Raw genomic sequence first — 72,089 nt, 5'->3', positions numbered from 1 at the left:
AAGAAAGAAGAAGATGCAAAGAAAGAGGCTAAAAAAAGAAGAGAGTAGAGAACAAAAGGTAAAGGCTACTATAATTTTAGTAGTGTCAGTAGCTAGAACATCTACAACAACATTTATTCCATATAATGATGAAGGTTAGAAAGAAATAATGGGCACCTCGAGCAAGTTATTCTAGAAGAATAAAAAAATTAAGTATTTGGAGAAGACTCTTGTTGAAGACTTGGAGCACATGTAAAAGACAATTTCCACAATTATAGCAAATATAGACTTGCAAGCCAAGGCAAAAGAGTTGGTGAAGACCTTTGATGGTGAATTCACAACTTTGGTTGAAGTAGTGGCTACACAAGTGTAGACAAATCATGAAGCTACCCCATTTAACACAATGTGCACAATGATTTGAAGACACTGATGGAAACATCAAGGAATTGAGAAAATGTATCACTGAAGGTAAGAAGTTGTATGGACAACAATGTCTTACACTTACCTATCAGATTTTGATGCAAAGATCAAAGGCCATATGAGTGATCTTTAGACACTCACTACAAGATTGTAGCAATCTAAGATCATAATTGAAGATTCTAAGAGTATGACATTGAAAACATCCACAATGCTATCAAAAACATTGAATATGACAAGGAGAAGGTAATAAGAAGATTCTCTATCCTTAGAGAATATATAGCACCTAAAGTTCTAATTTTGTAGAGGAAATTGGAAGAATGTCAACTTTGATGGACTGAAGATTGATTTTTTAGATTGCATATATAATCAACATCGTGCAACAAGTTTTTGTGATACAGTTTTGGCACCTTTGTCATTGATTTCAAAGGGGGAGTATTATGTAGAAGAAAATATGTATAGATGTAAATGTATTTGTAATGGGGAGCTTATGTATGTATCAATGTAAAGGAGTGATAAGGAATGTAATGATCCATCAAAACATGAATAAAATTGTTATGTTTTGAAGGCAATTTTTTTGTAGTTAGTTTTATTTGTTTTGTTATGCATAACATCATTTTGGGACTTAGCCAATTTTCCCAAATATTTCGATCAATGCCGAAGGGGGAGGTTTTTTGCAATATGATCAATTAGATGTCTTGATGATTGTCATTTATGGAAACATACATTTATCATTTCATTTATGCATTTAGAGATAGAAAATTGTCTAAGTGTTAGACAATTTGCAGTAGTACAAAGTAAAAATATTAAGAGTATGGATGATGCATAGAGAGTTAACTTATGCATAGTTGAGGAAAGGTTTTTGAAATTTTCATGATGACGTATACTAGTATGCATGGGTGTACAGATAGTACAGTGTAATTTATACTAAGATTAATAGTGCAGGCATTTAATAGTGCAGAATAGAGCATGGTAGTAAACATAATTGTATGGCTTTATGAATTATTTTCGTTACAAAATAATTACCAAGTTATGTTGAGCCAAATATGTAGATAACATTTTGTAAGTTATTTTATACTATGTCAAGCATGTGATCACATGAAGGCCAACAGTGCAGAGTTTTATGATTGTGAAAGGTATAAGTGAAGATCTTATCTTGTGCAAATAATGAAGAAATTGTGTGGTTAGATGTGAGATGAAAACTATTGTGAGAACTATCTGCAAGCCTTATGTGATGCAAAAACTGATGTAATATTAGAGCAAGTGAGAATTACAGCAACAAAGCAAGCATTGTATGTATACCTATCTTGTGAAGGAATTAAATTATAGAATTGCATGTTAGGGAAGCGATCTCTTCATGCATACATTGTAATTGTTCTACAATCTCCTAATAGGGTTGTAGTAACTCCTAATAGGGTTGAGGCTTCTAACAAGGCCTATTCCTCTAACAAGGACTTGAGACACTATGTGTACTTCATAGACTCCTAACAGGGTTAAAAGTTTTTAATATACTGATTCACACACCCCCCCCCCCCCCCCCCAAGTATTATCTATTTCTAACATAATAATCATCAAGAACTACTTTCCCAATACTCTATCTCTAAACTACTTTGTAAATTAGGTATGACTTTTGTACGCTATCAACTTAGACTCTACGCACTTAACTACATCATGAGGACACTATGTTGTACATGTCCATAATTACACATGACCAAATAATCAATCCATTGTCCATACCATCAAGATCTATGTCTAATACACTACCAGCCATTATAAAAACAATGCTATGTTGACATCAATGACAAACATAGTCATGAATGCAACATATCAATACTCTCTAATGCTCAGGATACTCCCCCAAAGTAGTATCATCTGCATTGATGCTAACACATAGTTCTTGCCACATAAAAAGATATACTTAGAGACATAAAAGACTTGAAGAAAGGACCACCATTGAACACCCTAATGAGGATCTACTATAGAAATTTAAACAATTGGCCAAACAAGTTGAGGCATGGGAGTCCAGAAGAAATAGGTTCTATACACAGAAAGGGATTTACATCCTAACCCCTTCAAGAAAAATCTATTTATTCCTCCATTCCCAAAGCATTTCAAGGCACCAAGATTCAAAAATATCAAGGAAAAGGAAAATTGATTGACCACATCAGAGAATTTTGTGCCTCTTTTACTGAGCTCAGTGATGAGACCACATACCTGATGAGACTATTCCCTCATTCTGTGGGTGGACTAGCACTTGAATGATACTCCAAACTACTTGGTAATATCAAATATTTATTAGAATTAGGAGACAAACTCATAGACCACTTTTCCTTCAACATAACAAATGATGTGACACTATCTAATTTATGCTCAATGAAACAAAATATAGGAGAGCCATTCATAACATTCTTATTATGTTGGAGAAACCTTGTCAGTCAATGGTCACTAGATATTCTCAAAGAACAACAAGTTAATCTATGTATTGAAAACCTAGTCCCTTACCTAATGTATGAACTCAAGATCAACAGTCTGAGAACCATTGCTGAGTCAATGAATAAAGGAGCTAGCATTGAAGATTCCCCTCATCCATAAAGGCATCCTCAAAACAAACTTGGAAACACCAATAAAAACTTGTCTAATGAAAAGGTGGCATTTTTCTTCAAGATCAAGAATGTAACCAATCATGGTATTGTGGATGTATGAATGATCAACACAACACAACCTCAAATGACACAAACCTTGCAATCTCACAAACTCCTAATAAAATACCATGTTAACAATAGAAAACTTAGATATCCACATAGGATAGACCATGAAGATGACCCAGAAATAAAGATAGAAAATTTACACCTTTGGGGATACCACTTGAAAATATACTTCAATAATTATTGATAAATAAGTTCTTGCAGTTACCTCTGGTCAAGGATGAACCATTAGATAAACCCTCTTGGTGGGATAACAAAAAATTATGTGATTACCACCATACCAATGTACACAAGAACACTTCATGTTTCCAACTTAAACATGAACTCCAAGACCCTATTGATGATGGTGTGATCATTGTTGACCCTTCACTACTAGTGTCCAATTCTATTCATACTATTTTCAAAGATCCTTTGGGTAATCATGACAAAGGGAAGGCCTCTAGTTCAAACTCAAGTTTTTAGGCTAATGCAAATTACACATGTAGTGGATATGACTACACCATCAATTGTTTTGATGAATCAGACTCTTGCATATCCACATTCACCTTAAAGGATGAAGACCCTCATTGTGTTTTCACCACATGTCTCACTTAGATTACCTTAACTAGAGCCCCAATTAGAACTTTGGCCCCAAGTAGACCTACAACCTCTATTAGACCCATGGCCCCTAGTAGACCTACTGATCCCACTTCTTTAGATTACAACCTTATTGTCTAGCTTAACAAAAACCCTACACAAATATCCATCCTATATTTTTTGCATGCATCACCATAACATCAAAGGATCCTTGACCAAGCCCTAAAAGAGTTAGTAGTACTAGATAACATTGATGTTTCCCAATTTCAATCTATGGTTGGGAACTTGTTTTCATCACAACATATCACCTTTTCACCTTAGGATGTTCCTTAAGAGAGACCTAACCACAATGACCCCCTTCATCTTGAAGTCTTTATCCATAATGCCAAGGTTATACATGTCTTGATAGATGGAGGAGCATGACTAAACATATGCACCCTTAAAGTTGTTAAGGGTCTAGGTTACTCAAAAGAAGATTTGGATCCCTCCTGCAAAATCATAATAAAGGCCTATGATGATGGATAATGCTTCTCCAAGGGCATTATTATATTAACTATAAGAGTTTTTGCAACTACTAAAGACACATTATTCTAGGTCTTAGATATCAAAATGAACTACAACATAATATTAGGCATCCTTGGACTCATGCTATGAAAGTAGTTCCTTTTACATATCATAAATGTTTGACATTCACCTAGAAAAATGTGGAGGTTACCATCCCTGGAAATCCAAATCCTTTCTAGTTTTATGCTAATCTAAGAGACACTACTGCATACCAACTCCCAACAAACAATGAAGCATAACCCACATATTCCTCTAAATATGTGGATCCTAATATACTCCTCAATAAGATCAAGGAAAAGATGAAGATTGAAGACAAAAGGTGTGGAGAATACTTTATATCTCAAGTGTTCCACATTCTCCCTAATCTTATGGTAAATCACAACTATTGCAAGAACAACAGCCTAAGCTTAGTACACAAAATGCCACTTCTATCAATTTCATTAGTGATAGTGGCCTACTTGAAGAACATGTCTATGAGAATACATCTGTATGTATTGAGAAAGAAAAAGTAGAACAAGAACCCATTTTGATATCTCCTAACAAGTATGGTCTTGGGTTTACAATCATGCATAAACAAGACTATGATAGATGTAGTTGTCTTGGATCTCAAAAACAAGGAAAAATTGAACCTATCACAACAAAAGGATGACATCCTTGTTTGGGGCTTTAATTTAGGCCATTGCAAATAGGTCCTCCAAGTACTAAGGTACCCTCATGTGAGACTGTGAATGTTTTGAACAATGAAAAGGCATATGAGGATACCTAACCTACAAGTTATGATCTTGCCAGTCCTTATACACATGACTATATCTTTTTCAACCCTAATAGACTACCTATGGAGAATAAACATATAACTCAACCTATCATTCCAACCAGCTTCATACCTTGGATTGAAACATTTTGAGATCCAAGTTCTCTAGCTTCTATACATAACTCCAATGATACCACTAAATCATATATCCATATATATACCTTTGACCAAACCCCATTCAAAACTAATGATGACATCCCCTCAAATTATTTAGAACTATTGGATTGGGGCCAACGTGGACCATCAATCTTTGTTCAATTTGACAATGATGATGCTCTTGTAAAAGTATTTGAACCCTATGAAGGAATTATGATTGGGGACCATAAAGAAGAAATTTCTCCTAAATTGAATGCATTGGAATATTCTTGGGAGTCAACTCTATCTTCCAGCTATAAAATTGGAAACAAAAAGAAAAAATAACAAGAATAAGTATCTTGGTAAAAATCAAAAGGCTCCATTAGACCATGAAATATCAAAAGCTAAGCAACTCCTAAGGATACAAGATGAAAAAGTTGATGCCATGAATATAAGTGTTCCAATGTTCAACATGACATGAAGTCTTTTTTTTATGGGAAATTGTTGGTCTCAATCCTCCCAACTCTTCCTTGTATCCAGATACTTATACCTAAATCCTATCACCTAACTTGTCCAACACCCAAAATAAAACATCTATCCAGTAAGCCTTTCAGTATGTCATCATCATTGACATCTTGTACAAAGGATCCTTTGACCCAAATATCCTCAGATGCCTTCACTCATGAGAGGAAGACACTCTCTTGCATATGATACATGATGGTATATCCCAAGGCTATTCTAGTGGTTTGAGTTTAGCTACAAATTGGGAACAAATCCTATGTAGTTATAGTCACCTGTGGGTCTAGAGGTTATCAACTTACAACACCAGCAAAAAATTCATTTGTAGTAGTCATTAGTAGTATTCATGATTCTATCTAAAATTCTTGAAAAAATATGAAAAAAATGGCACAAATTCTTGAAAAAAGAAGTCTTGGCACAAAATTTTGAGTCAAGAGAAAAAAATTGTCCACTAGTTAAAACATGGAAAAGAGGCACTTTGCGAAAGTACCATGGTGAAAACCTAGCAAATAGGCACCGTGTGTAATTAGTTGTTTCTCCTCCATCTATTGAGATTCCATCTAGTCTCCCCCCCCCCCCCCCCCCCCCGCCCCCTTGTCATTACCTAATCACATCCTTAATATTGCAAGAAATCCCTAGTCCTTGATCATGTCTAATGAATTGGTTAATATCCATTGTTATCTTACCCAAGCATCACTAGTCTATACATATTTTGTCTTTGGCCTTTGTACGTAATTTGTGTCTTATCTAGGGGCATATTACCAACGCAATGCACAAGTTTGAAATTGAACCGGGGGAATGTCCCTAAGCATGCATTATCCATTGGACTTATCACATATTGGATTGGAGCTAACACTTGTGAATCCTTTACGAACTTGAAAAATCCTTAAAAATTAGATATAGTCCTAAAAAAATTCTAAAAATTTAGATATGATCCTAAAAAAGGCATAAAAATCATTAAATGCCCTGAACAAATCCATAAAAATCACAAATGTCCTAAAAAAATCCATAAAAAATCAGATAATATCGTTAAAAAATACTAAAAATCATAAAACATCCTTTAAAAAAAACTAGATAAAAATCATAAAACATCCTAAAATAAACCTTAAAATTCATAAAATGTCTTAAAAATGAGCAACACAAAAACATCAAATATCCTCAAAAATCCCTTAAAAATCACAAAATCCACTAAAAATTTGCAAGAAATCTTTTAAATAATCATCATGGATAATCAACTCTTTTTCTTAAACACTTGCACTTTTGTAGACTGAAACTCAAAGCTCCCGTGCTTCAATGACAATCATAACTTAACCTACTATCTGAGCAACATGAACTAAGAATCAATTTGGCTTGTCATTATGACCTTATCAAGCAAACCAACACACAAACCTAGCACATCATAAATCTGACATAAACCAAAAGACACTAATAAAAAAATTAATAATGGATGAGAATAGTTATTGGTTCATGTTTTTTAATGAGTGTTTTTTTTTTTTCTTTTTTTTATTGATCATGTTCCTATGCCACTTGATGATATAGACTGATCTATGAGAGTGGTCGGGATGGTGCATGATCATCTTTTTTCTTTTTGTTTATTGAATGTACCTTTGAGAGGCTGAGGCATTATATATGCCTCAGGAGGAATAAGGTCATTTTTTTCTATCTACATCGTGCTTATTTATGAAAAAGGCTTGCATTTGGGCTCTAGTTCTTGATGCCATGATGCATTGCATCCCATCTACCATATCAATAAAGCTCCTTTGATATATAGTGCACTTTATGAAAGAAAAAGTGCTCACCTTATACTAAGTGGTCCTCATCTCATCTCCTTTTTCTTCTAATATCCGTCTCTTTCAACACCACCATAGTCATGTACTCTAATACACCAAAAGTATCTTCATCTTGAATTACTGCATTCCTGCATAATCATACATTGCATGTTAACCTTTTGTGTCTTTCTACCAAGTTTGGCTTAATTTTGACCTAGGTTTGACCAATTTTGACAAAATTTGTCCATTTTGGAATAGGTTGACCTATGTCTTGACCTCTTTCTAGGATTTTGAACATGCACACCAAGTTTTTGGTCATTATGAGTTCATTTGTGTTATTTTTGACCCTCTGCATAACTACTCGTTAACTTTCTACCAAGTTTGAACTAGTTTTGACCAAATTTGGAATTATTTTAATATTTTTTACTAATTTTACACATTTTTTGACCTCTTTCTATGTTTTTTTGGCATGCATAGGAATTTTTGGGCCATTCCAAGTCTAGTCAAACTAATTTTAGCCCCTAGAGCATCCTAGGGCATAGTTGAGCTTCCCAACTATGCATAGGGCACACTTGGTCATTTTAGGGAACACTTGGTCAAATTAGGGTGCACTTGGTCATGCCGAGTGCCTCCTATGTGAAATTGGGTGCACTTGGGGTAGTTGGATGCCCAAAACTACTCTTGAGGCCTCGATTGATCCTTATTTTGCACTTCAAACCCTAAAACTTTTTCGTTTGAGCTTTGATTTTTGCTATGTTAGTTTCTATGGATTCATCTCCTTTTTTTCCAAAAAAATTGACCTATAATTTGAATTATTTGGTCAATACCATGAGGGTTAACCCATATATATCACCCCTACTAGGGCATGTTGTTATGGCTTTCTCATTAGTATTCTTTGACACCATCCTCTAAATCACATTGTATCAAAGAGGGGAAAATATAGACGCTAAAAAATGGTTTGTGTCTACTATTTAATCATATTTCCATGCTAACATATCCCATTTTTTTATTTAAGTAATTTTGATCTTTTGGACAAATTGATTATGATTCAAGCATATTTAGACAATATCCTTCATCATTCACATCCACTTTCAAATCAATGGTAGATCATTTCAGAATTGGTTCCTATTTTATCCAAAATTTTTGAATCAACTCTCAATTATTTTAGCATCATGAAAATCACATCTAATCAACCCAAGATCATCCTTAATCAACATAGAATCATTCATAATTAACCCTAATTAACCTGAAACATGTCAAACATCCCTAATCAATCATCATTTGTCCAACCCTAGCCATTTTTGTATCTCTCAGTGCCTTGGAAATCTATCAAACCTATCAAATTTGACCTTAGCACTATCATGTCCCTCAGTGCTAAGTCAAATCTATCATCTAATAATTGATATTGGGTAGTCCTTTAGTTTTAAATTATGGAATTATCCAATCAATTTAATAACATTTGACAATGTCAATCAATGTTATTATGATCAATCTTATCGATCAATTTCAATCTTGTGTCTTTTATAATGTCCATTAAATGTCACATTTCCTTAATCCATATCATGTGTTCTTGGCATGTTATCAAATCCCTTATCATGGCTTTGATCTACCCACTATCATCTTAGTCGATTTGCATAATCATCACATCTCATCAAATGGATAATCCTACATTTATTTCATCAAATTGGCCAATCATTTACTATTTTTTCCTATAGGATTAGATAACCCATACTCTATTCCTATGTCATTTCAATCATTTTCATCATGCATCACTAATTATTCTTACTAACCAAACATCCTCAATTAATTAATATTATTAATTAATTGATTCATCCTTCAAAAACTATGGGAATTCTAAATTTCCTAAGTCCTATTTTCCACCTCTAATTTTCATTTTACTAATTTTCATTTGTGTGGAACAATGAATTTTTATTCAAATATATCACCTAGTCTTGACACATGGACATTATGCGTAATAGATTCTTTCTTTACACTTAGCTAATATATGTCATATTTGACATATTTTATTCCTTATGCATGACTATAATAATCCACCTTCATCATAGATTCTTGTCTACAAGTTGCTTTGAGATGTCATATGAACATCATAGATTCTCCTCCACTTTTAGCCATGCTGACTTTCATGCATCATAGAATCCTACATTTGGCATCTTGTGTCATATTTCTCATAGATATTCTAAGGAATATTATGTCAAGTTACAAATTCAAATTGACAAATGTCCATATCCTCATTCATGTCTTACCTCTTGTTTTTTGGCTATAAATTAAGTCATCTTTCACTCTTTTTGATCTTTAGAAAATCCTTAGAGTGCATTTGGCTTGAACCACACTTTTAGTACTCTCAATAGCATCATCCCACTATAGTCTTTTACAATCAATTGTGTGCACTATGGGAAATTGGAGCTACATCAAATGGAGAAGAAAGAAGTACATGGGTACTACAATTGAGGAGGGAGTTTATTTTTTTTATTTCCTTTATTTCAATTAGTTTTCATGGTAGATTAGAAGGGTTTAGTGTATTTTGATTGATTTTTTGTGGTTTCCTGAATAGTATGCTACATTCTAATCTATTTTCTAGTTTCTAGTCCTACATAATGTCTTTCTCTTTCTTTTCCTTTCTTTTTCACTCATCTCACTTCCTAACCTAATTAGGGTTTCTAGATTGTTTCATAGGCTTCCTTTTACCTTTTCTTCCTTGTGACACCAATAGGCTTTAACATCTTTGATAAGATATTCTTTTTAGTATCTCGAATAGCATATTAGTCTCTGATAGTAATCTACTTATTTAAGCATCACAACTCAATCATAACATAATAGAATAAAGTTTTGACCAACAATGAAAACATCATAAAAATCATACCAATAAGAGTGTAGGATTTTGTCAAGGTAATAGTTTCTTCTTTAATATGGCCTAATTGGGCCTACTAGGCTTCTAATCAATTAAATTTACTTTTACACAGATATAATGTGATCATGTTATTGCTAGTAAGAGTTTTACTAAACATAATGCAATCATATTATGTCTAGTATGATAATTTACTCTTAAAAAATATAACACGATCATGTTTTGTTAACAAAAAAAAGTGATTATTTTTAGGTTTTGTAATAGGTTTTTTAAATTACCCAAAGGATTGGGCTGATGATTTCCCTCCATTTTTATTTCTTTAGAATCTTTTTCATCTACTAAGTGTTAATCTCATATTGGTTTTCACAAGGCAGTGACAAAACACTTAGGCGTAATCTATCATCATTATAGTGCAAGCCAAGTACATAGTGTATGTTAGGAATAAGGTGTCTCAACCTTGGATAATTCCTATTCTTATTATTTGTTTTGTAAAATGTATTTCTTGCAAATAATGTTGGTGTATCGACATCTTGAATTGTGTATAAGGAGATCATCGCTAAAACAGTTATGACAGATTCCTATGACACGTAAGAGCTATGTCAGGAAGATTCAATGATAGGTGAAGACATGTGGCAACTAATAAATTTGAGCCTATTTTCTTGGAGAATGGTAAAACCCTAATACAGTTGCCTTTGGGAGTAGTCCTAAAGTGAAGCACATGTTATAAGCATTTTTAGGGTTGCAAAGAGGATGTATGCAAGAAAGTGTATTGTTGGTACTGTGAGTTGTTGTTGGAGTCTTTTGTTGTCACTGTTGAACTTGCATTGCAAGTGTATTATAACCTTGTGTTGAAGATAATGCATTGTGCAAGTTCTGGAGGGGTGGGGTTGTTTTATCGAAAGGTTTTTCCCCACCGAAAAATCTTTGTGTTATGTTTTTTTCTTCTCTATCTATTTTCTCTATGCTTGGTTGGTTGAAATATTGTTGTTTACATGATATTGAATCTGTAAGTGTAAAAGATTTTAATAGGATTTGCACCATACTTCTCTTAAGAGATTAGTGTAGGAAGCTATTTCCTCACCCGAGTTTCCTTACAGTGTATGTTGAGTGAATAGAGTGAGCCAAGAAATTAGTGTGATCTGAGTGATCAAAGCATTCCAAGCATAATTTTTCATCCAATACATGTCAAGCAACATTGGTAGTTAGTGCTGAGTCACTCAAGTGTTGACCAGTCTATACATGCTGAGTGATATAGGTGTCGAGTAAATAGAGAGTGCCAAAAAGCTGAGTTACAACAATAGGAGCACAGTGAAGGCTAAGCATCAAAGTCTTTGGATGCCAAGTGAATAGTTTGTGGCATAGTTATTTGTAATGGAACAAACTTCTATGTAAACCATTTTGAAACTAACATAATCATATTTTATAATTATGAAAGAGAAGTATGGAGGTATATTGTGAGTCCCTATGTAGTATATGCAATTGACTAGAAAAAGGGAAGCTTAAGACAAAAATATAGATCAAACATAGCCATTGATTCTTATCTAATCCATCCCCACCAATTCTTATTTAATAAGGAAAACCATAGAGAGTTTGTGTGTGTGCCAGGAGATGAATGCTAAGAATTTAGAGAGCTCTCATGGTGGCTAAGATGGCTATGATAGAGCTATGCATTGAAGAATTAGTTTGAGAAGAATAGAGTAAAGAAGTGAAAGGATAGAGGAGACATATATGATCAAGAGGATCAAGGTTTAATCAGTAAGGAGAAGATATGACATCAAGTAGAAAGGTGCTAACTAAAGGATCATGGTGTTGAATCATTCTAATAGGTGATATAGAGAAAATATCTTAACCAAATAGTCCTAAAAAGATTTTGTAAAAAAATTTGTTGGTGCTACTAGACATATAATGTTTTTCTGCTGCAACATGCTTCTGGTTTGGATCCCTTTGGGATGTTCTGTCTTTCTTTGAATATATTTTGGGTCTATGATGTAAAGGGGTTTTAGGGACCCTCAAAACCTGTTTTTATCTTAATCTAAAACAAGCTTTTGTAAATCTCTTAACTATGTGCTTGCTTTATTGTAAGTTTGAATCCTCTAACAAGGTAAGACCTAAAAGTCTTTGTAAGCCTTTAATAGGGAAGACCTTTCATAGGGTAGATCATAGATTATGATCAAACACATTGTAGCCATAATAGGCCACACTTTACAACTACAGTAGTGAAGATTTGTGGGTGTTATCCCCACCCCAGTTTTACCTTCTCATTGGAGGGTTTTTGGGTATCCAATTTACTATCTCATGTGTTATTTACTTTATGCTATAGATGTGATGCATGTTATGCTATTTTAGTTTACATATTAATTAAGAGATGGATGTTGGTGATATGTTTTAAGAGGAAAAACTTTTAAAGATTGATTCACCCCTAACCCCCCATGGCCCCCCCTTTAAGAACTTACTTTCCCATTTTTATTCCCAACAATTGGTATTAGAACTTTATTCTCTAGAAAGGAAATTTTTACAAATTTGGAGGTAAGATCTTGAAGATGGAAGTCTACAAGCTGGAAAAGACTATTGAGAACTAGAAGATTAAAATATAGATTGCCCTATATCAACTCAAAAGAGGCAAGAGATGAAATGCATAATTCATTGAATTGAAGAAAGAAACTAGCTATTCAGAAAAATGATACTCAATACCAAGAAGAAGACACTATTGAATTGTTTGATGATGGAAACTCAAGTGAATTTGATGCAGTAGTTGCAGCTCTGATGGAAAAGAACAATGCTCTAACTGAAGAGGTTAGAAATCTCAAAATAGAATAAGAAGTCCAATTAATATTGCTATGTGAGGTGACTAAACAAAAAAATAAAGTTGAGGAAGACAAAGTCATGATTGAAGATGATGAAAGAATACTAACTAACATACTTGAAGAGGAGACATTAGATGTGTAAAATATTTCTAACATGCAATTGGATATAGTGAATTAATTGATGCTTGGAAACCATGAATTAAATAAAAAGGACATTGAGATCACAACCCTAAAGCTATAGAATAATCAATTGAAAAATGAACTAAGAGAAAAAAAGGAATTCATTAAAAGATTCAATAAACCAAGTGAAGCCATCAAACAAAATTGATGACAACTCCAAGACCCAATAATGATACTACTAGATTGGGATACTCTAATACTAAGGAAGGAGAGTCATGTAAAAGTGGTGAGAAAAGGAATAAAAAATGTAAGAACTATAAACCCACTTGTCATAATTGTAGAAAATTGGATCATACAACAAATATTTGTAGGAACAAAACTGTCAACCAGAAGCCCAATCAAAATTAAAAAGGATACTGCTACAAGTACAACAAACAAGGACATCAAGAAAATGAATGCAAGACCAAGACCATGAGAGCTTAGAGATTTGAAGGATACTATTACAATTTTTAGAAGTATGGACACAAATCATATGGATGTAGATCTAAGGCCAAGTGGAAATCAAACAAGAAGAAAAAGGTACACCAAAATGGAAATTCCTTTGTGTACACAGCGGAAAATTTTATATTCATGAGACTTTAATTTGAGTGTGTGAGAATGAGTTAATCTAAAGAATATGTACCAAATATAAACAAAACAACTCTCTCAACTCAAGAACATCTCATCTCTCCCTAACTACGATAGCTAATTTTCTCTTAGATCAAGCATCTTAGTGACATCCTAGAATAGGATATTGTATAACTCAAATACAATGATGCAACACTAGCATGAATATACAAATTAACATGAACATGCAAATGAAAATATGAACTACAATAACAAAGTATAGATATGAGATTTCTCTACAAATAAAGATCCTAAAAATGGTAATGATAACAATGATAATAATAATGCATATGCTTCTCTCAACAATGAACTATAATACCAATGCCTAAAAACTTGACCCTTTTGCTCTAGAAATGCTTTGTATTTATAGATTTTTCAAAGAGCTTGGGGTAAGGTTTGGTTTTTACCAAGGGTAAAGGTTAAATAATAAAGTAATAATATCCATGAACCCATTTTGAATAAAATATTCATTATGGAGAATCCACTCGGTTATTAAATTATTATTTGAATAAAATAATAATATCTATGAGACACACTTTGAATAAAGTATTCATAATGGGGAATCCAACTCAATTATAATAATATCCATGAGATCCACTTTGAATAAAAATATTCCTAATGGAGAATCCCACTTCAAATATAATAATATCCATGAGATCCACTTTGAATAAAAATATTCATAATGGAGAATCCCACTTCAAATATTATATTATTATCTTGGGTCCATTTTGAAAAAAATATGATTTTCATGATCCCACTTTGATTAAAATATGATTTTGGAGATATTTGAATATAAAATTGATTTTTGAGGATAAATGCCCATTTTAATTTGTTTAAAATTGAATTTCATGTGTAAATTTCAAATGGGTTCAAATAGTTGATTAATTTGAATTTTTGATTTAAATGAAATTTGATTGATTTATCCTTAATTCTCCAAAATACATATGATTTTAACCTTAAAACCCTTGCTAATTCAGTGAAAGGCTTGATTAAAAGATGTGCCTAATTTTAGGTGTCTACTAATATGCGTAGCATATTGGTTCAAAGAATGCTCTTGAATCATTTTGGTTTTGATCCAAGTTGAAAAACCTAATGTTTGATGATCTGAAGAAAAAAAAAAAAAATTGGATGCCTTGGTTTGATTGGCTAGAGCAAAATGGATTGAATGGTTGAAGAACTTGGAAGAGAAACTTAGATGATGATGGTTGATATTGATATGTTGCCCCCTCAGAAATGAAATTGGAAAAATCCAATTGTATTTTTGAAAAATGATGATGAAAAGATTGTAGAACATGATAAGAGTGGGTGCGCTAAAGAACTAGATCACACAAAAACTTGAAATAACATAGCAGTATAATCACCAAGTGATATGGAAGATCAATCAAAGAGGTCAAAAAAATGAAATAGTCTCATCTTAGGATTTAGAGTTGGGAAAACTAACATGTCCTGGCTTAAGATATAGAGTTGGATAAATAACAGGTTCATGATAGAACCATTAGCTAGATAGCCAGATGTGGTTGACTTAGATTGATGTAGGATAATCACTTGCAATGAAAAACTAATGTAATTTTTTGGAATTTTGCATAAATAAGCCCATGGAGGACAACTTAGGTGCTTTAGTGCACATAATACACATAGCAAAGATTAAATCTGAGTTGGTAGATTTGGATGAATCTGGTTCAGACAAGGGTTTCATCAATGAAACTAGAGTGAAGGCAATGCTTTATCAAATGTGAAGAGATGGGATGGATGCAATGATTTAGAGATTGGTGTGGTAGAAATAGGAGAGAATTCCAATGAATTAGGTGGCACCAATGATATGAGATATGTGATGAAAAGATGAAGGCATGGGTGCCTTTAATGAGCAAGAATTTATATATTAAACATAGATTATTTTGGTGCCCCTAGTGATAGGATTGAATGATGACACTATTGGATGCATCATTGGGTTTGATGATGAATTGGGGATAAGTGACTTTAATTGGACACATTACTAGACTGATGATGTTGCTTTTGAGAAAGATAATTTCTTTGGTATCAAGTGTCCTTAGGGTCATGAATAACAGGTAAACCTCAAAATTTATACCAAACCTTTGAAAATAACTTTTGGATGAGGCAAAAAAAGAACTATAGGAATGAAATGCAAACCTAGGAAACATGAGATGCAATGCAAACCTAAGTTATGAAATGCAACTAATTGTCACTTTTTGGAAGAGATGCCTTTTAATTATCATTATTGAGCAGTAAAAAACATGATATAGTACAATTACCATAGTTCAACCATGGCAATATGAATACTTTATCAATCCAAGAAAACAAAAAGAAAACTATTTACATTATATATAATATTGACAATAAATTACAAAATTGCCGCAGTATTTAACAAACACTACAAATAGAAAACAAAGAAAAGACCCATGATTTCATCTTGGCGTCTCGAGTGTCGGACATCATCAAGTCACTATAAATCATGGCATAAGAGAAAATAAGCATTTTTCAATCCTTTGTAGTTGTGGTTGTGTGTGAAGCAAGTGTAATATACAATAATTTGTATAATAAATGGGAATGTGGTCCCCACTTGGAAGAATAGATAGCATTGATATATTTGTTGAAAGGGGTGAGACCAATCGTGGCCATTGCAACATAAATAAGACTAATGATCTATTGGGAATTGTTGTTCTTAACAAGAGGAAGGAAAAGGGGACACCTCTTGTGCTATTCGTGTTGTGCTAGATTTTCCAAAGCCTAGCGAGATGTTGTAAGACATAACTACGTTGCTTCTTAATATCAATGAAGCATGTTGGATTCAAATATTTCATGTCTTTTCATATAGCCTATTTGAGCTAAAGTGAGCCATGTTTGATAGGAATTTTGAGGTGTTGTTGATTTTTTTTGAGCTTTTGTGGCTATGTTTAGCAATTATGACCGCCCTTTTAAATGGTTTTGACAATTTTTGAATATTTTTTTGGTAATTTTTAGGAAAATTTTGAATTTTTTTGATATTCTTAGGCAATTTTTGGATTTTTTTTGATATTTTAAAGCAATTTTTGGATTTTTTTTGGTAATTTTTGGCAATTTTTAGATTTTTTTTTTATAATTTTAAGATGATTTTGGAGTTTTTGGGAGTAGAATGAGGATGTGAGTGAGATTTTTTGGAATACGGGGGGTAACTAGGATCATGTGAGGTATCTAAAGAGGTCGAGAGACTAAAATGAGCCAAAAGATAGGAACATGGGCATGCATGGCTGTGTTTGGGATGTGGGAGGTGTAATGAAAGGATTTTGGGACATCAAATGAGTCAGACGAGAACTTAAACAAGCATTAATGATCATTGGTCAAGGTGGACAGCTAAGATGTGCATTGATTTTACTAAAATTCATGTCTATGGTATCCCAATACATAATCAAACTCTCTATTTTGTTGATTTTGTTGTGCTCCCCTTTATTGTTGTCATACTAGTTGTCTCTATTGCTATGAACTACATTTGATGCCAAAGAACCATGAAACAATGACCCCCAAGTGTTCCTCAATTGGGTATGTATGAAATTAATTTGATTGTACTAGATGATCCTTAAACAAGAAAAAATTGTCCAAAGGTAGTTGCTTAAGAGCTATTTGGACTATTTTTCAACATTGAAGGACTTGTGTTGTTCAAGGAAGTCCAAAGGTGTGGTCTCTCACCCCTTTTCAACCCAAGAGTGGCACTCTCACTTTTTTTGTACAAAAAGCCTTTTTTTTTTGGTAATTTTGACATGTTCCTCAAAGCTCTAGATATAAAACCACTTGAGATGAGTACTATTGATGGGTTCTGCTAGGTCTATGCCATCACAATCTGAAAGTTTGTAAGTACCGGTCCCAAAGGACTCTATGATAATGTAAGGACCAATCCAATTGGCCTCCCATTTTCCTTTCTTTTCTCTAGTCACTTGGTTCTTAGGGTTTTCTCAGCGCACTAGGTCACCAATCTAAAAAACATGGGGTTTGACCTTTTTGTTGTAGTCTCTTGATAACCTATTCTGATACACTTTGAGATGTTCACGTGCTACATGTTAAATTTATTCTAACAACTCTAGCTATTCTAGGTGGGCCACTTTGTAATCCTCATCCAATAGAATGTCTTAAAGAGTAACTCTCAAGGATGGGATCTCAACTTCTAAAGGAAGAATGACTTCATAGCCATAAACCAAGGAGAAGGGTGCCATGCCTATAGGTGTCCTAACACTCATCTTGTAGTCCTAAAGGGTGGGGTTCAACTATAAGTGTCAATCTCTACCAATATCATTGACGGTTCTTTTGAGGATGTTGATAATGGTTTTGTTAGTGGCCTCTACTTGGCCATTGCCTTGGGGATAATAAATTGATGAGGAGTGGTGTATAATGTGAAACTTTTCACATAATTCATCAATTATCTAGTTTTTAAAGTACATGGAATTGTTCGTGAGGATGGTGTGGGGTATGCCAAACCGATAAATGATATGGTTGAGAATGGAAGAAGAGATTTGTTTTCTCGTAGAGTTGGCAAGTGGCACCACTTTGACCCACTTGGTGAAGTATTTTGTAGTGGTGATAATCCATTTATGTCCACCAAATAAAGGTGGATGTATGGCTTTGATCAAATCAAAGCCCCACTGATAATAAGGCCATGGTGTGCCCAAAGGGTTGAGCTCTTAGGCTGGTGCATGATCAAGGTTACCATGGATTTGAAATTTTTTGTAGGTATTGACATAGTCAATAGAATCCTTTTCCATGGTTGGCCAAAATAGCCCATGCTAAGAATCTTCTTTGCTAGTGTGAACCCATTGGAGTGTGACCCAAAAATCCCTGCTTGGACTTCCTACAAAGCGACTCTACACTTTTCCTTTTCAAGACATCTAAATAAAGTACATTCAAGACGCTTCCTATATAGCGTATTAGCCACCAAGGTGTAATGTGAGGTTTTTTGAATGAAATTTCTTTTTTGGTTACACTAGAGGTCAAAAAGAATGGTATTATCATGGAGGTAAGTGATGATGGGGCTATACCAGAGGGAATCATGAGTGTCTAAGTCGCAAATAATAAGGGAATCAAGTTGAATAAATGCAAGTTGAACCACCTCTTCTACTAAGAACTCATACCACTTGTGCTGCTTCGAGAGCTAGAGTAAGGAGGCCAGGGTGGCCATAGCATCTGCTACTCTATTCTTCTCCCTAGGGATTTTCTCAAAAGTAATGTGAACAAAACATGCCTTGAGTGTATCAGCCATATGTTTATAAGGCAATAATTTTTCATCTTTGGTTTGATAAGTGTCAATGACTTGATTGATGATCAACTAGGAGTCTCCATAAACCTCTAGTACTATTAGTTTCTATTCTAAAGCTAGCTTGAGACCTAAGACCAAAGCTTCCTATTTGGCCATGTTGTTGATGCAAGGGAAAAGTAGTTTGTAAGACTTAAGAATGGTAACACCTAGTGGCATGATGAACAAGATATCGACACCTGATCCATGGTGTGTGTAGGAACCATCAAAATAGAATTTCCATGTTACTAGTTCTATTTAAAGAATGTGCATATTTGGGAAATTTGTTAGGATAGGATTTGAACTCTCTATAGACACATCTGCCAATTGATCAGCAATGGCATGTCCTTTGATTGCCTTCCTATCAACATACTCAATGTCAAACTCACTTAGGATCATTACCCATTTAGCCAATTGACCAGCTTAGGAGATATTTGAGGGGGTTGATTTGGATATGAGCTGACTTTGTGTGTTAAAAGGTAGTGACATAGCTTTTGGGAAGAAAAAAACTACAGCTAGGCAAGCCTTTTCAATAAAAGAGTAATTGAGCTCATAATTTACCAAGGTAAAACTAATGTAATAGATAGCCTATTCTTTTCCTTGGTCATTTTATTGCTCCAGGATGGCTCTGATTAATTTATCCATTATAAAAATGTACAATAAAAAAGGTTTGTGTGGTACAGGAGGTACCAACATGGGTGGATTCATCAAGTAGGTTTTGAGTAAGTCAAAAGCTTTTTGGCACTAGTTATCCTACTTAAAATTTATATCTTTGTGTAGCAAGTGTGTAAAAGGTATACACTTTTCTACCAACTAAGAAATGAACCAACAAACTAATTGAAGCCTACCTTGAAGAGAGCATAATTAACTCAGGTCTTTTGGAGGTGGCATATTGATTATGGATTGTACCTTTTCAGGGTCAACTTCTATCCCTTTGGTTGAGACAATGTATCCTAGGAGCTTGCTTGATTTGATGCCAAAAGCACATTTCTTGGGATTGAGCCTGACCTTGAACTCTTCTAGGTGGGTGAATATATTGGCTAGTATGGGGAGATGTTCTTCTTGACTATGGGATTTGGCAAGGATCTCATCCATGTAATCTTCCACAAAGATATGCATCATATCATGAAATATAATGGTCATGGCTCATTGATAGGTAGCCCTAGCATTCTTTAGCCCAAAGGGCATTAAATTCCAACAAAACATGCCCCATGCACAATTAAAAGCTATTTTCTCTTGATCTTCTAGTGCTATCATGATCTGATTATACCCTGAAAACCCATCCATGAGTGAAAACATGGAATGACACACTGTTAATTCGATAATGGTGTTGATGTTGGGAAGGGAGAAATCATCTTTGGGACATGCTTTGTTTAAATCTCATAAATTGATGCAAATATGTATGCTACCATTCTTCTTTGATATGGGAATAATGTTGGATATCCATGATGCATACACCAAGGGCTGGATGAAATTGGTGCTGATTAACTTTTCTAACTCTATTTTGACTAATAGAGCTATATGGTGATGCATCTTTCTAAGCTTTTGTTTTACTAGCTTGGCCTTTAGAGACAAGTTGAGATGATGAAGGACTAAATTTGGGTCTAAGCCAAGCATGTCTACATAAGACCATGCAAAATTTATCTGTCTTTCTTCAAAGAAGTGATTGAAAGCCTATCTTTCCTCTGTCCTTAAGGACTGTGCTAAATAAATGACCCTTGGTTCTTTCTCTATGCCAATGTTGACTAGTTATGTTGGTTCAATTAGAATAAAAGATCTTTCATCTGAGTGTTCGGGTAAAGTATCAATCACCTCATCCGTGGGTGCCATAGTTTGGTTTTCACCTTGGGATGCATCACTTCTATTTTTTTCCATTTTTTCTTGAGGTCAGCCATAACTTGGTAGTTATCATTGAGGTTATGAAATGCTTGACCTGTTCTAGTGTAATGCCCCACCAAGGGATCCAAAGAATTTCACTAAGTTTGCCAAACAATTTTTTTTTTTTTAAAACATGAAAGTAAAACCATTCATAACATTATCATGATAGAGGAAGCAATAGTAACATCCAACTGAAAATAACATAGATTACATTCTTTAAAGATCCTGTAACGTGGAATTTCTTCTAATCATAACTTATTCATCTAACATTACATCCTTAACAATGAAATAACAATGATACATCCAATGTTCATAAATTACATTTTCAGATTGCTCAATCATCCACTATACGTGTTATAAGGTATGAAAAGCATAAAAGAATAAACATCCATGTAAATAAAGTACACCATCATCCAATATTAATCCATGATGCTATAAATGAAACCACATGTCATACATGATACATCATCATCATAAAGATATAAACATCCATCATAAAAGATAACCATATATCTCAAACATAACTAACTAAGTGCACGGTTCCTCCCAACCGTAAATAGCATCATTAGACCATCATGGATCCTAGCCATCCCTCCGTGCGTAACATTCCAAAGCACCGAAGAGATCATCGGCTATAAACATAATAGGAATGTCACTCCTAAAAACATCCTACTAATATGCAAAGTAAAGCATAATCTAACATATGCAAATCATCAATATAAGAAACATACCGATAAATACATCCATCATAAGGTATATCATCTATCATAATGCTCCAAGAACAGAATGAAGATAAACACCAACCAAGAATACTCCAGCCACGGTGTCTCAATGGATCTCAAATGATAAGAGTGGAAAAACACTACCACCCGACCGCGTGGAACCTAAGTGGTCCACTCCCACCGTGCTGAGGAGATAATCTCAAGTCCCAAACATGATATCATAACCACAAAGCATAAATCTCTTTAAGTCTAGGAATCCTAAAAGTATACTAACTCAAAGGTTCCAACACACACAAAACTGACATCTAATTCCCAGAGGCACACAATAACATGTAGGAAACCTACTCTGTAAGCGGGAAAGTGTCATCGCATTTATCTCATACAAGTTACCCTGGCAGTTAGCTAAACCCCACGGGTCCATACAGATCTCATGCGGCCACTAGTATCCTCTCATACTGATGAGGCATACTATGGAATGCAAGGTTGCAACCATGCGTCTCACTACTCCCATCCTAGCCGGTACAAGCGCTCAAGGCATGGGCGAGAACATCCAAAACAATTATCTTTTTAGGTTCATTTAATCCCCATTTAGTGTGTAAATGTTATCACTTATTAACCAAACTTACAATGAGTTACCCTAGCAGCCACTTAGGGCCCCGGCCCCCATTGCAAGCCACTTCCCGACACTACAAGTAGATTACCTACCCTAATGCTCATGGAATCATAAATCACCACAATCCTGTACAAGCGACTGTAAAGAAATCCAAATGATAATCCATAAAAAGAATCATCAAATATCTGCAAAATAATCATCAAATATCCATAATAAGAATCATCAAAATCTCCATGATAAAATCATCAAATATGCATAAAAGCATCAAATCTCCATGAGCAATATCCATAGAAAATCATGACCACAACAGTTCTCTATTGGCAACTGAAGGCATCACTGATAATCATAAGTATCCATTGGTTCTCAATAACCAAAATATATCATCACATCCATTGGTTCTCAACAAGCAACCGATATTATCTCAAAATCATACTGATCGAAGACTCCAAAATGGTTGAGTCAAACATGTCACAACATGACATAATCAAGAATAAATCCACATCATAGTCCCATCATGGTGACTAGAAAATAATCCAAGGATAACTGATCAATGACTCAAAAATGATTAGCTCAGGTATCTCATACACATACATCTCAGCTTCACACATGAAGACTGATGAACAAATACAAACATTTCATAGAGCATACGATCACATAATCATGGTTGGGCTTATAAAGATCGAGACCAAATAAGATCAACATGCCAACACATCTCATAACCCCCGAGCCTCTGGTAACAACCTAGGACTGGTCAACACTAGTCAACCCAAAACCCAAAACAAGAAGCATAAAGAATACACGATGTAGACACATGTTTTGGTTTTGCTATAATCTCATAGTTGAATAATGTGTAGAGTTTCATTTTCCATTTTCAAGTGTAGAGGTTTCAGTTTCCATTTTCAAGTATACTTCAAATGTCTAAGTTTCATCATTTGACCTACAAGTCAACCCAATTGTTCCCCGATAGCATTATCCTAAGAATAACTTAAGGATAAATATTCACTAAACTGATCATCATTGACCTTTAATTAAATTATCCTTTATATTTAACCATGATCCATATTTTAATTAATTAACTCTTCTTTAATGTTACTTCAACTTTTCACATAAATCAAGGATTATTATTCGTTATCATATAAGAAAGCCAATTATCAATCTTCGAATAAGAAGATTATAACTTAATTAAAATGGTCAATTTAATCAATTAATTAACATAGATATACCATCCATGACCTATCAATATTCTAATAGTCTTCAATTAAAAATTTAATTAAGTATTACTAAAGTTTGAGTCTTTTAATTTAATCATTATCATCGTTGACAACCATATAATATCTAAAGTCACAATTCAAGTCATAAAACTTATCAATTCTGATATCAATATTTCTACAATCTCATTAAAAGAATTATATCAATTAAATCTCTACTACATAACTTAATTATTAATTAAATCCAATTAGCTCTAGTTAATTGATTTAATTAATAATTTCACAACCAAACCATCAACCCAACGAGTATTAGTTGACTAACAATAGTTCGTATGTCAAAGTCAACTTCAATCCAATACACAAATATTAATATTTTAATAATAATAATATTAACAAGTTATTTTGGAAATCTTATCCATAATGACTACATTCATCTTTCTTAACGATTTCGTATTAATGATAATCATTTCCTAGTTAAATCTCTATTGCATTTAATTATATTGACAACTCATTAATTGATTTGTAATCCAAATCCAAAACTAATGTCTTTACAAGACTTCAATCATTAAATAATCTCCACTAGATTAACTCTAATCGAATTTATTGATAGCTATATAATCTATTTATTATTTATTAATAGTTTATTAGACCGAACAACATTAATAAATAATAAACTCATCGCAACTAATAATATGACTCCATGTCAATTAATCCTTATTAGAATCTCATTGTTTAAAAAACGTAATATAAAATTACCATTTCTTATTTACTTAATGTATATATTAATATACATTAAATATTTAATATTAAAAAAGTCAACCTTTAGACTCTATACTCTAATCACTCAATATTCAAATCAATAATTCAGTATCTCTTAATAATAATTCACGAATTATTATTAATCGATTATCATTTATCATTTTCAACGAGTCGATTAAGGACCCCAACAAACATCAATAAATAAACTAATCACAACTATAAATAGTCGATCTAGAGAATCTTTACATAAACTTCATTAGTCAATATTTAACTAACTCTTAGTATGATTAAGGTATAACAATAAGATACCTGATAATTTGAACGTATTAACATTATCATAACAATGTTATAACGATGTTATATTGTAGAAATGGCACATTGTCCAATATCATTAAAATTTGAGTCTCTTAATTTAAAATCATCTTTGTAGTATAAAATTACCATCTCTAAATTATTTTATGTTTTAAATATTATTTAATAAATATATCTCTTTCCATCAATTCTATCGTTCCCATTAAAATCTCCATTAATTCATTTAAAACATTCTTATTAGTCATTAGACTAATTAAGTAATTATTAAATTCTAACTATATTGCTTTGTTGAGATTTCAATGACTTGATTAATAACTTAAATACAATTCCATTAATATTAATTATACATACATACATACATACATACATACATACATACATATATACATATATATATATATATATATATATATATATATATATATATATATATATATATATATATATATATATATATATATATATATATATATATATATATATATATATATATATATATATATATATATATATATATATAATAATTAATACTTCATTATGCTAACCAAAATTGAATACAATATTATATATGGATATTAATAACTCCATATATATATAAATATCGAATTTGTAATATATGACTTTGTTAAAACTAATCATTCAAAATGAATCATATTAAAGTTAAAGGTGGGGAAAAGCACACCCAAGGCTAGCGATTTAATCGCTGCCTAAACATGCAAGCCGTGCGACCTGTAGATCGCAGGTACCCTGCGATATGCAGAGTCGTACCGCCACTGACAGTAAGGAGGATGGGGGTGCGGTCGGGGTCAAGCCCGCCCACCCCAATATATAAATATATATATATATATTTTTAAAACGTTTTCAACAACGTTTTCTTTAAACATCTAGCCATATGCGAATTTTGGATTTATTAAATAAAGTTTTCCATTTCGACTTTACACAGATATATATACATATATGTATATATGTATATATATATGCATATACGTACATGTATGTATATATATATGTATATGTATATATATATACACACTATTGCTATCAATTATTACTGCATTTAAAATATATATATAATTATTTATATGCAGATTTATAAAGGGAAAATAAACACTCAGATTTAGAGGCTTTTCTAAACAAGAATTCTTTCCTTTTAAATAATTGTTTTCTAAACATATCCATTAATTCATCCAATAGGTTTGACTATAAATTTAAAATCATCTTTCTCAATCTGATTCAAATTCGAACCCAAACCCGTTTAGATCTAATTTCTTCCTTAATTGGATCTAGGGTTTTCTATTGTTCTCTTCTCAAACAAATAAATACATATCTAGATTTCGATTCAAATTGCAATTTCATTCATGGAATATAATAGGACATATATAACAAACATGATGAAGACAGGAAGAGAAATGGTGCAAAGAGAATATGTGAATATCACGAGTGCACCTGGACACTGATGCTAATCTGCCATGCCTCAGAAGTCCATAGAAAATCCCTTCCTTCTCTATCATTCACAATTCCTCCAAGATCCAAGCCAATCGAATCCTCCAAGTGACTAGAAGTGCTAGAAGAAGCATGGGAGCATATAGAACATATGAGCATGAAGAAGAATATGAGCTTGTAGCTTGTAGCTTCCATTCCACTTCTACTTTAGCTTGTCCAAACACACTAGGAGAGTCTCAATTTAAAGGCCTCTAAGATGCATCTAGAGTGTCTCTAGAAACAACTAAAAGATAAGCATGACAACCAAGCATGGGCCTTCTCCAACCTTCTAGATAAGTCTTAAGGTTGTAGACACCATGTGCTCAAATAAAAATGCTAACTCCTAAGTGTAGACAACTAGTGCATTCTTAGAGTGCAAACTCCAGTGTTGTCTACATGATAACTCTCGAGAATTTGCCAACTCCTATGTGAAAAAATATTAAAATAATACACATTAATTAATATAGTATTTAATTTACTCTTTCCAATTTAATTTATTTATTTATTAAATCTCATGCACTTACTTTAATAATTCCGCTTTTCAATCTTATTATATTTATATTTTAATCACATGAGATTTAGAATCTTTTAATAATTTAAAATATATTTTCCACTTTTAAATTTCATTTTCCAAAACTTAATTGCTAAAATATTTATTAGCTTTAATAATAATATTATTTAGTCATTTATTTAAAAATGAACTCCAAATATATTATTATTAAAATAAATGTTGTCACATTCCAAATTTTAAAGTTTAATTATTTTATCTTCCAATTTAATTATTTTATTTAATTAATTTTCCAATTAATTAAATAAAATAAATATTAAAATACCATATTAATTTTCCATTTAATTAAACCATTAATTAAATCTTTTAATTAGGCTTAATTAATAGAAAATACATCAAAGACTCATAAGGTAGAAATATGAAAACTCATCACAACCAAAATACATACAAAATCAAACCAAGGGTTTAAATCACGAATTACATTATCCAACGTATTCGGAGGGTACTCAACTCAGATACTTGTCCTAATTTTTCAATTAGAAAAAATGGCTTAAAGGGTTAGGATTTGGACTTGAGAATTTATCTTCCCTCTCATATCATTGAGATAGTGTGATAGGGTACGCTCATCCTGGCAATTCAGGCAAGTCGATACTCAGTATCTGCAACCTACATAAAAACCATGCATGTACAAGCACAATATATACTAAGCTAAATAGGCAATGGCAGGAAGTGGTGCATCGTGTAGATCCCGACTAGTAGGTGACTACGACTCCCTTCCTTAACCACATCAGACACGTCATACAAAAGTAAACACGCAAAGCAAACACACACACCATACACATGCAAGTATGGGGTAAGTATCCATAAGAAAACACATATGATAATAAATCATCTTACTAATCATCATTAATAACTGAAAGCAATGTAATGATCATCATCAATAATTGTGAACACTAAAAATAATCATCATATATACATGAAATGTAGAGTCTAAGTAATCTCATCACATAATAAACTGAATGCATAGAAGAATATCTAATAATCTCCAAACAATGCTGCTAACCAACAACATGAAACTAGCTCTAAAAGAGTTCAACAATGTTAGCAAAAATGCGAACTAGGGGCAGGCACTACATCTAGTGTGACTAAGGTAATTGATACTAGACTAGACTATTTGCCTTTCTTCTATTCTTTGTTGATCAAATGGTTCAACCATGTTAATGTAGATGAAGAATTCACTGTCAGTGTCAAAATGAGGGATGTGGTGAGGCTCGATTGTATCCTAGTTAATGAGATTGGGATGGACTAGGGGGGAGTGATTTTTAATATGGAAAAGGTTTGACAGGGTTTAAAGACATGATTTCATTGGATGGCTCATATGCTATATCGATCAGATCTATGACATGAGCTTCTTCTAGAGTATCAAGAAAAGTAGAGCTTGCGAGAGGCTTATAGTAGTCATCTTCAACTTCTATTGGAAAGAAGTTAGGGAATAGGGTCTAAAATTGAAACCCCTCAACATGTTCATCATCTTCTAAGTTGCTCTATTGTATCCTGATTCTTGGTGAAGTGGGTCTCGGACTAGAGGTTGTTCCTTGTGTAGCCAAACTATTAGGTGTGGGTATGTGAACCACATCACATTCTTTATTGTGTAGAGACTCCTTAGATAATGACTCAAATTCCAATTTATTGGAATCATCTCCATCTTTGTTATTAGAGATGTTTATAGATGGTTCTTTCATGGGATATGAACCTGAGAGGGATAATTTCTCATTTATGATGTTAGCTATTTTTTGGCTATAACCATCCTTTTTTTTAGGTACCCACACCAAGGTGGAAGAGGAGGAATCACTATGCTTAGGATGAGCTTCAAAAGAGGCTTGTGTCCTATCTTGTTCATCATATCCTACCCTCATTTTGGACTTGTTGGACCTTAATTGTGCCGTTAGAGGTTCAATGATGCCTTTACGTTTCCCTAAAGGACCATCTCCTATGTATCCCATCTTTTTCATTAGGGAAAACCCTTTTTCATGTAGGTGGTGGGAGAAATCAATGTTTTGTCGACTAATTTTTGCCACTAAGTTTGGAGGTGTGCTACTTGCTTTGATAAAATGCACATGATAAGGCTTGGTGGAGTATTTTTTTTTATGAGACCTCAAAGAAAGAGGGGGATCAAATAGGGAAACTAAGTACTCACCCAGCCCTTTGTGATAAAATTTACACTTTTTATAAAATTCTTTCATCAATCTATCCATTTCTTTGTAGTGTGACCATTTAGGGTCTTTGGATGATGATGGTGAAGGAATAGAAGGACCCGAACAACCCACTTTCTCTTTACCCTTAGTTGACGTTGATGAGTGGTTGTTGTTTCAATTGGTAGAGCATGAAGTGTCTATAGTTATGGAATAGTTGATTTCATCTATTATTGTGCCAATTTCTTCCCTATTGTGAGGGACAAGGGAATTACAATATTGGGCAAAGTCTTGATCTCCTAGTATGGTCATCTCTTGACCCATGTAAGGAAATTTAAGACACTAATGATAAGTGGAAGGAACGACTTGCATGTCATGAATCCATGATCTTCCCAATAGGATGTTATAAGTTAATTGTAGGTCTAAGACCCAACAACTAGTCTCTTTCATAATTGGTCCTACTCTAATTGGCAAAATAACCATGCCTTTGGAGGATCTTTCCTTGTTTTCGTAAGCTTTGATGGTAATTTTCTTTCTTGGGTCAACAACATCTTTTGTATACCCTAGGGATTTTATTAAATTGAGCATGCAAATATTGAGGCCTACTCTACCATCGACCAATGCTCACTTAACTGTATTTTTATGGATAAAGACTTCAATATGCAAAGGGGATTTTGGGGCTAGATGACGGACATGCCATCTTGGGCTGAAAAAATATGTAGTGAGGGGTAACTAGTTTTCTGACCATGTTCTAAAATCTACTCACATCTAGGTCATTTGGTACTAAGGCTTTGGTGAGTATTTCTTTATGCTTCAAGGATATCTATAATAGTTCAAAAATGGAGATATGGGCCAGAGTCTTAAGAAATTGGTTGACTAGGTTGTACTTGGGCAAGGAGGAGCTTGCAACTGCATGATCAGGATTTTTCATAGGTCTTGGTAGGATAACTTTAGAGGCTTGGCCTCAGACAACAACATTTGAGGATTGTTTTTTGTTTTTATCCTTAACTATGATTGCATTTACGATGTGATCAAAACTAGAAATCATGTTAATGGTATTGTTGTAATGATGCACATAATTAACCTTAGTGTGAGGAGGTGCATTCTGATTGGCTTTGGAAGATTCACCCTTTTCATGACTCATGAAGGGGTTCTTGAATGATGTATGGTCTTCATTATTGCTAAGGTTGTTTACTTCACTGACCCTATCATTGATTAATTTTTGGATTGCTCCCTTAAGGGAAAAAAAATGTTTGTTAAATGCCCCTTATTTTGATCATAGGCACAAATGTGCTTGACATTCCACCATTTTAGTTTGACTTGGGGTTTATAGGGTCTAGCCTTAGGAAGTACAATGAGCTCATCAGCTAAGAGGGTTTGCAAGGCACTCTAATAAGATACTCTGATAGGAGTATACACCTTGGGTATATCGAAAGATTGGTATCTACGGGGAGGAGGAGGAGCTTGATTATAGGAAACTTGTTGATTGGTTGTTAAGGGAATTTCTTCATTGCGTTGATAGAACATGTGAGCATTGTCTTGTTGGGGTGTGTTTGGGTTAGTGTTGTTGACAATAGGATATGATTGGTTTAGATGGGATTGGTTTTGAGGTTTCACATGGTTGGCTTCAACCATCCCATCATTAACAGTGTTCTTGTTGTTGTTTCACCACCACGAATTTTGTTTACTAGTGGCCTTATTGGAGGAATTATGAGTCTGCACGGAGTTATTTGAAAATCCCTTACCATGTTTTGATAATTTAATGATGTTGTTATTTAGTAAGGTCTCTTCTACCTTAGCAACATTCTTTAAGGTGGTTTTGAAATCTTTGGACCCTTGGAGTTGGAGCCAATAATTCATTGGTTTGGAGAGACTATTAATGAAGATGTCAGTCTTCTCTTTATTAGGTATGTCTCTATGATACTTAGTGAAAGTGTGTCTCCATCATTGTAAGAAATTTTTAAATGACTCACCAGGGAGTTGTTTCATGTTTCATAAGTCGATCATTGTAACTTCCCTTTCAATATTGTAGGAATAGTGGGAGATGAACATAGAAGGTAGTTGGTCAAAGGTTTTGATATTGGAGGGTAGCTTGGAGAACCACTCCATGGCTTGCCATCTAATGCTTCTAGGAAATAGTCACATTAGGTATGTCATGTCATGGACAAATTCCATACTCAAGGTATAAAATTTTCTAAGGTGGTCTTGGAGATCTAATGTGCCAAAATATTTATCATATTTTGGTATTTGCACATTTTGTCAAAAAAGCATGAAGGTAATGTTCTTGTCAAAGGGGAGACTAAAAATATTTATCATATTTTGGTATTTGCACATTTTGTTGAAAAGGCATGAAGGTAATGTTCTTGTCAAAGGGGAGAGGACACACCTTTTTGAGGCTAAATTCTATGGGTTGTGTTTTTCCTTTCTTCATTATTTCCATTTCCATTTGTAGCTCTTGTAAATTTTGTGTGACAACATCTAGGGTGACTCTTTTTCATCTCATTTCAAGTTGGTCACATCAAAATTGGATGGTAATTTTGCACCTTGTTATGCTAATGCTAGTATATAATATTCCTTATTTTTTTTAGTATCTTGTCTATGATGTTGACAAGCTCGAGATTTTTTTGGAACTATTTGATCTTAGTTTCAATACTTCTGTCATCCTAGATGTTAGATGAACCCATTGTGGCCACAGATTCTAAGTTCTAGTTGAACAAGGGTGACTTGTGAATAGTTGTGCTTTGTGGGAAATTTGTTGATGTAGTAGGCTTGAGGAGATTTAGAGGTTTTTATGCTTAATGGTTCTATTGGCTATTCTAGCACTCACTCGTATAGCTGATCGCTTGAGTTTTATAGTTGTACTAGTTTTATGTGGTGGCATGGAACATGAGTTGGATTCCTTTAGTTCTCAGGCATTTTTGGAATGTGATATTTTCTATTGATCGCAATTTTTCTATAGTAACAAGCTAGATTGGACAAGGCATTTGCCAATGTTGATAGGACGAGTTTCACTTTGATGAAGTTGGGTAAGGAATGGATGTGTGTCTCCAAATGTTTTTGACTTGATGTGCAAAATGAAACAATGATAATTGTTGGGTCGATAATGATGTTCGTAGCTCTACTTATTTCAAAAAGATGTTTTCGATTAGATACAAAATTTCTCAGATTTTTTAAAATACCAGCAAGGAAAAGCATGTCCAAATTGGTAGTTTGTTCACAATTATTATGCTCATAGATGGCCTCTGTTTTATGTTTTTGCTAAGATGGATTGCAAGATTTCTCAGATGTGTTATTTCATTGATGAAATGCACTATTTCATTGATCATATGTGTTGTTTAGATTGTCAGATGTGCCATTTAAACTATCATATGTACTATTTCATGACTTAGGTGTGTTGTTTCAAGGTTTAAATGCACTATTTCATAGGTATATGTGTTATAATAGAGATCAGAAGCATTACAGGAATATTCAAAAGTGTTGTTTTATGTAGTACATGTACTACTTTATGGATTATTCAGTAATGTTCTCATTTTGGACCTGGTTTCTCGATATCAATTTGAAGTTTGTCTTTTTGGAAGGTTTGTGATCTTCACTAGTGTTCATTATTAAATTTTAAAACACTTCCAAGCATAATTGCAATGAGACCAAAACAAAATGTAAAATCAAACGCACCTAAAAAATGGAAGAAAATGGCTTCCTTACAAGGTTATCTAAAGTTGGTGACTAGTAGGTCTTAGTGTTTGACCAACTATGTTCAGATTTACCTCTCTTGTGATAGAGAGCTTCCCACTGATGCTAAGGAGGTTTGGTGCAATCCCTTATGGGACTACTCAAGGAAGACTATATTCCAAACATAGGTGGCTTGCATTCAACTAGGAATACAAGATTGGGAGGCAATTCCTCTCACTAGCCCTGCTAAGGCAACTTGGAAGGTAGCCTTTCTATGGCTAGATAATCCTACTTAGTGAGAAGTAGGAAATGGAACTCAAAAATAGGTTTGGGAATCTAATCACTCGAGGAGAGTGAGAGCATATCCCTATTGTTTTGGCTCCCCAAACATAATAAACATAAAGGTTTAATCACCAGCCCTTATACTACTAATGATAGAGGGGCTCCTAGTTACACTAGATGTGTGGATTCTTTCCTTGTTCAATTGTAACTAATCTTTACAAAAGGTTGGGCATTCTAATCAACACAAAGGAGTTGAGAGCATAGGCCTACTTCTATTTTGGATTGGCGAGATTGAATGTAAGGCCTCCACTAGTACCCTATTCTAGATCCTGATGAAATAAAATTGGTTAGGAGTTACTTGAGTTATGCTTTACATTTTGTTTTATTACAAAGCATGATTTAAGGGATCCTATAGGAGACTAATGTGGACTTTGATACTCTCTCCAGTAACATTAGGTCAATAAGATAAGACCACATGGAAATGTGATTTAAAATTTTTAAGACAAGAACCTAACCATGAGATACTATGGATGATTTACTAGGTAGTTAGGAAGGATAAAATAACATTTAGCCTACTAAGAAAAACTATGAGTATAGGTTATGATGATAATCAGATACATGGATATGTTTGAAACTTGGTTCTAAATTATTATGACATAGTTATTGAAACATTCTAACAGTCTGTGGAGTTAAACCTGGAAAATCAAACAACCCCTCATAATGTGATAAGGGGATATTGCTAGAAATGTCACTATGTTTGACCTTTATGTTTAACTTAATCAAAGTTACTAGTTAACCAGTCTGCACATATCCATTTTATATTATTTTTACGATTTACTAAAGATGACTCAGAGTTTCATTGTTATGTGAGAAAGAGTTATGATGATACTTTAATTGAAAATGATTTATACTAAGAGAGACTTCTGTTGATACACATATTCGATACTTCAATGTTTTAAATATTTTATGAGAATGATAATGTAATGTTTTGAATATGCAGTTAGATGAAAGTTAAATAGAATATGCTATTGCAATGTTTTATTGATAGTACTTAGAACATAAATGATTAGATGATACTTACATGTATATGTTAATGAGTAGTATGAGATATTGGATTTATGTTGTACGTGTTTGTATGGATCCTATATTATCTTATTGGGTTACTAATGTTTAGTTGAGTGTGCAGGAAAGTGGAACCATGGTGATTAATGGGAGAAACAAGGTTCAATCTTATGTGAACACAGTTAAGACAAGGTGAATCTTTGGAAGATTCAAAACCTCATTGTAATGTATTTATTTCATACTGTGACTGTGTATGAGTGTTATAGTCAGAGAGCATGGTAGATTAGAGACATGTCATCGTAATGTGTAAAGTGTTTTTATGTGCGTGTGCGTGTCATTTAACACTTGTATTGTTTATGTGAAAATGACATGTCAAATAGGGTTATTTGGAATGAAGTCACTTAACCTAAGCCTAATCCTCATTTCGAAATCAATTAAAACACCTTGGAGAGTGTTAGGAAGAGTCACCTTTTTGATGGAATGCAAGTGACAAGTGATAAGAATTTTAGAGAGCCTAAGTGATTCTTAAGTGCTAATTTTGTGGAAACAAGTCACCCACAAGGTAATAGTATGGGTTGGGGGTTAAAATATAATTATAAGTGGGTCTAGGGGACCTAGGGGACCCTCAAAAATAGTCATTTCCAAGCCAATTGGAAAATCATATTGTAACATAACTTCTTTCCTCATTACACCACTTGGTTAAGTCCTCATTGGTGGAAAAACATAAAAGTAAAAGAGGTAGGTGAGGATGAAAGTGAAGGTCTTTATAGGGAATTTGTGCCAATCTTGGGGATTCATTCACCCACTCTCTAATTTTAGAGACAGCTAGGGAAGGGAAAACTAGGAAGCCAAGCAAGATGAGGTCTTCATTCCATTGCCATAGCTTGTAAGCAGGTTAGTGCTTCATGCCATGCTTCTTCCTTGGAAATTGTAAGAGAGTGTCTTTTGCAGAATTATGGGAGTGATAGGGCATCATGTATTGTGCTTTCTTGTGTTGTGGTGTATTATGAGTGTATGTATGGTTGTGAAACTTCTTGGGCTTCTGTTAGATTTTCTTATTTTGTTGGATGTTGAATTTTGTTCATGGGTGTGAAGGCTTCACTCACCCTTGGGAGGGAAGAGCAAGCCTAGGGTGAAGGGGTTAGTTGGGCTTGAGATATAGTTGAGAACCTTGGAGAATGGTCTCCATTGTATGCCATATGCCTTCACAATTTGTTATGGACAATATGGAGAGTGATGGTGTGAAAGAAGGATGATGAAGTATGGAAATTCAGTAATGCTTTGGTTGATGGTAGTATGATTGGAGGATGTTTGTGAAAGCCCCAAAAGGGCATGGAATTATTGTTTTGTAAAATCCTGAAAGGCATGAAAATTATTGATTCTTGAAAGCCCCGAAAGGGCATGGAAATTGTTGTTACAAATGTTATATGATATGGCAAATCTCCCTATTTGAGAGCCCACCTTCACCCAATGTTTATGATTCCATGTGTGAATCATTGTGCAAGCCTTGGTTGGGAATTGTAAATGTGATGTTAAATTAAGATATTCATGTTGGTTTTTGTTATGGTGATGATGTTTGAGTGTAACTTGGTTGAGCCTTGTTTCCCCTAGCACGGGGGTGGCCTCCTTGAGGCCTAGGTTGGGAGGTGAGCCTCCATGGTTCCCTAGTTTTTTCTCTTTTGTGCAGGTATTCTTTTGGAGAGTTTTGGAAACCTGATGTTATGGAGTCCATTTCTTGCTTAGGAGCAGATGTATTATTATTGTGTTAAGGAGAGAGAAATCCTCCTTGGTTATGTGAAAGAATTTGTATTGTAGAGTGTGGTGTTGTTTCTATTTCATATGTTCTTAGGAAGAGAAGTTGGTGTATCAGTATTATATATGATCTTTCTATTGTGCTCAGGTTGATAGAATTCATGCTTGATATTGTATTGAAAGAAATTGGCAAGGATCATATTAGAGAGGGTATGTTGCATTGATGTTGTTCCATTTATATTGAATAGGAATATGCAAGAAGAAGATATTGAGTATCTTAAGATAACAATAGGAATGAAATTGAGCTTCACCACCTTGATATCTTATTTCTCTATTGCATAAGGAATAATTTAGAAGTTTGATGTTTAATAGTGGAATTGATAATAAGGTATGCAATTGATAGAAAGAATGGAAGATAGTTTTAAAACATGGAATTGAATGATATTAAAGTAAATGAAATATTTGATACATTAAAAGTTAGCTCAATATTTCCTAAGTTCTATTCTAAATCTGATTTCCATAGCATTAAGATAGTATACTAAATGGCATTTTGTTATTAAAATAGAGATGTAAATGTTTAGAGCAAATAAATCATTCTCCAACCATCACTAGAACTAACAAATTAGCTAAGTATAAAAGAGACTTGTAGATGGATATGTGAATTCTGGAAAATGTATGGGCTCAAAAAAAAAAAAAAGTCCCACTAATACAAAGTAATATTTTAATGAACAAGGACCTACCTAGGACTCTAACAGATTGGACATTCCTAGCTAAAGCTAAATCCAAAATAAACAAAGAAACTATAAAACCAAAATGTCTAATCACTATCCATGGAGAAACAAGATTAGAAGGTAAATATAATGAGGCTAAATAAATGTTACTTGACTTTTGGGCTAGCCTTGAATTCCAAGGCGCCACCTTTTCCATTCATGACAATGAACATATCTTGCTTATAAAATAAAATAGATATTAAAAGATGCAAGTTGATATAACACATGCAAATTGCATTTAGACCTGGATGCTACCACTTTGGAGCAAGGGAAAAGTACTTGAAAAACTTTATTTGTGCTGACCATGCAGTGCCTTCCTCTATGTATTTAAGAAGGGAAAGACTTTAGGGAAACCTTGGGGAGTGCACATTCTTTTCTATTTTCTCCCCACCTACCAATATCCACACCTAGGCGCCCATGTGGCAAGGTAATAAGGGGAGTATTGCTTGCACTTTATTCTATATTGTTCCAAAAAAATCTGCCCAAATTCAAAGACATGTGCTTGGAAAAAAAAAGAGTTAAGAGCATGGAAATGTGTGAAAGGATAGCTTGTAGGATCATAATGATGAAAAACTAGACCCTCTTGCTTTGAAGGAGGTGACAGCAAGATAGGACTAGTGAAGTGATGGTAGTATTCAAAGTAATTGAATGTATAATCATAGGTGAGTTTAAAACTTTGTTAAAATATAATACATTAAATAATAAAGTAGTTTCCATTTTAAAAGAAACTTGGATGTATATAGGTAGATTGGAGTTTAGTTTAATCTTTCTTTAAATGTGACACAAAAACTAGCAAGTTATGGTTGCAATGAATATTAATATGGGTTATAGATATTTAATCATCCAAATGATTATATTAATATGTTATTTAATTTAAGAAAATTGATAAAGGAGATTAAAAGTATGTGGGGATGTAATGGGTAGCTAAAGATATATATTATAGTATATATATATATATATATACTATAATATATATATTATATTATTGATATTACATTATACTCTTTTGAGTTAAGATACAATTTGAATATGATTTAACGATGTTTTGATGTCAATATAAGGAGATACGAGATTGGATAGTAATATGATCAAGATAATAATTGCACAATAACTTCAAGCATAGTAGTTTGATTTAATAATTGATAATAATAATATTAGCCTATTCATGAAGAGATGCAAACTAAGAAGGTATAGGCGCTTGTAAGTTATAACTATAATACTAGTAAACTCATAATATAACATATAATAATAATGGTAACCTGAATACTGATGGAGACACACTGAGTAATAATTCATCCTCTTGTTGCAATCTTCTGTGCTATCACTGCCACATTCACGTAAGATAAATCACATTTGGCCATCAGAGCGTCCTGGTTGAGTGCAAAAGAATAAGGGCTCATAACTTCATTTCCCAAGTAGAGCCTTTTGATCCATTAATGAACCTTAACAACTCCTAGTTTAAATATGGATAATGTATCATTTGATCTGATCGACAAATTCAATTAGGTAATTACCGAAGCTTCATCACAAACTCTAAACTTAGAATGAAACTCACACTGTTAATCATACAGTGTAATAATCAAATATATCCACCACCTAATAAGAGTATAATCCCTCTTCACAATGCACTCTAAACCATTCAACTAATCAAGAAAACATTAATGTATTCTACGAGAAAAAAAAAAATTGGTGGTGTTCTCTCGGTAAAATTTATGTTGTTGTTAAAATTTATGGCATGACATTCAATGCTTCTATTAGGCTATGTTTGGAACTTTGAAATGCCGCACTTTGTATTGAAAAAAGTTGAGGTCCAGTTACCTGATTCAGAGCTAACAAAGGCTAGGTGCTTTTAGGAGGGTCTTCATTCCTCTCGCATGCTGTCTATAATTTGGAAGCTTTTCCTCAACTTAGAAGGGACCTATAAGAAAATGAGATTTAGATCTGGAAGTTAGATTCTGGAAACTATAAACTTTACTAGATGCACAACAAAAATACTCATATGCATTGCAAAAAGTTATAGTGCCTGCCCCTAAGTCGTATTTTCAGTCATCCTTGCCAACTCTTTTAGGCCAATCTTATGTTTGATGATTAGTATTATTATTTCAGAGATTATCAGATGTTGTTTTACACTCAGTTTATTATATGATGAGATTACTTGGTACTTTATATTTCATGCATGTATGATGATTATTCAGTGTTTACAGTTATCAATGATGAATAGCTAGATGGTTTATTATCAAATGTGCTTTCTTATGGATACTTACCCCATACTGCATGTGTATGGTGTGCATGTTTGTTTTCTTTATGTATGGTGTTTTTGATATGGTTAAGGAAGGGAGTCATAGTCACCTGCTAGTCGGGATCTACACGATGCACCACTTCCTGCCATTGTCTGTTTAGCTTAGAATATTGTGTTTGTACATGCATGGATTTTATGCAAGTTGTAGGTATCGGGTATCGACTTCCCTGAATTGCCAGGATGAGCGTACCCTATTGCATTATCTCAATGGTAAGAGAGGGGAGATAAACTCTTAAGTCCAAATCCTAAACCCTTTAGCCAATTGTCCTAATTGATAATTGGGACAAGTATCTAAGTTAAGTACCCTCCGAATGCATCAAATGATGTAATTTCATGATTATAACCCTTTTGTTCGATTTAGTATGTATTTTTCTATGATGGGTTTTTGTATGTTGTTATATGAGTCCTTGATGTGTTTTCTATTAATTAAGTCTAATTAAAAAGATTAATTAATGATTTAATTTAATGGAGAATTAATATGATATCTTTAATATTTAATTAATTGAGAAATTAATTAAATAAAAGAATTAAATTTGGAGATAAAAGTTCAAAGATAAATTTAGAACATGATAATATTTATTTAATTTAATAATAATATATTTAGAGTTCATTTTTAAATAAATGCTAAATATTATTGTTATTTAAATTAATTAAATATGTTATCAATTAAGTTTCTAAAATAAATTAAAAGTTGAAAGATATTAAATTATTAAAGGTTTCTAGATCGCATGATCTAAGCATGAGTTCAAATATGAGAAATAAATTAAAAGATAAAATAATAGAAAATAATAATGTTATTTTAATTTCATAAAGTGTGCATGAGATTAAAAGTAATAAAGATTAAAAATAGAAGTCAAGTGAAGAAAAAAAAAAAAACTAAATTAAATTATTCAATAATTCATTTAATGTGCATTGAAAGATAAAGCATGGAATTAATACAAGTTAATTTTGAGTTAACTCAGTTGAGCAAAGAGTCCTCTTGGGTGAACGCACAATTAGTGCCCTAATTTGAGGAGAAAACTCCTTATCACAATTTTGGGGGTTCATTTTTGGGGGACACGAATTTGGACAAGGAATTTGGGAAAGAATTTTGGGGAGACAATTTTTGGGAGTAAATTTTAGAAAGAGAATTTTAGGAAAGATTTTTAGAGGAAAGATATTGAAGAGAAGCGAATCCTCTCACAGTTTTTTGGGGACTTCGTATTAGCATCAGGATCAGGTAGGGTCTTGTGCTTTGATCACTGGTTAAATTATGCAATTTGAGATTCCTGTCTTCTTCGTGATTGTTAAAATCAAGTCTCTGGGTTTCATTGCATGAATCTCTTGTTCTTTGGTTCTGTATCTACGATAGGGTATTGTTAAAATATGGTTAGAAGAAAAATAAATCAGTTAGGAACCCTCATCTTCTAGCTTAGAGAAAATATGATTGAATTTGGGAGGGACTGAATTTTAAAAATAATAATAATAATAAAATAAATTTTAAATTAAAAATTTAGATAGCTGGTAATATCTTCTCTATCAGAGTAAGGATGAAAAATACGTATATATATAAATTATTATATTAATTGAGAATTTTGTTGTATTTAAATTTTATAATTGATAAAAGGATTTAATAGAACTAATTTAATTAAAATCGATTTAAAAATAAATAGAATGAATTACATATATTATTCATTTTGAAAGGGGGTTGTATTTAATTATACATGTTTGGAAGGGGCATTAGTTTTAAATTTGTAAATATATATATATATATATATATATATATATATATATATATATATATATATATATATATATATATATATATATATATATATATATATATATATATATATATATATATATATATATATATATATATATATATTAAAAAATAATAATATATATCACTTTTTGGGAAAACATATTTTTTAAAAAAAAGTTTTAATTATATTACAAACCTGCGGTCTGTACAGTTCACAGTGTACCTGCGAATGTACAGGGGCCACACAGCTTTTAAGCCTGCGGCGTCCTTTTTTAAAAAGGGCTGCAAGGCTTTATTTGGCCGACGGGCCCTAAACGTATGGTAGGTATTTATTTATTTATTTATTTTAAATTTTTGTTTTATTATTACATTTAATAAAGTTATATTATGTTATATTCAAATAAATTTATTAATATTGTTTTTAATAATACTTATTTAAATAAGTGTTAAATTAATTAATATTAACAAAATTTAAAATAGTTTATTTTAATTTAGTTATTAATAATTTTTATTAAATAGTATGTTAATTATTAAGTAATTAATAATTCATAAAATATTAATATAGTTGTAGGTTATAATTAAATTTATTAAAAGATTTAAATTATAATGATTTATTAAATGTTAATCATCTAGTTATTTTATAAATAACTAATCATTAGCCTTATTAATTTTGATTTAGTTGACTTTAAATATAAATGGGGTAAATTTATATGTTATTTAAAAAGAAGAATGGGTTAATTGAAAGGGTGAATTACGAGACTCATTTACTTGTAACATACATTTAACTGGAAACTGGAACCTTACCTTTAATTCAACTATATGCTTTCATATCAAATTTAGACTTTGAACTATACTATTTAGTTTGTACTATCTATGCTTTGGGAGTTTTGGGTGGTTCTAGAGTGTTGACCAGTTTAGGTTGTTACCAGAGGCTCGGGGGTTATGTGATTGTGATGTTATGATGTTTTGGTCTCGATCTTTCTTAACCCGACCATGGTAATGTGATGGAGTGCTCTATGATATGGATATTTTTACTGGTTGTTATTGCTTTCCAGTTTTCGTATGAGAAGCTGATGGTGTATGTATTTGAGTTACCTGACTTATCCATTTTTGAGTCATCGATCAGTTGTACTTGGGTTGCTTTCCAGTGGCCTTGATGGGACTGAAGTGTTTTGCTATGCTCTTGATGATGTCATGTTGTGACATGTTTGACTTAACCATTTTTGAGTCTTCCATCAGTATTGTGATTTATTATTGGGATACTTTCTGGTTGCTCATTGGAGAACCTTTGGATATTGTGATTTATCATGGATGCCTTCAGTTGCTGATAGAGAACTGTTGTGGACATCATGATTATTATTTGATGCTTATCAGTTGCTCATGGAGAACTGATGTGATTATTGTGGATTATATTTATGATGCTTTCAGTCACTTATATAGGACTAAGGTGATTTTATTATGATTCTTTGATTTGTGATTTCATGAGCCTAGGGTAGGTTATCTATGTGTAGTGTCGGGAAGTGGCTTGCAATGGGGATCGGGGCCCTAAGAGGTTGCTTGGAGTAACCCATTGTAAGTTATTTTAATAAGTGAAAACATCTCACCTAAATACTGACTTAAATGAACCTAATAAGATAATTGTATGTTCTCTCCCATGCCTTGAGTGCTAGTACAGACTAGGATGGGGTAGAGAGAATTCTTGGTTACGACCTTGCATTCCGTAGTATGCCTCATCAGTAGGAGAGGATACTAGTGGCCGCAGGATCACAGGGGACCCGAGATTCCTAAGGGATTGCTCGGGTAACTTCCAATGTGACTTTTGCGATGACACTTTCCCGCTTGCATAGTAGGTTCCCTACGTGTCCTTGTGGTGCCTCTGGGTCTAGATGTCTATCTATGTTGGAACCTTTGAGTTAGTTTGCTTTTAGGATATCCTGGACTTAGAGAGTTCTTGTGTCATGTGATTTGATATCATGTTTGGGACTTGAGACTATCTCCTCAGCGCGGTGGGAGTGGACCATTTAGGTTCCACGCGGTCAGGTGGTAGTGCTTTTTACTCTTACCATTGAGATCTGTCTGTGGTCACCGTGGCTAGAGCTTTCTTGGTTGGCATTTACTTTCATTCTTTTCATGGATTATTATGATGGATGGTTAGATTTTACTATGGATGTATGGATGTATCATGTATATTATTGGTTTCATTTATTTTACTATACTTTGTATCATGGATTCGAGGAGGATGTATCTTTATTTTTATATATGTATATTCTTTTAAGCCTTTCATACCCTGTGACATGTACAGTGGATGATTGAGCATTCCGAATTAATTTTCCAAGAGGCATTCGGAACAAATGTATATTATGGATATTGGACTTTCTTATTATTCTTTTATGTGGATGTGGTAGTGTTAGACCTAGAATTAATTAAATTTAAATGTGACTCAATGTCTTGGGATCCTTAAGGAATGTAATCATTTATGTATGTTTGTTAATGAATACATGTTATTGCTTCCGCTACTATGTGTTTGATGTGTATGTTATACTTTCTTACTTTAAAAAAAAAAAAAAAAAAAAGTTTAGCAAACTTAGTAAAACTTTAGGTTAATTATTTTGGATCCCTTGGTGGGGCGTTACAAAAGCATCATATGTGCTATTTAATATGGATAATGTGCTATAAGAAAATAAAATGTGCTCTAAGATGCTTTATATGCACTTCAGAAATGATCAAATGCATTACAAAAAACTCCAAAAACACTACAGAAAGATTTGAATGTGTTACAAAACAATTTAAATGCATTTTAAAAAGATTAAATGCGTTAAAATATAGTTCATTAGTGTCAAAATATCTCTCAGATGTCTTAAAATAGAGCGTAGAAATGTCAGAAGATTCAGATCTAGCCCTTGTACACTCGGGGAAGACTTTGGGATGTTGTTCTCGCTGATATGAGGCTTCCCAAATGCTATAGAACCTATATTCAATCATATATGCACAAGAGAATAGCAAGAAACATAGATCTACTCTAGAAATGAAAGATTAGACTGAAAAACTTGAAAATAGAGAGGCTTTTAGTTCAACCCCATGGTGGGTGCCAATATGTACATAGTGGAAAATTTTGTATTCATGAGACTTTAAATTGAGTGTGTGAGAATGAGTTAATCTAAAGAATATGTATCAAATATAAATGAAACAACTCTCTCAACTCAAGAACATCTCATCTCTCCCTAACTACAATGGCTAATTTGCTCTCAGATAAGGCATCTTAGTGACATCCTAGAATGGGATATTGTATAACTAATATGCAATGATGTAACACTAGCATGAATATACAAATTAACATGAACATGCAAATGAAAATATGAACTACAATAAAAATGTATAGATATTAGATTTCTCTACAAATAAAGATCCTAAAAATGATAATGATAACAATGATAATAATAATGCATATGCTTCTCATAACAATGAACTATAATACCAATGCCTAAAATCTTGATCCTTTTGCTCCAGAAATGCCTTGTATTTATAGATTTTTCAAAGAGCTTAAGGTAAGGTTTGGTTTTTACCAAGGGTATAGATTAATTAATTCATTAATTAATTATATCCATGAACCCATTTTGAATAAAATATTCATTACGGAGAATCCACTCAATTATTAAATTATTATTTTAATAAAATAATAATATCTATGAGACCCACTTTGAATAAAGTATTCATAATGGAGAATGCCACTCAATTATAATAATATCCATGAGATCCACTTTGAATAAAAATATTCATAACGAATAATCCCACTTCAAATATAATAATATCCATGAGATCCACTTTGAATAAAAATATTCAAAATGGAGAATCCCACTTCAAATATTAAATTATCTTGGGTCCATTTTGAATAAAATATGATTTTCATGATCCCACTTTGATTAAAATATGATTTTGGAGATATTTGAATATAAAATTGATTTTTGAGGATAAATGCCTATTTTAATTTGTTTAAAATTGAATTTCATGTGTAAATTTCAAATGGATTCAAATAGTTGATTAATTTGAATTTTTGATTTAAATCAAATTTGATTGATTTATCCTCAATTCTCCAAAATACATATGATTTTAACCATAAAACCCTTGCTAATTTGGTGAAAGGCTTGATTAAAAGATGTGTCCTATTTTAGGTGTCTACTCTACGATTGGGATTACAACACAAGGTAGAGTTGTCACTATTGTCAAGAATATGAATATGTTCCTAAGAATTGTATTAGAATACATTTTAGAGGCAACTAAAATAGATGGTTGAGTGAGACTACATTCTTTAGTTGTCTCAAGACTGGTCATGTTAGCAGAAACTATCCAACTAGGTCACCAACATCGAGTAATCAAACTAGTAAAGGAAAAGAAAATGTCAATGTTGAGAAGGTAAAGGTGAAAATGAACAAGACATGGAAGAAGAAAGAAGAATTTAGTACATCAAGCTCAAATGAGGTTACTTTATCCAATGGATCAGGTGATCACATCACCCCCTACTAGGCAATAAAAGGTATGTGTGGGACTTATATTTGAAAAGTTATATTATACATCATTTCCAAGAATGTAATATTTGAAAAGATCATATATTCATGAATTAAGATGCAATGTAGTGATAAGAACCTGGGGAAAATCTATAGTTTTGTTGTTTTCTATGTTGGTGCCGAGCATAGAGGATTTCACTATTGTTGCTGAGCATGGAGAGGAATAGTAGTTATAGTTCAGTTAAAGGAGACATGGTAGTAATTGTCGAGCTTTCTATGTTAGTTGAAAGTCTTATAATAGCCAAGCTTACAATTGTGTAAGAACTAAGCATTTATCGCCCAATATAAAGGGTTATATAGTCAATTTTCAACTCATTTTCACTTACCAAAGTTTATAGAGTGCATGAAGAGAATAATTCTCACAAACCCTAGGTAATCAAAATGATAGCTAAATATTCTGTAACTATAAGAAAAGAGGGGGAAAAAGTTTTCAATGTTCAATTAATAAGTAATGATGTTAGAGAACCCTCATTTATGTTATTCCTGAAATTGCTTACAAGGGAGATCTATCTAGTGCATAATCTATGATACCAGCAAAGGTTCTCATGATACAAGATGTTAGATGCTACTATATTAGAAAGATTAGAGAAGTAGGAGATATGGAAATAAGGATGCCTAAAGAAAACTATGTGATAATGGAGTCTTAAGGGAAGAAAATAAAAAATTGAACAGAAAGGGTTAACACGTGCCCTAGATTTTCCTCAAATGTTCAAGACCAAATGGATTCAATTTTTATGAGCTGCATACATGATCATTATATTTGGTTGGAAGGTGGACCAATTAAAATCACAAAGAGGATTATAAACAAAGTATTAGGGTACCCTACCCTAGATCAACCTAAGAGTATGAGAAGTGATGCAAAGGAAACCATTGAAAAGAATACAGGTGTAGTATGTGTAGACACCTAAAAATCCTTTAGAAAATAAAGTATTTTTTATTTTCTGAAAAATTCCTGATGACATCATCATTTATTAATTAATTAATTATTTAATTAATTAATTAATTTTTATGCCATTAAATCCTTTTATCTTAATTAAAAATATTTAATTAAGGAATCCCTCCCAAAAATGTTTAAATCTTATTTAAACATTATTTCCTTATTTATTAATTATTTAATTAATAAATTGACCAAAAATCCTAAAATAAATTTAAAAAAATTTTTTTTCCCAAAAGTTGGCCAATTTCCTTATGACCAATAACCTCTTCCAAAATCTTCTAATCCTTCTTTAATTTTGATTAAAGGCTAATCCCATCATTTCCTACCCCTAATCCCAACTCAAAATATTTAATTAAAATTAAATATTAATCCTCATGTTTATTAAAAAAGTTTTAATAAATATCTCCTCAACCCAAACCCTTGAAATAAATAAAACTTTATTTATTTCCTAAAAATCTAATTTATCCTCATCCTAAGAAGTTCTAGACTCTTCTAGAAAGTCTCCATCCTCATCCTAGGAAATTCTAGACTATTCTAGAAAGTCTTTATCCTCCTCCAAAATCTAGACTCTTCTAGAAGATGTCTTTAAACCTAATCCTAATCCCCTCCTAACCTTGTCACATTCCCTAAACATGGGTTAAGACTTACTAACCCAAGCCAAAGCTAACAAATATCTCCTCCTTCACCCACCCTCATTAAATGCCATCCACTTGCCTATCCCTAAGCTAATCCTAAACCATCCTAATCCATCCTCTAATCATTTGTACAAGCCTAAGCAAGCTTAAAACCTTCCTAATCAAGTCCAAGTCGAATTTTCTCTCATCACCCTCAAAATATCTCAACCATAAAACTTTATGAAGTCCACTAGGTCATAAATGACTCTTACAAGCCCTTTTATTGCTCTTACAAGTCATTATGAGGGTCTTTATGAAGATTTTATCTCTTGAGCCTCCTTTGTTGACTCATCCTTGCCCTTTCCTCCATCCTCTCACCATGTGACATGTGTCACTCCTTGATTGGCTATAAGGAAGCACAATCCATGTGCTCTCCTCTCATGCAATCTGAGCCTTCCATAAGCTTTTTCCCATCCTTGCATCTTAGCCCTCAATCCCTCAAGCCTCTTGCCTATAAATTGGATCCTTCCCCTTTACAAAATAACACAATCCATGAAGTAAAGTTATAATGCTATTTTGAGAGCCAAATCCATACTAAAGCCATCTATCCACACCAAAAATCCACAATCATCCATTGAAGCCTTTGGAAGCATATTGAGCATACATCCTATCCATTTAGATAAAGCTACTCAACAAGAGAGCTTCTTATTGAGAGAGTCCATTAATGGCTCATATTCTCAATTGAGAGCTCATCTTAGTCTATCTTGAAGTTTGTGAATTTTGTTTAGTTTGTAGAAGCTTTATTTAAATTTGGTTTCTATTAGCATACTAACATTTTCTCATATACAGTATGGAATAATCAAGGGATGTCCATTGACACTATTTTAGATCCCCTAGTTACCTTTATAGTGAGAGTGATAGATCACAAGTTCTTTCAGTCTAGTGTACTAAATAGTGTTTCATGTATGGTTGTAGATTTGGGTTATAAGATAGTAAATAGAGACCATTCCTATGACTTTACTGAGTTACAACTGTAGCAATAATCAAAAAACTTGGAGGCCATCAAGAAAGCTATAAGTGCATCATGCAAGTTTGGATCTTTACTTTTTTTTTTTTTTATGAGCAAAAAAAATTTCCCACCTTTGGACAAGTTTCTTGGAAGACCAACAAGTCAATTGCACAACAAATTTTAGAATTTATTGAGTAGCTTGAAGATAAATTTGAGTCAGTGATGACTAGTTATTTTGAGGATTTTAAGAAATCCATAAAGCAGAGATTGAGAATTCATGTATCCTTAGTGGAACAACATTGCAATGATGTTTGTTTCCTAATGGATGCAGACCACACATATGTGCAAGGAGCAATACCCAAGGTTAGATGGTTAAAACACTTTTCCATATGTGATTAATATGGATGAAGCCTCTGCAACAATAACACCTTTATTAGCAAAAGCCATTGGCAAGAGTGCAACCTCATTTGGAAACTATGAGGAAGAAAAATCTAGGATCATAATTGATATAAGGACAACTATAGTTATTAGGAAGAAGAACAAATTGGTTAAGAAGTTGAAAGAGAGATTTGGTGGAGGTGACAAAGAGGAAGAACAAGGCCAAGGTGAAGATCAAGGTGATGATATAGAAGGTGCCAAGGGAGAAGAAGTCTAGGAAGAATAGATAGTGGAGAAAATAGAGAAACCTATGAAAAATCCATAACAGAAGCCAGTTGTACCTATAACTAGGTCAAGCATAAGGGCAACCACTATTAAGGCTAAAAAAGTGACAAAGCCTAAAGGCAAGAGAGCAGTTAACACAATAGAATTGAGTGAGCTTGCTAAGAAGACTTACAGAAGTTTAAGAAAGAAGAGCACACCTTAGAAGGATTTAGATGAGGAGAAGACTAAGTCAGATGACTTGATTCAATACAAGATGGTAAGCCATAATCCCTCTTCTAATATTGATAAATTGTGTTAAAACATTACTACAAATGTATATTTATCTAGTTTCACACATGTAGACTTTGATAAGTTAGGAAAAGTTGATAAAAATAAAGTTGAGGAGCCCATAGATGACATGATTGGTACATTCAAGACAACTCCTCTAGAAATTGCCAACTCTTTACCCGAAAGTTTATATAACAAAGTTGAGTAGAAATGGCAATACAACTTACAAACTAAAAGACAAATTAGGGAATCAACATTAGCCCAAGTTATGCCAGAATTAGATAAAAGGAAGATTGATAAAGCTATGGAAAAGCATAAAGTAAATTTTCCCCCAAATACAAAGCTTTCCATATTTTGAAAAGGAATATAGAAGATATGGTTAATAAAAATACACAAATTCAAAAATCAATATATGGGTTATCTAGTCTAGTAATCATTGAGAAAGGCGAGAAATAAATAAAAGAACCCAAGAAGAGTGTGGAAGGAGAGAAAGAAAAGGATGAAATCCTAGTCAAGGAAGTTGATGTGGAATGTACTAAGGAAGTAGCAAAGGTGGCCACAACTAAGGATGAGTAGCAAGATGTACAAGATATACAAGTGTCAAGTACCAATCCTCCACCTATAGATAAAGAGAGTCAATAGGACTCAGTTGTTATTATCAAGGATGTTTCTAATAATTCATCATAGAATGTGAATCCTTTGAATGAAGATGACTTAAAGAAAATCCTACAGGACTCTACTAATGCAATAATGTTATGCACAAATCCTATATTGGTGAGAGTTGATGAATTTTAGAAGGTAGAATTTGTATTTGTAGGGGAGAAACAAAAAGACACATTAAAATGTGCTCTTGCCTACTAAAATGGTGAAAGAAAAATAGCCACAGGATCTATCATAGGATCAAAGTAGAAACCATGAACAAAAAGAGATCACACAAATGACACCATCTGAAATGCCCATAATTGTATTTCAAATGAAAGAGGAAAAAACACATGTAGATACATCAGTGCTAAAGCTAAAAGGTTCAGGTATATCAATGGTAGTAACTATTTGAAAAGGATGGCATTGAAGTTCACATAGATCAGGAAGTAACTCATGTACCTAATCCACCACAACAAGGTGAAGTACAGAAGGAAGATGATAAAATTGAAGAGTTGGATTTGACTACTAAGCCTTAGGAACATATTGCTATATAGACACTAGTCACATAGCTAGTTTCTAAATCTCCTCTTAGCAGTCAAACTCTTCAATGGTTGAGTACCTAGAAACTACTACTACAAATATCAAGGACAAGTTCCAACACACCCAAGAGTGTTGAAGTTACATCATTTGATGATGTAATTTTAGATGAAGTGATTGAGCTCCCAAAGTTTGATTTAAATCACTATTGAAGAATTGACTATTCTAGAGGAAGCTCTTCAAAAGAAAAAGAGGCAAGAAATATTGAAGAGGAAATAAAAGAAAAAGAAAGTCTTACATGACATTTAAGAAATATTCTTTGATGCTTTTATTCTCCCAGAACTAAATGAAAATTAGCCTATCATAGAGTAGCTTGTCACTATTGTGAAAAGATTAAGGATGAAGATCTAGATTCTAATGTAAAATTATTAGAATGGTCAGCAAGAAAGTTTCATACCAAGGTACTGGAAAAGATATCTAGTTCTATGTACTTAGATGGGTTGATCTAATAACCAAGATGGAAAGTGTGAAGACAATGTTAGAGAATATCTTCTCTCTATAGACCAAGTTATACAATGTTGAATTATTCACACATGAAACTCATAGGGATATTGACTAGTTGCAGGGAGATCTACAACTCATGGGTAATACTATAAAGTTATCTCTTGGTCAAAGTTAGATGCATTTCTAGAGGTTACCATCGACTAAGAATAGGCTTGCCGAGTTGAACCCACAAGATGTTAATATCATATCTACTCTGATCAATATCCAGTCAATGCTAACTCCTCACATGGAAGTGTTTCTTAAGTAACTACCCTATGCAAAAACTTTGATGAAGAAATATTTTCATCTTTCAACACATTATGGCTTATTTTACCTTGTTTCCCAACTAGACATACAGTTTCAATCTCTAGAGGTAGCATGCAACAAATGGTATGCAACTTTGAAGATAATCTTGGAGCTTCACAAGTCATTTTTGGACAAATACATAGTTAGTGTACAACCCAAATGACATAAGTGTCCAAAAAGGGGGATTATGAAATTTTGAAGGAAAATGTTTGTCAAGGAAGATATCTGCTCAACAAGTGTATTAGACCAAAAACAAAAATGAAGCATTTACTCGAGGGGAGTAATAAAGTATGGGAGACACAACAATTTTGCAAAATTTTAAAATTTTGAAGTTTTGTATATTATGCATAATATAAGGATGTATATGCCATGAAAAAGTGCTTTTTCCACTCATTTCAAAGGGGAAGATTGTTAATCTCTAACTAGTTTTGACAAGGCAGTGACAAAACACTTAGTCATAATCTAGCATAACTACAATGCAAGTTGTGTATATAGTGTATGTTGAGAAATTAGAGCAAGCCAAGCAATTAGTGTGAGTCAAGTGATCAAAGCATGTCGAGTGTAATTTGTTAGCCAATACATGCTGAGAAATATGGATAGCTAGTGCCGAGTCACTCAAGTGCCAAGCAATCTATACACGTTGAGTGATTCAGGTACCAAGTAAATAGAGAGTGTTGAGCTATTTAGAAGCCAAGTTATAATATTAGGAGCATAGTGAAGTTCGAGTAATAGAGTCTTTGTATGCTGAGTGAATAGTTTTTGGCATAGTTGTTTGTAATGGCACAAACTTCTATGTAAACCATTTTTGGGCCAACATAATCATATTTTATGATTATGAAAGAGTAGGATGGAGGTATACTATGAATCCCTATGCAATACATACAACCAATCAGAAAAAGGGAAGCTTAAGGCAAAAATATTGATCAACCATGATCATTGATTCTTACCTAATCCATCCTCACTAATGATTATTTAACAAGGAAAACCCTAGAGAGTTTTTGTATGTGTAGGGAGAGGAATGCTAAGATTTTAGAGAGCATTCATGGTGGTTGAGATGGTTATGACATAGCTATGTATTGAAGAATCAATTTGAGAAGAATAGAGTAAAGAAGTGAAAGGACAGAGAGACATATTTGATTAAGAGGATCAAGGTTTAATCTATAAGAAGAAGATCTGACATCAAGAAGAAAGGTGCTAACCGAAGGATCATGGTGTTGAATAATTATTACAAGTGATATAGAGAAAATATCTTAATCAAGAGGTTGCTTTATTGTAAGTTCAAGGTGAGACCTAACATTCTTTGTAAGCCTTTAATAGGCATGAGTTCCAAGAAGCTAACTTACAACATTAGGAGTTTAATAAAGGCTGAGCATCAGAGTCTTCGGATGCCAAGTGAATAGTTTGTGGCATAGTTATTTTTAATGGTACAAACTTCTATGTAAACCATTTTAGGGCTGACATAATAATATTTTATGATTATGAAAGAGAAGTATGGAGGTATATTGTAAATCCCTATGTAGTACATGCAACCAATTAGAAAAAGAGAAGCTTAAGATAGAAATATGGATCAACCAAAATAATTTATTCTTATCTAATCCATCCCCACCAATGCTTATTTAACAAGGAAAACCCTAGAGATTTTTTGTGTGTGCAAGGAGATGAATGCTAAGAGTTTAGAGAGCATTCATGGTGGCTGGGATGGCTATGATAGAGCTATGCATTGAAGAATCAGTTTGAGAAGAATAGAGTAAAGAAGTGAAAGGATAGAGGAGACATATTTGATCAAGAGGATCAAGGTTTAATCAGAAAGGAGAAGATCTGACATCAAGAAGGGAGGTGCTAACCAAAGGATCATGGCATTGAATCATTCTAATCAGTGATATAGAGAAAATCTCTTAACCAAGTAGTCCTAACAAGCTTTTGTAAATCTCTTAACTGAGTGCTTTCTTTATTGTAAGTTTAAATCCTCTAACAAGGTGAGACCAAATAGTATTTGTAAGCATTTAATATGAAGATCTTTCATAGGGTAGATCATAGATTATGATCAAACACATTGTAACCATAATAGGCTACACTTTACAACTATAATACTGAAGATTTTTGGGTGTCATCCCCAACCCAGTTTTACCATCTCATTGGAGGGTTTTTGGGTAACCAATTTACTATGTCATGTGTTATTTACTTTATTCTATGGATGTGATGCATTTTATGTTATTTTAGTTTACATGTTAAGTTATGAGATGGATGTTGGTGATATGTTTTAAGAGGCAAAAGTTTTAAGTGTTGATTCACCCTCCTCTCTTAGAACTTACTTTCCCATTGTTATTTCCAACACTAAGATCAATCCTTCTCTCTAACTTCATCAAGTATGCAAATGGTGAAGTGGGTATCACTAAAATTGATACCATAATCTAACACATTTCTTAACTTCTAAACCATATAATTTTTTTAAATTTTTGGACAAGATTAGAATTTTGAAGTTTATTTTTTTATATAAGTGTCTTGGCAGTCGTCTTAGATATACATCTACCATGTTTTTAATAACTTGTGATCTACTTAACCAAATGGAAAATAAATTACATATTATTGTTCTACACTTAATTCTATAAACTTTTTAAAAAAGAGTGGTTATTTTAGATTATTTTGATGTACGTTATGCCTAGTGCATAAAGAGGTAATAGAATTTTAGGATGGGATCATGTTGAGCAGTCATTTTGCACGATGCTTAATGATGTAAATCCTTTCAAATCTCTCTGTAGAAAAGTTGATCAATGACTAACTCCAAGGTTTTGGATGGTTTTTTTTCAACCTATTGGATAGCTCAATTGAAGATAAATGTGTATGTTCACAAGGAGGCCTTTGTTGGTACCAAACAATCTACACAACTTTGCTGAAAATGTAACCAAAAAGCAAGATATATTTTTTATTTTCTATTTTGTGATGAATGCAATTTACCAATGCAACTATATGAATTTCTACTTTAACCAAGCGTTTGAAAAGAAAATAACAAATATAGAGTAACAAGATATTTTAAGCAAAATTACTGAAAGGGAAATTACTAACGGGCATAAGCCAAAGTAACAACATGTGTACTAATTAATTTATCAAAAAGATCTGGTAGGAAACCAATGAATTTAGGAGCAGTTCTTCCTCAACTCCATTGATGCAATCATCTATGAGAACTTCAATAATAATCAAAATATGTTTCATGTTTCATCAATTTGCGAGGCCACAGAAAGTGTACTCACACAAGAAAAAATGCTATGCAAGAATAATAATGATCCTTTCTCTAATTTGTCACAATAGTAGAATTTGTTAACATAAGGAAAACACCAAAACTAAAAGATCACATAATCATAATAACACAATAAAACCATTAGCTCCATTACTATTCATGAACATGCATTTACAAAAATAACATACTCCAGCAAGAGTAACTATACTCAAAATGAGAGCACCAATAACATATATTATTGCATCAAAATAATGGCCTAGAGTACATATTACATCCATGTATTTAAAATAAATCCTCTCCTCCCTTTGTGTTAGGAGTGAGAGCTCTTCTAATACAAACTCATGATAAAAAATCTAATAAAATAAAGTTATTTACATACAAACTGACTCTCTAAATGGTTCTAAGTAGGTCTCCACCCTCATTTATATCAATTAATGGGTGCATGAGCCTTTACATAACTTAAAGCAATAAAAAGAAGAAGGAGATAAGAAGATAGAAGCCATGAGATAAACTAGAAGTCAATGAGAGCTCTAAAAATAGAAGCTCAACCTTCTCTAGGTGGCTCTAGGAGTTGAACTATCTTCAAAATGCATTTCTGATGCATGGAATGATCGAGAATAGCAACTAATAGTTAATTACTAGTGCATTGCTTCTTCTTCAAAACTGTTGGCACACTTCTAAGAAAAGTGCACCTTGGAAAAGTGCACCTTCATAAAGTGCACCTCTAAAAAAGTGCAACTTCAAACAAAATACACCTTCAAAGAGTACACCTTTGAGAAAGTGCACCTTCAAAAAAGTGCACCTTCAAAAAGTGCACCTCTAAAAAATGCACCTTGGTAATATGAGCCAAAAATCCAAAAACTCTTCCAAGTGTCAAAACTTGATTTCCAACATTTGGGTTTTCTTCCCCTTCATAACAAAATGATGTCTGGATGTTTTCCTTTGAATTTCTCAATTATCTCCACCACTTTGTTTTCTTTTTGGTAAATCTAATGAATCATACTTATTTCTAACTAGTTGCTAGTAGTTTCTCACTTCTACCCTTGTATCCACAAAATCCTCAAGTTTAGTATCCAACTCTTAACAATGGTTCCTTAGTCTTAAATGTTTGTCCTACATAATCTTTTGACAAAGAATTTTCAAATGTATCTCTAAATTTTTGAACTATAATTCGTACTGAGGACATCTTGGTTTTTGACTCATCTTCAAAAATCTCAAGGATAGCGACATATTAATTATCCACTTCCAAAAATTTCTCTTGAGCCTTATTTTCAATCTGTTGAATACCTTCATGTAACCCTTCCATGAATTTATTTCTCGAAGATATATTTTCCTATCCAATCATCTAATTTAATCAACTCCTCTAAGGTAGCTCTAAAAAAAATTCCAAGGTTAGCAAAGTTTATTGGCCGCACCACCTCATTTAAGTATCATCTCTATAGTTCATTCTACTTCTGCAACATTATTAGCTCAGACTCATCTTTTTCCAAGTATGAAAATTCTTGCTTGAGTCATGTGGTAATCAAGACCTTTGTTGTATCCACCATGGTATTTCCCAATATTAGGTAGTCCTTTGGAACCAATTCTTCAATGTTAGCATGAGGAGGTGGAATGGTGATGTGTGCCAAAAGGTCCTAATCTTGATTCTTCATTATGAAGGGAAGTGTTCTATCATCACCCTTAGGTGGCTCAGGTCTCTAGATTGTCTTTATTAATTTAGTCATTCCCTCCTCTTCTATCACTTCCATATGGCTCTTTTTTTCTAATCATAGCCTCCTTCTTCAACCATGATAGTGTTGACCTCATTGGTAACATGTATTTTTCTAAAGAAGTTGGTTTTGAAGTGTTGACCCACTTTTCATTCACTAACCAATTAGCAAAAGTGAATACTTGTATTTTAATGTGAGGAACAAATTCTTGTATTAAGTCTAGGTCTAATCCCTCTTAGGTTCGATAAGTCTACATCAAATTTTCCATCTTCTCCCTCTCCTCATCTCTAGTTGCGTCATTTTTCATTCTGTTGAGTGATCTTACAGGTAGGTTAGTGCTTAATTTGATGGAGATTCATGATACTCATTAAATGATCAACTAAAAGTTATACCCATTTATGGCCTATCACTATTTGAAAAATTAACATTTACAGAAATTTGGAAATTATCTTCTCCTCAACAGGTTTTCCAACCATAAAAATGATTTCCTGTGAAAGGCACTAAATGATGAACACAAATAAAAAAACATGAAAATAACAAGGCATACTATGGTGAATCAATGTTCCCTTTACAATTATGACTTCAGAAAATGTTTCAAATTCTTTGTGACTCTCATAATCATCCTTGGCAGAAAACTCAGAACTAACTTCTCCTTGGCAAGTTTTCAACCCATGAAGTTGGTTTTCTAAAAAGGCACTTTAGAATGAAAAGGAATTAAGTGGTCGTCGATAAGGTCTTCACACCTCATTTATACATGTCCAATTCCAAGAGGGGTAATTTTTTTAAGTTCAACAAAGAAAGGAAATGTTGGTAGAGAAACAGAAACTATCTTCTCCTCGATGGGTTTTCAACCCATGAAGATAGTTTCTTGAATTTCATTGAAAATCAAGCTAATGATCAAGTTAGATTCATAATTTGTGTGCAAAACATCTCAAAATGATAATGAAGAGAACCTAACCATTACTAAAAAGAGATAATGATTAGGATTTGACTTAATAGACATTCTCCCATGGAGTACTCTAATGGTAACTTCTCGAAACTTAAAAGGAAATTAGAAAGTAAGTTATGGAGATATAGAAAGTTACCGTTGAACCCAATAGAATAGTGAAAAGACCCCTAGATGCCCATTAAATCCTCACATTTACTATTTTAATGGGTATCTCCTTCAATTCATTTGTGTGGCATGAATTCTAAAGATCAAAAGATGAATTGAGGTTCCCATATATATGGAAACATATATAGTTGAACAAACTACCACCCTTTCTTTGAACTTATATTCTATTAATGTGCATAACTTTTGAAAAAGCCAATAATTGTTGCATTAACCATTCCTTTTTCTATCTCAATTCAAATCTCACTCTCAAAGTGTATGCAACCAAGTTTCAAAGTTTTGACAGGTTGAACAAAATCAAATCCCAATTACAGAATTTCACAGACACCTCTCTTTGTTTCTACAACATGGAGGATTTTCAAAAGAGAGTGAATTCTAACCAGATTCACCCCATCACTAAGAAACTTCAAGGATGTGGGTTGGTCAAGGCGGCAAGTCACAATTTATGCCCTAGAGTTAATCTACAAATGTATACATCATTACAACCTAGAGACAAGGCAGATTGTGCTACCTGATGACACAGTGTTGATTTCAATCGATAGGCAAACTATGGTGAATTGCCTTTGAGTGTTGGAATGGGAAGAATTCTTAGACTTGACCTTTAGGGCATCCATTTTTTATTTTTCCACAAAGAAGATGATTTGGAGGAAAGAAATTATGTAGACATGGTTCTAGAAACCATGGAGTGCTAAGAGTAAGGTTCCTAAGACCTTGTTTGGGACCAACCTCAAACCATAGATTATTGATATCCTAGTTCTCCTACATAGGTTGAAGGGTCAGGTAGAAGCTTTGAATTTCACTGAGTATTATTTCCTTTTAGTGCAAGTCATTTTCTCTAACACCCAATATATTGATTAGGCCCATGAGGTAAGCGAAATTCTATGCAATGCTCTTTGTGTTGCAAAATTTTACAATACATTCTATATGTCCTCTTTCCTCATCTATATGTTGGCCTCATTACAACTATGGCCAGGCCTCCTAAGAGTGGATAATTTTCCTAATGATGTCAAATTATGAGTTTTATTCATGCTTACAATTGGAAAATAACTATGCAAAGTATGTGAAAGTTAATGATGCATTCACTATGAGGATTTGCAGTAAACTACAAGGATGTCCAAAAAGGAGATTCAATCCTAAAGCCATGGCATCCATCATCCAACTTTGGAGTTATTTCATCCAATGCTCATCCTTTTCTTATTTTCATCTTGTAGCTTTTGATGCTTTCCCCTTGAAGCTACCAAGATATCCCAATGACATGCTCATGCTGATCAAGATTGTGTGACAAGCCATCAAGTGAATGTGTTGAGTAGGAGCTTGAAGAAGAAAGTGTAAAAATTCCCCATGAAGGTGGGGGCTTTTAGATGTGACACTCACTTTGATTCCAAGAATATGTTGAAGGTGTTCAAGATGAAGTATAAATTTGACATGTATGAAGTCTCGAGACCCATGTTTGACCTAAATGGGTATGCAAGGGATGTTTTGCAAATCAAAAGTGTAATTAAGCATAACAATACTTACCTGACAAAGCTCAAAGGCACTCCAATAAGCTTGGAACCTTATGAAGACACTGAGGAAGAGCTAGATATAATGATGGCTTGAATCTACAAGAGGACAATAAAATGGGTCAAATGGACCATAGCTAGAAGGAGTTGGAGCAAAGGTACATCCACTCAAGCTTCCCCAAAAGTTGCATTAACTTCCTCTTCCTAGGGTGGCACATTAGGTATGACCTTGGCTTTTACCCAAGGGCCAACACAACCATTAGATGGAGATGATCAGCCTCCTAACAAAAGCATTCCCCTATCCAAAACTTGTCAAGACAACTCTATACCTATGATCAAAACTCAAAAAAAAGCCAAGAAGAAGAAGGTAGAGGAATTAAAAGATGGTGTAGTAACACTTGCTCTCTTACCACATAGTAGTTTGATCCCATTTGTGAGTGTAGCACTACTCCTTCCAAGTAGTCCCTAAGTACAAGTAGTAGATCTTGGAGATGGTGGAAGCAATGAGAATGTCTATCAAGTCTGACAAAGCAACAAAGAAGACTTCAAAGCTCATCTCATAAGCCCCGAAGAATCCTTTCTCTTCAGCCAAAAAAAAATTTGACCCCGATCAAGAGAAAGATGTTTAGTATAGGCACACTTGGGACTGAATCCAAGGTGATCAACATAGAGTCATGGTCAGAGGACACCTTAGATAGAAAAAGGAAGAGGAAAGAGAAAGGAGTTCCTAATAAAGATACTTTATCTCTAGCTATCCACTCTAGATCAGCACTAAGAAAATTCAAAAAGTAGAAGACCTTGTCAATTCTTGGAAAAGATCCTAACATAGGGCATCTAAAGATGAAAATTTCCAACCCCACTAAAGAGAGAAGAATTGATGATATGTTTGTGAATGATTTTTCCTTGCATTCTATGGATCTTGAGAAAGTTAGACATGACACGAAGGTTGGCCTATAGAAGTCAACAAATGATGTGATAGAGGGATAACTTGAAAGCCTTAAATGATCAAAAGTTAGAATAAAGGTAGAAATTTATGGACTTAATGGCTTTATCAGGTAGTTAGTCACCCCATTGGCAAGCATCTTTGGAATGGCAATTATCAATAATCCTATTGCTACTGATGTTCAAGCACTCATCTCCCAGCTACAAGAAGACAAACATTTTGGGCAGATTGGTAGAGAGTGGAGTGGGAAGCTCAAGTTAGGATTTGCAATTATAGAGTAGATTGGAAATGCAATACTGAGGTTCAAAATAGAGAAGGATAATATTTCAACTAATCAAGCCACCCTGGCAGTAGAGAAAGTTAAGAGTGAAGATTGTATTTCTCTACTAAAGATGATTATCCATATGAAGGATAATAAATCTATGGAAGTAAAGATTTTTCCTAAGGGATATGAGCCTCTATTTGAGTTGCTTTAGAGCACGCAATTCAATTATGAGATGATCCTAGTGGTAGAGGAAGGACTTAAACAAAAAAAAGCCAAAGTGAAAAAGGATCAAGAAAAAAACTATGAACTCTTAAAAGGTCTACATACAGATTTCTAGACTAGTGGACAAGGAAAGGGGATCGTTAGAGTGGTTGTCATTCAAAAGAACTTCTCCAATCATATAGATGGCTTTTTTGGCTACTAATTTAAAAGATTTAAAAATAACCAAAAAACTAGAACAATACATCTAAGGTTGGAAAATTCCTATGATGGATGCACATGGCTGCCAATCTTCAGCCAACTATAAAGCTAGACCCTTCTCCTACTTTAGGCTCTGCAAAACTGAGGCAGGTGGACCTCATATTCACTTATATGGTACCAATGCTGAAACATATTCTTGAATCTAACAAAGAAGATAAAACCCTTAATCTTCTAACACTTATACAAAGATCTAAGACATGGAATAGCTAATAACATGGTCAAAGAAATTGCCAAGCTAAGTGAAGGCATCCTTTTTAGTTCCTTTGACATGAAAGGGAAAATATTTTGATTAATGACATTGAATATCAGCATAATCGAAGTATGCAACAACAAACACATGCAATTTTCTAGCTGATCAATCCCTTATCCATTGGGCATAAGCTAAGTCAAAACATACACATGGATACCTAAGATATACTCATATATTCAGATATCTAATCTATCCATTCACCTTGTAAATAGACATCTATCTTTTGTTGGAAATGAGAATGAAGTAACTGAGAGGGGGAGGGGGTGAATCAGTTACTACAAAAACATTTCACAGTCCCTTAGATGTCTAAAAGTTTGATCTATTTTACAGATTACTAAAACTTGATATTGCAGCAAATAATAACAATCATTAAGAACTGATATCAAAACAATTCAGCAAAATCAAACACTAGAGACACTAGATTTAACGTGGAAACCCAATATGGGAAAAACCACCAATGTAACTAGTTACTATTTTTCACTCTTCTGAAGTGAGCCCTATTAGGAGCAAACCCTATTAAAGGTTACAAAAACACACTGTTAGGTGTGACCCTGTTAGAGGATTTAAACACTCTGTTAGAAGTGGCCTTGCTAGAGGTCTTTAGAACAATTCAACTGAATTGTCACCTTGTTAGAGGATTTACAAAATGGCTGTTAAACCAACTATGTTAAGAGATTTGGATTCACTGCTGCAAAGGTTATAAAGCAACAATGAAGTGACCTGAATAATATGCAACTTATCTTTTGCTGATTACAGATCTCTGTTCAGCTTGATTGGATCCTTACTGATCAAATACAACTTTACAGCTCCTTTAATCCTTCATCATGATTCACTCAGTCTCCTCTTATCCAAGTATTTGCTTTCACATCCTTGCTTCTCTTTTTCTTCACTTATTTTTTTTACACCTTTTTTCTCACACACTTTTACAACTTGAATAACTCTATATATATATTTTAGATTATCAAGTCGGCTCAAATAACTTGGAAAATAATTATTCCAACAGTCGGCTGAATTGCAAGATTTAACAAATCCCTTTACTGGCTGACCCAACACGGTAAACTCTGTTCAAAAATAATTCTTGTGTTAACCGATTGAGCCCGGTTAATATAGAGAATTCTGTGAAATCCTTCAGTCGCTGAGTGAACTCGGTAAGCACTAAGTTCCCTGTGATGATCGAGTGAGCTCGGTGAAACCGACTCCACTTTGATGACCGAGTGAGCTCGGTGAAAACTGACTTCTCCATCTTTTCTTCGATGACTGAGTGAGCTCAGTGAAAACTGACTTCTCCATCTTTCCTTCGATGACCGAGTGAGCTCGGTGAAGACTGACTTCTCCATCTTTCCTTCGATGATCGAGTGAGCTCGGTTATCATTGTCTGAACTCGGTTAACTAAGATTAAAGACTGATATGACATTTTGTGTGACATCAAGGACAACACTATCCAACAATCTCCCTCTTTGGAATTGATGGCAACACAACATGTCATAACAAAATGAAAATTTGAAAACAAGATAACAGACGTCTCCCTCTTTCACTAGTCTCCTTCTTTTAAGGAGCTTCATAGCAAATTTTTTTTTTAAGTCTCATAAATTTTAGAAGGATATGACATTAAATCTCTCCCTCTTTGACAATACATGCTAAAGACAACAGAAGTAAAGTGAATTGCAATGTACCTATAGTACTAATTCATATGCAATGATTTCTGATTAAACTGCATCAACAGATAGATCTTCAATCTGGTATGCATTGATGCATCACTAAAGCTTCCTTTAGTGAACTTCAGATAGGGGAATGAACCCTAACTTACCTCTAAGATATAAAAATGCATCCTTAGACAAGGGCTTTGTGAATATATCAGCAATTTGTTCCTTTGTGTGGACATATTCCAATCTGATCTCCTTGTCTTGCACCAATTCTCTGACAAAATGATATTTGATTGCAATATGCTTGGTCTTGGAATGCATCACTGGATTCTTGGATATATTGATTGCACTTGTATTATCACAGAACATAACAACTAGTTCTTTGATTTCTATCTTCATTCCTTGCAATAGTTGCTTAAACCAAACAATATAAGAACAATTTACTACTGCAGCAACATCCTCTGCCTCTGTTGTAGATTGGGATGTACAATTTTTCTTTTTGCTTGTCCAAGACACCAATCTCTTTCCAAGAAAGAATGCTCCTCCACTTGTGCTTTTTTTGTCATCAAGGTTCCCTGCCCAATCAGCATCAATAAAAACTTTCAAATCCAAATTACATCCAAATTTGTACCATAGCCTATAATCTTCAGTTCCTTTCAAATATCTCATTATTCTCTTGATTGCCATCAGGTGAGTTTCTCTTGGTTTTGCTAAAAATCTTGCAACAATACCAACTGCGAGAGCAATATCTGGCCTAGTATGAACTACATACTGCAATTTTCCAATCATAGATCTATACAATGTTTGATCTACCTCTTTGAATTCATCATCTTTTGTAAGTTTCAATCCAGTACACATAGGAGTTCCAACAGGTTTACAGTCCTCCATACCAAACTTTTTCAATATCTCCTTGATGTATTTTGACTGAGTGATGAAGATGCCATTCTTATTTTGTTGGATTTGAAGACCAACCAAGAATTTTATCTCACCAAACATAGAAATTTCAAACTCCTTGTTCATTTGTTCTGAAAATTCTTTGCAAAGATCATCATGCCCTGTGAAAACAGTATCATCTACAAATATTTCTGCCAAGACAATCTTATTATCTAGACCTTCGTTTATATACAAGCTACTATTATCATTAGCTCTTTGAAAACTAATCTGAATAAGATAATTATGTAATCTTTCATACCATGCTCTAGGAGCTTGTTTCAGACCATACAGTGCCTTGTGTAATTTGCAGACCATGTTCCTTTTATCTGGATCAACAAAACCTTCAGGTTGTTCAATGTAAACTTCTTCATCTAGTATTCCATTGAGGAATGCTAACTTGACATCCATCTGATAAACTTTGAATCCTTTGTGAGCAGCATATGCAAGTAAGGTTCTGACTCCTTCCAATCTTGCAACAGGAGCAAAAGGTTCTCCATAATCTATACCTTCTTCTTGTGAGTATCCTTTGCATACCAATCTAGCTTTGTTTCTGGATACCTTACCATCTTTAGTCAACTTGTTTCTGAATACCCACTTGGTTCCAATTATATTCTTGTCTTTAGGCCTAGGTACAAGAGTCCATGTCTTGTTTTTCTCTATCTATTCTATTTCCTCATTCATTGCCTCAATCCAACTATCATTTGCCAGTGCATCCTTAATACTTCTAGGTTCAATTTATCAGTAAGTAAACAAGTATTTTTCAACTTACTTCTTGTCAGGGTTCCTTCAGATTTGTCTCCAATGATCTGATCTGGTGCATGATGTCTTCTGACATATTTTGCTAATACAGGTTCCTTGCCTCTTGAATGAATTTCATTGTTATCCTTCTGTACTTCAGATTCTTGCTATTCTGGCTCGGTAGATATTGGCTCAATTGATTCAGACTCGGTAGACACTTGCTCGGCAGTGTCTGAAAGTTGTTGAGGCTCGGTTTGAACTATTTGCAACTCCGTTACTGAAGACTCAAGAGTTGAGGATTCTTGAGTGAACGGTATACTTGGTATAGTATCTGGTTCAATGTAAACAAATCTCTTGTAGTCTTCAGGTACCTTTTTGCTTTCTTCTTCTGATTTGTCTGCAAACTCATCAATTTTCACATGTGCACTTTCTATGACCTTTTGAGTGGATAGATTTAAACATCTATATGCTTTTCTTTTGGAAGAATATCCCAAAAATATTCCTTCATCACCTTTTACATCAAATTTTCCTTTTCTAGATTCTTTCAAAATATAACATTTTCTTCCAAATACTTTCAGATAACTTACATTGGGTTTGTGGCCATACCATAATTCATAGGGAGTCTTGAATGAGTCCTTTTTCAGCTGTACTTGGTTTAATGTATGAACTACAATGCTGATGGCTTCCTTCCAGTATTTGATAGCAATGTTCTTTTCTATCATCAGGGTTCTTGCACAATCCATAATGGATCTATTTCTTCTTTCAGCTATTCCATTTTGTTCTGGAGTTCCTGGTGCTGAAACCTATCTTTTAATACCTCTTTCAATGCAGAAGTTATTGAATTCATGTGAAATGAATTCACCACCTCTGTCTGACCTTAAAAATTTCAGTCTTTTCCCTATTTATTTTTCTACTCTTGCCAAATACCATTTGAATTTCTCAAATGCTTCTGATTTATTTCTTAGATACATGACAGTCATCATTTTTGAGTAATCATCAACAAAGAGAATGAAAAATTTCTCTCCAGTATAGCTTTCTATTCCAATATCTCTACATAAATCAGTATGCACAATTTCTAATATATCTTTAGATTGATAGTTTTTACCTTTAAAACTAGTCCTTCCCATTTTGCCAATCTGACAGTTCTTGCATAGACCAACCTCAGGTTTCTTAATGTTAGGAATGCCTCTTACTTTCTTGAATTTGCTTATTTTTATCAAATTATCAAAATTGACATGACACAACCTTTTATGCCATAACCAACTCTCTTCAATTTGAGTAATAAAACATGAGCATTCACCAAGTTCTAGATAGAATAAGTTACCTTTATTTTGGGTGCCAGATCCTATCAACTTTCCTTGCTCATTCAACAGTCTTGCCTTTCCATGCATGAATTCCACCTTGAATCCAGTATTGAGTAACTATGCCACACTTAGAAAATTATGTTTGAGACCTTCAACCCAATAGGCATTATTACAAACAAGTTCTTTGGTTAGATAGATTCTTCCTCTTCCTTTTATGAAATGAGGTTCATTATTACCAAACCTTACACTGCCACCATCATAATCTTCAAACTGATCAAACTTAGTTTTATCACCAGTCATATGATGTGAGCAACCACTATCTATAATCCATGTATCATTCTTACTTATATGAGAGATAAGAGCAATTTTATCTTCCTCATCGTTGTCAGAATCATCTTTAACAACAATATAAACAATTTCATCCTCACTATTATCAGAATCTTTAGAATTTTTGGCCATGAAACATGATTTCTTACCTTTGTTCTTGAATGATTTGAAATCTTTCTTGCGATTCCATTTATGATCCTTCTTTTCATCATTGTTCTGCTTGTTCGTGCACCTAGTTGCAATATGACCAATTTTTTTCACATGAAAAACATATTAGAGGAACTTTACCTTTATATTTTCCTCTGCCTCTGGAGTATTTTCTTGCTAGAAGAGCTTCAATTACTTCAAGATCACTGTTTGAGCTTAGATCTGATTCATCTTCACTTTCTGACTGAAGTTTCTTTTTTCTTTTCTCCTTGAGTGAAAGTTTGGCCTCAAATGGTGATTCCATGTTCTTGGAAGCTGGAACATAGTTGTCAAAGTTATCTAGTTCAAATTTAGTTAATCTCCCAACTATGGCCTCAAGATTTATCTGATGATTTGCTTCACATCTTCTTTCCTGAATTGCAGACACTCTGATTGCATAAACAGGAAGCAAGGTTCTGAGAACTTTGCTTACAACTGTTTCTCCTTTGATGTCACCACCAGCTGCCCTGATTGCACTTACACATGCTTTAACTCTTTCAACATACTTTGCAATGTTTTCATCCTCTCTCATCCTCATTTGATCAAATTGTCCTCTTAGACTTTCTGCTTTTTCTCTTCTCACGTTGTCATCCCCTCCATAGATTTATTTTAGCTTGTTCCACATGTCAAAGGTAGTTTTGCAGTCCTTAATGTCATCAAATTCTTCATAGCTGAGAGCAGATGCTATATCTATCATCATGTTGTTGTGAGTTTTCTTTTCAGCAATATCATTGACTGACAGTGTGCCAGAAGGTTCTTCATATTTTTCTTCAAGGTATTTCAGTCCAGTATCACCAATAGTAGCCAGATGAAGTTTCATCAATCCTTGCCATGCTGAGAAGTTATCTCTATTAAGTTTTGGAATTTCTCTTTTGTAAGACATCCTGATCTTTTGCTTAGATCCTTGAAATCTTCTCCTGAAAGTACCAAATGCTCTGATACCAATTGTTGGAAATGAGAATGAAGTAACTGAGAGGGGGAGGGGGTGAATCAGTTACTACAAAAACATTTCACAGTCCCTTAGATGTCTAAAAGTTTGATCTATTTTACAGATTACTGAAACTTGATATTGCAGCAAATAATAACAATCATTAAGAACTGATATCAAAACAATTCAGCAAACTCAAACACTAGAGACACCAGATTTAATGTAGAAACCCAATATGGGAAAAACCACCAATGTAACTAGTTGCTATTTTTCACTCTTATGAAGTGAGCCCTGTTAGGAGCCAACCCTGTTAAAGGTTACAAAAAAAAACTGTTAGGTGTGACCCTGTTAGAGGATTTAAACACTCTGTTAGAAGTGGCCTTGCTAGAGGTCTTTAGAAAAATTCAATTGAATTGTCACCTTGTTAGAGGATTTACAAAATGGCTATTAAACCAACTCTGTTAAGAGATTTGGATTCACTGCTGCAAAGGTTATAAAGCAACAATGAAGTGACCTGAATAATATGCAACTTATCTTTTGCTGATTACAGATCTTTGTTCGGCTTGATTGGATCCTTACTGATCAAATACAACTTTACAGCTCCTTTAATCCTTCATTAGGATTCGCTCAGTATCCTCTTATCCAAGTATTTTCTTTTGCATCCTTGCTTCTCTTGTTCTTCACTTGTTTTTTTTACACCTTTTTTCTCACACACTTTTACAACTTGAATAACTCTATATATATATATATATATATATTTCAGATTATCAAGTCGACTCAAATAACTTGGAAAAAAATTATTCCAATAGTCGGTTGAATTGCAAGATTTAACAAATCCCTTTACTGGCCGACCCAGCACGGTAAACTCTGCTCAAAAATAATTCTTGTGTTAACCGACTGAGCCCAGTTAATACAGAGAATTTCGTGAAATCCTTTAGTCATCGAGTGAGCTCGATAAGCACTGAGTTTCTTGTGATGACTGAGTGAGCTCGGTGAAACTGACTCCACTTTGATGACCAAGTGAGCTCAGTGAAAACTGACTTCTCCATCTTTTCTTCGATGACCAAGTGAGCTCGGTGAAAACTGACTTCTCCATCTTTCCTTCGATGACCGAGTGAGCTCGGTGAAAACTGACTTCTCCATCTTTTCTTCGATGATCGAGTGAGCTCGGTTATCATTGTCTGAACTTGGTTAACTGAGATTAAAGACTAATATGACATTTTTTGTGACATCAAGGACAACACTATCCAACATCTTCACAAAAACTCTCATACTTATTGTAATATCCTCCTAGTGAAACATGCAACCCTGTCAAGGTAAATAATCATTTACTTGGCTCTTTGTTCCAATAGAAAACCTATCTAGACATAAAACCTTAAGGGATTGCAAATGAGTTTATGCTCTTTGTTCTTAAATGCAAAACAATGCAGACTACAGAGGAAGGAGATGAGAATCAAAATGAAACTAAGAAAATGAAGCTTTGTATTAATCTCCTTGAAACCAATACATCATGGTATATGCCAAAACTTAGAATATACATAATAAATGATTGCATAATCTATTTTCTTCAAAGGAATTACAATACTATTATTTATAGTAGAGAAATATGCTGAGAGTGGGCACTATCACAACAATAAAACTAGAGTCATTCTTGTGACCATAGTAATAAAAATTGGAACCCCTTTATTGGTCTCTCAATAGTGAGAAAATTCCCAAAATTTAGAACCTTACAAATGAGAGGAGGAGAGAATATATATACAAGAAGAATTTTTTGGATCAGATTTGATGATGCCATGTGTCCACTTGAGACTCTTCATGTTGTTGTTGTTGAAATATATCTCTTCTTTCTTGGTGGCCGAGAATCAAATCTCATCACAACCAAATAACTATTTTGAAAAATATCTCCTCAGAGTGATGAGAAAAAAATACTTTATTAGAAAATATCAAATAAGAAAGAGCCTTTAATTTAATTATCTTTGTCTTCATCTACTCATGATCATGAAATTCTCAATTGCCTCTACAATTGCCTTTGAGATATTTACTTTTTCTTTGATGGTCATTCATAATCTGATTTAATATAATTTTCCACCATATCCCCTCTCAACTAGAAAATCTAATCCTTGCTCAAAGACTGCATCAACAAATCAAATTATTCACTCACTCTATTTGGCACCACGTAGAACCATGCCCTATTCTTGCACTTTTTATCAAATATATCTACCACCCCAAGTCAAAAACTAGTTGACTTTCCATATATCTAGAAGTCACTTCCCCACTTTAACTAAGGTTCAGTCATTTTTGCAATGCAGGTAAGCACTACCCATTGATCTTCTTAAGATCAACGATGTTATAGAGATCATGCTTTTTTAAGATCCAATCAGCCAAATTAACCAATATGTGCATTGTTTCGCACCAACATGTCTAGCAGTTGCCAATTGTATAGAATGCATTATTACCTCTCATAGCTATGGGTCCATGACATCATTATATGCCACATGTCTTGCAGGTGCTTTCCTGCATTACATAAACTTCCTCCATTTTCAAATTGTAGGCTTGCACTACCCATTGATTTTCCAAAGATCAACAGTTCAATGATATGGTAGCAAAAAATGACCCCACTGTCCAACTTGACCAATGAGATTTCCAAAAATTAGAATATGCTCTGACCATTACTGATAGCTCTGAACAACTCAAAAAACTTTTGTGTGAGATTTCCATGTTGCTACCAACAAGGTTCTCACAATTCCTGGTGGTGACATAGTAACCACCATGAATTTACAAAAAATTGGTGTCATAAAAAGAAAAAATAGCACATTCTTTCCTTGGTACCTCCTTTATTGTGCCTAACACTTTTGACATTTGTCATGCTGGTGAAGCTCATTTATTACAGACCAAAATCTTGGCACCCATCTTTAGGTTTGGTCCCACCGTGTTTCACTTTTGCGAGAGGTCGCCATGTCATGAAGGGTAGAAACCTTGTAACTTTTAGTAATGACATAGAGACCACCCTTAATGCTTGAAAGATCTAACAGTGCAGGTGATTTACATTTGAAACCATGTTTAAGAACCAACTAGGTCCCACTTGGTCACCATGTCACATGTAGTAAAGACCACACAAATTCTAATAGCAACTTGGTGCCTACCATAGATTTCAAAGAGATTTGATGGCATAGAAAAAACATACTATAACCTTTTCAAAATTGAATTGGACCCCAAAGGTCGCTATGTCATGTGTGATAAAATGAATGCAGCTTTCTAAGGTGATAGATCTTAAAAGATTTGATGATAAAGATCATTTCGAGAGATTTATAAAGTAAAAAGCCTTTCAAAGGTTCCCAAAAAATATACATATATTATTTAAAAATGTTTTTCCCACTTGATTTATAAGGTGGAAAAAAATTACCTAAAGGACTTGATTAGGGCATGAAACTTGTTCAATTGGGGTTTTTCTTAGGACTAATCAATTTTGAAAAGACCAAACCATAATTTGCATATAAGGACCAAGAACATTCATAGGAAAACATACTTAGGAAAACACAAGGTAAAACCATGACAAACAAGCTTCATGAAGATATCTTCTAATCACCAGAATAATGTTTCTAAGCTCCAAAAACTTGGTGGGTGTGTACATGTGGCTACGAAGGAGATGTAGGAGTGGTTGAATGCCATCAAAGAGTTAGCTAGAGAGCATTCAAAGTGGCTCTTGAGATACAATAATTTCAATGTTCATAGACATGAACAATTGATTCCAATTACTGTTACTACCAAGACCTATAAGGAAAAGTTGGAAAAGGGAAAGAAGACAAAGTGATTCATATCCCACCCTTTCATATTTTGATGTAATGATTGTAATGGATGAATTGGCTCCTTTCCATTTGTTAATTTTGAGGAGATGGACTAATTTGAGTCCCTTTTTGTAATGGTCATCTTAGAATCATATATGTACTAAATTGAAAGATTAGTATCAGTCAACTAATATTTGGTGTGAAATACTTGATGTTGCAGAGACAATTGAATGGTATTTTGTGTCAATTATTTTCTATTCCATTCTTTTTATTTTAGTTTTATTTTTTCTCTTTCATCTAAATTGAATCAAGGAATGAAAAAAAAATTATTTCCCTATTCCAAAACAATAAAGCGAAGATAATAGTATTGTTATCATAAGTTTCAAGAGAAATCACTTTTCATGTTTTCTTTCAAGTCAGCCTTTTCCATCTCTAGAGTTAGTTTCTCACTGATATTAGTTTAGTTTAGATAACATACATTAATGAGTCATTAATATTTTTAGGTTCAAAAGATGTGTTAATCTATAGACTTATCTAGTGTTAAATTTCCAACTCTTGCCTGAGTTAGTTCCTGTTTAGGCCTAGCTTGCTTCACCTTTTCTATTCTTAGGTTAAGAACACACCTTGTTTTAGAATTAAAAACAAAAATAATTCATTACAAACCAAAAATACAATAGAAAGCTATACCTAAGAATTTAGAGGGAGGTTAGTCATTTAATAACAACTTCCCAATTATTGTATCAGATGTTGTTCACAAAAATTTGGGCATTTGAGAGTTAAATCAAAAGAAAAATATGTTTAGCAACATGAAGTAGGCTCCTTTCCCTTATCAATCCTCTCCAAAGTCTTCTCATGTTGAGGGAGATCTTTAGAGAGAGATTTTGTGTTATGTTAGGATAAGGACCTAGCCTCTATATCTGGATGAACTTGTTGCCTTTCTTCTTCTATCTTTCCTTCCTCAAATACTTCATCCATGTGAAACTATGCATATTCACCTTGCTCTATATTTTGACTTCTAGTTCTACTTGATACCATTATCCTATCATATGTTGGTAGAGGAGGAATTTTGATAGGTCCTCAAGGTAGAGAAGGTAGTTGATTCCAATCCTCTCCTAATGGCTCATTCTTGGGAGTGTCCCTTTTTTCTCTCCTACCATCTTAGTGCCTACAGGCATAAAATAAAAATTTGAGAGGTCAAAAATGTCTACTTCCTCACCTTCCATTTCTTCTATCAATTTATATTGTTCATCTTCTAAGGTTTCAACCTAGATATGCTCCATAGGGATAGATGGAGGTGTTTGAGTTGAGCTTCTTATCCTCTCTTCTTTAGCCATAGTAGCCGAGAGAGTTCTTTTATTTAAAGGGACAAACTCAATTCGTTCCTCTTCTTCCTCATCTTCCACCTCTACTATAATTTCTCACACCTATGGAGAGGGAGTTCTCTTCTTCTTTAGTCTTATCCTTTTCACACCTACCACAAATATTTCTATTTGGGATATCTTGGACACTAATGGGGAGGCTTCTTCTTTTGAGGCTCAAGGTGGTGGAACTACTTCCTATTCTAGTTCCCCCTATAGTTTCTCTTGTTGAGCTTGTTTTGGCTTTTTTTGGGCTTCTACTTCTTGGGCAGCTAGTTCTACATGGGCCTTGGCCAATTCCTTTCTTTCCCTTGGGGGTTTCCTTTCTCTTCTTACCCTTTCCTTTTCCTATATTAAAATACTTGACATCCCACTCATGCTAGTGTATCATTTTCAGCCTCACTAGTGATTTGGTAGGGTAGATCAGTATAGTGACCTCTTTTTCTTTTCCTCTCTTTGATTGGGATGTAGCCTAAAGAGGCATGACTTACAAAATTGGATCCATATGGAAAGGTTTCCTCATCCATTCTCTTGTAAGTTCAGCCACATGTTGACCCCAATGGTCCATATCATTGCTGTCCTCACACCAATTTTCTACATTCATGATAGGTTTGCCATAGATCTTATCCTATTGTACAAGGGATCCATTATCTCAAGGACATCTTTGTCCTAGGACTTCAGGGGTATATCCATGTTCAACACATTTTCTACTAGTTGTAGACTCATTCTACTATAGTACCTAATGTTGATGTCACAGTCATCTACTGCATTCATCCAATGATTTTCTTGGGCTTCTTCAGGTACAAATTTTTTCACTACAAGGTTTTGGACCATCCCGATGTTGTCAAATTATGGACAAGGTAACTGGTAATCCTTGAGGGGATATTGGTCCCATTCTGAGTCAAAAATGGTGA

The sequence above is a fragment of the Cupressus sempervirens genome, chromosome 1, assembly GCF_028749045.1.
Source record: "Cupressus sempervirens isolate cs-2001-9-10 chromosome 1, ASM2874904v1, whole genome shotgun sequence".
In the NCBI taxonomy this organism is placed as follows: domain Eukaryota; kingdom Viridiplantae; phylum Streptophyta; class Pinopsida; order Cupressales; family Cupressaceae; genus Cupressus; species Cupressus sempervirens.
Note: the sequence above shows the minus strand (reverse complement) of the source record.